Source organism: Peromyscus maniculatus, chromosome 3 (genome assembly GCF_049852395.1).
Source record: "Peromyscus maniculatus bairdii isolate BWxNUB_F1_BW_parent chromosome 3, HU_Pman_BW_mat_3.1, whole genome shotgun sequence".
NCBI lineage: Eukaryota > Metazoa > Chordata > Mammalia > Rodentia > Cricetidae > Peromyscus > Peromyscus maniculatus.
In genome coordinates this window covers 61,197,022-61,257,969 of record NC_134854.1, presented here as the reverse complement: position 1 = coordinate 61,257,969, position 60,948 = coordinate 61,197,022, and the positions used below count along the sequence as shown (strand labels likewise).

The window sequence follows — 60,948 nt, the reverse complement described above, 5'->3', positions numbered from 1 at the left end:
CACTTGCAGGCAACAGGAAGTGGTCTGTCACCCACCTGCCATGCGGGTGCTGCGCCCACATGGGGTCCTCTGCATGAGCAAGTGCTCTTTGCACCTATCACTGTTAGTTGTGGCCAATTTCATTTCATTTCACACCCTTCTGCTTAGCTCTGTTCCCCCTCCCTCCTCCAACATTTACCTTCAAGAACCTTGCCCCATGTTGGATGCTGAATCCCCACGGCAAGCGGGGAGTCAGGCACTTGGCAAATATATAATAACCACTTAGTGAATAAAATGGAATGGTGAGAGTTATAAAAAGCAAGAATTGTGCCCTAAACACATTCTAGGAGAAGAGGATGAAGTCACAAGATCAATCCCACCCAGAATATAAGAACCCTGTCCCACCTTCCTCTCCTCCTGCCTGTACCAGACTTTTTTTTTTTTTTCGAGACAGGGTTTCTCTGTGTAGCTTTGCGCCTTTCCTGGAACTCACTTGGTAGCCCAGGCTGGCCTCGAACTCACAGAGATCCGCCTGCCTCTGCCTCCCGAGTGCTGGGATTAAAGGCGTGCGCCACCACCGCCCGGCCCAGACTTTTTTTTTTTTTTTTTTTTTTTTTAAGCCGACTTTTCTTCACTTCAGCCCTCAGAGACCTTATTCTTGTTTTCCAGGAGAGGTCAAGGAGTTTCCGGTGGTTTCCAGAGAGTGATTTAGCCTGCGCTCTCTCCCTAGCCTTTCCCACCCAAAGGCAAAGCTGCCATCTGGGTGGCCCGCCTCTTCTCTTCGTGCCCTCCCAGTCGTATCGCCAGGGGCAAAACTATCTTAGTGAGCGCCCAGTTGGGGTTCGTAGCCATTGTCAACAACAGCAAAGAAAAGCGAAAAGCGACAGCCCAATTAGCGGGCCATTTCAGAACACAAACACAGAGCCCCTCGGCGTAGGAAGGCCGGTCAGGCTCCGCCCAATTGTTGCACGCCCCGCCCCGGTACCTTGGCAACAGTAAACAATGCGTGGTTGGGCGGCGTATGTGAGCAAGACCCAGGTGGTCTGCAAGGTGTTCTCTAAGTACCGCGCCGCCCAGCCCCTAGAATCGGGTGAGCCCGGCCTTGACCAGCGGCCCAGTGGCTGGCAACTTGCTGAGCCCGCCCAGCTCCCCCAAAAGTATCTGTGCCCCCTCACACAGCGAGGGCACCCAACTGAGGCCACGGCGGGGGCAGGCGGCAATGCGCAGGTGAGAGCCGTGGCGGGGCCAGGGAAGGGGCAGGAGGGGGCGCGGGGACCTCGACGCCGGGAGTGTGGGTGGGGGGCATGTGGGGTCTGAATTTCGAGACTGGGGACTGGTGTTAACAATCAGCTGCTCAGATGAGAAAGAAATGGCCGTGGATTACACATCTTGAAGTGGGAGGGGTTCGCCAGCGCTCACCTTAACCCCGGTAGCCTTAGAGTTTCCACCTAGTCTTCTGTCATGGCCACAGGTACAGTTCTACCCAGCGTGTCGTGGGAGGGACTTAAGGTAGTCTGCATCTGCTGGACGGCAGCAGCAGATTCAGGCTGCACCCTTTCTGTGAGATGGTTTTCCTCCCTTGGTCCTATGCTGTTACTTTCGATCCTAAAAGATGCTTTGGCGTGTGGGAAATAGAGGGAGATCAGCGATGAGGTTTGGAACCCCAAAACTTTTTTTTTGGCATAACAAGTTATAATAAGATTAGGCACAAACCCTAATATCAAGGATGGACAAACAACCCAGTAGGAGGAAAAGGATCCCAAGAGCAGGCAAAGGAGTCAGAGATACCCCATCCCCACTCCCACGGTTAGGAGTCCCACAAGATCAAGCTACACAACCATAACATATATGCAGAGGACATAGCTCTTGACCCATGGAGCCTCCCTGATTGTTGATTCAGTCTCTATGAGCTCCTATGGACCCTACTTAATTGATTCAGTGGGGTGGGTTCTCCTTGACCCTATAATCTTTTCAACCTTCTGTGGGGGTTCCCCTGGCTATATGGATCTTGCATTTGCTCCCATCCTTTGCTGGATTACACCTTTCTGATGACAATTGTGCTAGGCACCAATCTCTGAGTATAACAGACTATCACTAGGAATTTTATTGACTCCCCCCCTTTTTTCAAGCTCTGTTTGGTTCTATCTAAGGTCTCTGGGCTGTCCTTCCTCTGATTCCTGGCAATCCGTGCATCCTCTGGGAACCCCAAAACTTAAGTACGTGCCAATAGGGATTGTCCAGGCTGCTCTGAGTTGCAGGGCGGGATTCTTTGTAGAAAGTAAGGTTGGCCCTGGAGGGAGATGAGGGCGTCCATACTACACCGAACCCCACCCTTCCCTACCCCCCACTTCTGCCAGTATTCCTGTTCTTCAGCCCGGTCCTGCAGTTGGTGACCTCTTCCCAGTCTCATTTTTCTTTCTAGAACGGCTTTGGTTTTGTTGTCCCTTTCCACAGTCCTCAGGGACTCACTGTTAGCAGCTAAGTGAAGTCTGCGCAGTTGGAACTTGCCGCTCAGCACCCATGGTAAAGAGGCCTCAATTGCTGGCACATTTATCATATTACCATTTCTGCTTTAAAAAAAAAAAAAAAGCATTCCCCGCACTAGACCTATGTTCTTCCGGAAATTTCCTTGTAGCTGCCCTCCCTGGATTACTCATCTTTTTATCTCCTACACTAGAAATGCCTCCTGCTTCCTCTTGTTCGGTACGCACCCATAACCCTTTGCACCTCACTTTTGGCGTCCTGCCGGTCTTGCTTTCCTTTTAACCTGCAATGTGGGGGTGTGTTTGGTAAGTCTGTGTGTGGTCCTTCCACTTCCTTCTGAAACTAAGTACAGCACTAAGTAAAAGTGCTGTGTCTCTTGACTTAAATTTATATATTGCTACTGTTTTCTTTCCAGACTCAGGAAAGTGACGCTGGATGATTTACAAAGCTTCCCCCTGCTTTTAGATGACCAACTTGTTAGTTTACAGCCCGGAGGCCTGAGCAGCTCTGCCCCCGCTCGCCAGACTCAACTCCTCTCACTGCCCTCCCCACCCCACCGTCACCCCATTTGTCTGTGGACAGACACTCTGACCTAATTGGGTCTCTTCGTCTTTGCGTGGCCTCTCCGACCTCCACGTCCTATTGGGCCGTCTGTTCTGCTTACAAACCCTCTGACCTTTCAGCCTGCTCTCCAGGACGGTGCCTGGACCGTGCCCTGTATTTCTGCCTGTCCTGCCCTGATGCCAGGTGCTCCTAGGCCCCTCTTTCCCAGCATGGTGGTTCCATCAATGTGTTTGTGATAAAAGGCGGGTGTCTTTTCCCCTCACTGGACTGAGCCTCATGAGGACAGCACTCTCCTCTGTATCTAGTATAGAGACAGAGACACAGGAGGAATTTGGAAATACTTGTTGAATGAATGAAAAAGGCATCTTGAACTTGAGAACAACAGAAATACTTGTTTCTCCCCTCACTCTGTACCTGCATTGCTTCTCTATTAATTCCTTTTCAGGTGGCTAGGACCCAACACCTGAAGAAACAGTTTAGTGGCTAAGCTTATTCACGTTTACGCTCTCAAGTTCCAGTCCCTCGTAGTGGAGAGGGCAGAGCTCATGGCAGTGGTCTGACTGTAGCTGTTCCCATGGTGGCAGGCCAGAGAGCGGAGAGAGTGGGACTGCTTCGGGCACCAAGCCCCATCTCCTAAAGGCTCCTCAAGGCCCTCTTGGGAATAAACACTCCAAACACGGACCTGTTAGGGACATTTCAGATCCGAACCAACACAGCATCTGGTGCAATTGATTTATTCCCTCAGCAAATCCTGCTCATCCATTTGGTGTACCAGACAGTGGTTTAGGCTAAGGAATTCGGTGGTGAGCTCACAAGCAAACCCTCTAATTGCGGTGTTTTTAGTGAGAAATGTCCCCATGAATTCAGATATTTGAATACTTGGTCCCCAGTTGGCAGCGCTCTTTAGGAGGTGTGCAGCCTTTTTGGAGGAAGTACGTCATTGTAGGAGGGCTTTGAGATTTCATAGCCTCACCTTGCTCCCAGTTCACTCTCAGCTCCCTGCCCTGGCCACCTGCTACCACGCCTCCCTCACTAATATGAAATGTCCCTTTGTAAGCTGGAAGTAATCTTGCTCTTCCATAAATCGTTTTTGGTCATGGTGTTTTATCACAGCAACAGAAAAATAACTAATACAGTAGTAAATGCCTAAGGAAAGGAGCTAGAAAATGATACTTCAGAGGCAAAGGCCTTGTGAAGGGCGCACTTTACAGATAGACTGTGTGAGGACTTGGAACCAACACCTTGCCTGGGATAGACTCCGTTTATGTTCATTTGTTTGTTGACGTATATGTTGACGTATATGATACAGTAAGAGGTTGTATGATCTAGGTATAGGGAAAAATGGACACTGTGTCAGGGAGGTTTTTCTTATTTGCTGGTAGTAGGAATCGAGTCCAGGCCACTGTACCTGCTAGGCAAGGGCTTTACTACTGACCTGCATATCTAGTGCCTCCAGGAGCCTGGGGAGGTCTTTATAAAGAAGTGATATTTGAGTAGAGTCAGAAGGAAGAGATAAAGTATTCCCCTTCAGTTATACGAAAGCCTACAGAAAAAGCGGGGCTCCAGAAACACGGGGAACTTGACAAGTTTGGGAGCTAGAAAGAAAGCCAGCATAGATGTAGCCAAGTAGTTTTCCTTATGGGGTTTTTAAGGTTCTAAATTGTAATCTGAGACCAAGAATGGAGCCACAGGGTTTCAGTGAACCAACTGAACGGGTAGATGGCTGCCGGCGAGATGACTTAATGTGTAAAGGTGCTTACAATGTGTTCTCCATACAGGTATACCATTATTAGCTTTGGGGGGCTGCCTTTTTCATTTATGTATGTGCTTATTTACTTCTGAGATAGATTGTCCCCATGCAGTCCTAGCTGCCTTGGAACTCACTACATAGACCAGGCTGACCCCAAACTCATAGAAATTCACCTGCCTCTGCCTCCTGAGTGCTGGGGTTAAAGGCATGCTGACCAGGCCCAGCCAATCTGCATTTTTTACTTAATCACTTTGAAATTCATTTATGTAGTTAATCTTTTCTCATTGCTCAGTAGTGTTCCACTTTATGGTTACATCACAATATGTTTATCGATTTATTTGCTGAGAAACATTTGAGAACATTTCTGTTTGTAGCTCTGACAGGTTAGGCCGCTTTGAGAAGTTATGTACAAGTCTTTAAATAGAATATGCTTTCACTTCTTTAGGAATAGAATGGCTAGGTTAAATGCCAGGGGTGTGTTTAACTTAAAAAGAAAATGCCAGACTGTCTTCCAAAGCAGTTCTGTCAGTTTCAATCTCCACCAACAGTGAATGAGAGTTCCGGTTCCTCCATTTCCTCACCATCACTTGATATGGTCAGTCATAACAAGCCCTTCTAATCCGTGTGTGTTGGGTATCTGGTAGTTTTCATTGTATATGTCTAATGTCTAACAGTGTTAAGTCTGTTTATGAGCTTATGTCCCACGTCTCTTTTTCAGGAAAGAACATTTTGAATATTTTGCAGATTTTTATTGGGTGGCCCTCTAACTATTGTGTTTTGAGCATTCTTTACTGTGGAGGTAGGCCTTGTTCACATGCTTGATTTCGAATTATTTACTCCCAGCCTCTGGCTTGGCTTTCATTCTCTTTTGGAAAGCAGATGTTTTACTTTTTGTTTGCAAACTTAGCAACTTGTTCTTCATGGCATGTTACTTCTTTTTCTGTTGCTGTGATTGAATACCGTGACGACACTGAGGAGAAAGGGTTTATTTTTGGCTTACAGTTCCAAAGGAGATAGTCCTCATGGTGGGGAAGGCGTGGCTACAGGAGTGTGAAGTCAGCTGGCCACCGGGGAGAAGAGAACAGCAAGGGGGCCCCAGCTGTAAAACCTCAAAGTCCACCCTGCCCTGCCCTGCTCCGCCCCGTCCCAACCAGCAGGGAAGGAAGTGTCCAAACACACAGACCTGTGGGGGACATTTCACAGCCAAACCACAGCACATGGGCTGTCCTTCTGATGTCATATCCAAGAAATCTTGGCCAAACTGAAAGTCATACAGGTCTCGAGAGGTTTTGTGATTTGGGGTTTTATGTTGAGGTCTATGATCAATTTTGAGGGCTGTTTGTTTGTTTGTTTGTTTGGTGTGGTTCAAGTATTAATTGGGGTTCTTTGCTTTTGTTTTGCTAATGGACCTTTATTATTGCAGCACTCTATGCTGTAGAGAGAGAATCCTGGACATAGTATCTAAGAATAAATTGCATTTCACCTGACAAAAATACATTTTAGTTTTGTAAACACACCAACTTTTATTTGTTTAACTTGGGACATTTAAGTGAAATTTAATCAACGAGATATCTGTTGTATGTAAATATAATCTGTGCGTTCTCCCTCTTCCCCTAACTAGAAGAGACACTTTAGTAATGCTTGCCCCTCTGTCATTTTCTCTGTGTGTGACGTGGTCATGGGACGCAGAGACGTTCCGTTCAGCTGTGTGGCTGCCAGTCCCGCTCACTGCTCCTAGAGAGCCCTGACCTCTTCAGCTAGTCATCCGAAGAGCGTGGGCTCTGAGCCTGGTGGCTGTCACTGGATGTCTACCAAGTGACCTTGCCGAGGCCCTGCTGTGTCATTTTGAAGACAGGGACGGTGCCTGTCCGCTGGGAAGCGCACTGTGGTGATAAAGAGAACAGCAGGATCATTTGCCCAGTGCCCGCTTCAGCCACCGAGTCCTGTAGCCACATCTTATTTAAATCCCATGACTGCTTAGGTAAAAAGTACTTGTAAGACAAGTACCAAAATATGGACTTCTCTCCTGTCTGTATAAGTTGCTTTAAGTTTAATTTTTAGTGTGCACCCCTCCAGAAATATGCAAGAATAGTTTATAAAATAAACCCCATAGGCCCACTCCTTGGGTTCAGAAAGTATCAAGAGCTTACCAGGTCTGTCTGTGGTTTCTGTTTTCCAGTAGGCAGAGAGGGAAAGGCAGTACTGGAAAGCAGATTCCTAGTCTTCTGTTTTGTCTCTGCAGTTTCAGTGTGCCTCTCCGGGACATGTGCACAGCAAATGCCATTATCAGACCCAACAGACAGCTTTCACGGTTTCCCTCAAAAATGTCTTTTCAAAGCTTATGCAAATAAGAATGCAAGAAAGTGCCACACAAGGAAGGGCCGTGCAAGGACCATGCATCCCATTGGGTTGGGTTTCTTTAAATATGAATGGCACACTAGCTTGCATTTGATTCTCCTGCTCCAGGCAAGCATTTTTTAAAATGATAAGGGATATTTGTACATATCTGTGGGATGCAATACAATAATGTGAGATATATACATATAGACATCAAATCCGAATGACTAGCATTTTCATTTCCTCCGACATTAATCAACTCTGTTGGGAATCTTTGAATTGTTTTGAACACACAAACATATTTGTTGTGGCACTTTGTTGTTATTGTTTTGGTTTTTTTGTTGTTGTTTTGTTTTTTTCCTTTTAGGCTTTTTTCCCCCTTCAAGTCAATAAGGAATGTAGAAAATTGCTTCAAGGCAGGGCTTGTTGGCACACGCCTTTGAGCCCAGCACTTGGGAGGCAGAGTCAGGCAGATCCCCGTGAGTTCAAGGCCAGCCTGGTCTAGATGGTGAGAGCCTGTCTCCAAAAAGAAAAAAGAAAGAAAAATAGAAAAAGAAAGGAAGGAAGAGAACCCCATCAAGGGGATGAGGTGATAGAAACTAATTTTCTCCCATGTCTGTACTTGCCTTTGAAAGTCAGGTAAAGGGAAGAAAGGGAAACCCCGGGCCAAGACTGGCGGGAAGAAGCAGAAGCTGAAGAGGCCGGAACCAGACATCCTCAGCCCTGCCGCCATGCTGAACCTCTACTACATTGCCCACAACGTCGCGGACTGCCTGTATCTTCGAGGCTACCCTTGGCCAGGCGCGCCCAAGGGGAAGAGGGGGAAAAGCAAGATTTAAGCGATAGAATTCAAAGCATGTCTTGGTTTCAAAGGACAGGAAGTGGGAGAAAGCATTCAGGACAGCTCAATGCCGACAGGTGAACTAGACTACTGGAGACATCGAGAAACACGTAGCCAGTGCGCTTCTCTGGGGTAAATAAGGTAAATGCACGTTCATTGCCACAGCTAAGCCAGGCACTAGGTGGCTTCCCTTTGGTTTTTCAGAAGTAATCAGGAAAACCCAACCCAAGTGGTTCTTAAAGGCAACGCTGGCATTAGTAGTGATTTTTATCATAATATAATCATAGTTCTGGACCTGAATTAAACCTTGTTCTCAAAAGGCAGCTCCCATTTGCATGAGTCATTTTCTTTTGTGAGACGGGTTGTTTAGAGAGGACGAGGCAGGAAGCACAGGCCCAACTTGAGAACACCTTCCTCTTGGGCATTTTCTGCTGTGGTTGGTTTTGGGGTTTTGGGGTTTTTTTTTTAATGCTGGATGAGCCTGGGGCCTCTACTCAGGAAGAGCTCTGCCATTAAGTTACCCCTAATCCTTCCCCCTTTTTAAAAAAAATTTGTGTTCATTTTACATATCAACCACAGTTCCCCTCCCATCCCTCCTCCCTGCCCTCCCCCACATCCCCACCCAACCACCTACTACCTACTCCTCCAAAAGGGTAAGGTCTCCCATGGGGAGTCAACAAAGCCTGGTACAGGGCTGGAGAGATGGCTCAGCAGTTAAGGGCACTGGCTGCTCTTCCAGAAGTCCTGAGTTCAATTCCCAGCAACCACATGGTGGCTCACAACCATCTGTAATGAGATCTGGTGCCCTCTTCTGGCCTGCAGGCATACATGCAGACAGAACATTGTATATATAATAAATAAATATCTATTTAAAAAACAAACAAAGCCTGGTACATTCAGTTGAGGCAGGACCAAGCCTCTCCCCACTGCATCAAGGCTGAGCAAGGTGTCCCACAATAAGGGAATGGACTCCAGAAAGCCCAGCTCATGGATGGATCCTGATCACACTGCCAGGGGCCCCCAAACAGACCAAGCTACACAACTGTCTTGATTACGCAGAGGGCCTAGTTCAGAGCCATGCAGACTCCATAGCTGTTGGTCTAGAGTTCTTGAGTTCCCACAAGCTTGGTTCAGTTGTCTCTGTAGATTTCCCCCATCAGGATCTTGACCCCCTTTGTTCACAGAATCCCTCCTCCCTCTCTTTGACTGGACTCCTGGAGCTCAGCCTGGTGCGTGGCTGTGGATCTCTGCAACTGCTTCCATCAGTTACTGGATGAAGGCTCTATGATGAGAGTTAGGGTACTCACCAATCTGATTACTGGGGTAGGCCAGTTCAGGCACCTCTCAACTATTGCTAGTAGTCTTAGCTGGGATCATCCTTGTGGATTCCTGGGAATTTCCCTAGCACCAAGTTTCTCCCTATCCTCATGATGTCTCCCCTCTATCAAGACATTTCTTTCTTTGCTCTCCCACTCCATCCCCTAGCTCAACCATCCTGTTCCCTCGTGTTCTCATCCCCTAACCCCTCCCCTCTACTGCCTCCCCACCCCCAGTTTACCCAGGAGATCTCATCTATTTCCCCTTCCCGGGGTGATCCATGCATCCCTCTTAGAGTCCTCCTTGTTACCTAGCTTCTTTGGAGCTGTGGGTTGTAGTCTGGTTATCCTTTGCTTTATACCTAGTATCCACTTATGAGTGAGTACATGCTGTGTTTGTCTTTCTGAGTCTGGGTTACCTCACTCAGGATGATATTTTCTAGTTCCACACATTTGCCTGCAAATTTCATGATGTCATTGTTTTTTACTGCTGAATAGTACTCCATTGTGTATATGTGCCACATTTTCTTTATCCATTCTTTGGTTGAGGGGCATCTAGGTTGTTTCCAGGTTCTGGCTATTACAAATAATGTTGCTATGAACATAGTTAAGCAAATGTCCTTGTGGTATGATTGAGCATCCCTTGGGTATATGCCCAAGCGTGGTATCACTGGGTCTTGAGGGAGGGTGATTCACAATTTTCTGGGAAATCAACATACTGATTTCCAAAGTGGCTGCACAAGTTTGCACTCCCACCAACAGTGGAGTAGTGTTCCCCTTACTCCACATCCTCTCAAATATAAGCTGTCCTCAGTGTTTTTGATCTTAGCTGTTCTGACAGGTGTAAGATAGTATCTCAGAGTCATTTTGATTTGCATTTCCCTGATGAATAAGGATGTTGAGCATGTCTTTAAATGGATCTCAGCCATTTGAGATTCTTCTGTTAAGAATTCTGTTTAGACTGAAAGAAAAAACCCATATGATCATCTCATTAGATGCTGAAAAAGCCTTTGACAAAATCCAACACCCCTTCATGATAAAGGTCTTAGAAAGATCAGAAATACAAGGAACATTTCTAAACATAATAAAAGCAATTTATAGCAAGCCAACAGCAAACATCAAATTAAATGGAGAGAAACTCAAAATGATACCACTAAATTCAGGAACAAGACAAGGCTGTCCACTCTCCCCATATTTATTCAATATAGTACTAGAGGTTCTAGCTAGAGCAATAAGACAACAAAAGGAGATTAAAGGGATACAAATTGGCAAGGAAGAAGTCAAACTTTCACTATTTGCAGATGATATGATAGTATACATAAGTGACCCCAAAAACTCTACCAGGGAACTCCTACAGCTGATAAACTCCTTCAGTAAAGTGGCAGGATACAAGATCAACTCAAAAAATCAGTAGCCCTCCTATACACAAATGATAAAAGGGCTGAGAAAGAAGTCAGAGAAACATCACCCTTTACAATAGCCACAAATAATATAAAATACCTTGGGATAATACTAACTAAACAAGTGAAGGACCTTTTTGATAAGAACTTAAATCTCTAAAGAAAGAAATTGAAGAAGATATCAGAAAATGGAAGGATCTCCCATGCTCATGGATAGGTAGGATTAACATAATAAAAATGGCAATCTTACCAAAAGCAATCTACAGATTCAATGCAATCCCCATCAAAATACCAACACAATTCTTCACAGACTTGGAAAGAAAAATACTCAACTTCATATGGAAAAACAAAAGACCCAGGATAGCTAAAAGAATCCTATACGATAAAGCAACCTTTGGAGGCATCACCATCCCTGACCTCAAACTCTACTATAGAGCTATAGTAATAAAAACAGCTTGGTACTGGTATAAAAACCGACATATGGACCAATGGAATCGAATTGAAGACCCTGATATTAATCCATACACATATGAACACCTGGTTTTTGACAAAGGAGCCAAAACTATACAATGGAAAAAAGAAAGTATCTTCAACAAATGGTGCTGGCATAACTGGATCTCAATATGTAAAAGATTACAAATAGATCCATATCTGTCACCATGCACAAAACTCAAGTCCAAGTGGATCAAAGACCTGAACATAAATCCAGTTACACTAAACTTAATAGAAAAGAAAGTAGGAAGCACTCTTGAACGCATTGGCACCGGAGACCATTTCCTAAATAAAACACCAACAGCACAGACTCTGAGCACAACAACTAATAAATGGGACCTCTCAAAATTGAGAAGCTTTTGCAGGGCGAAAGACACAGTCAATAAGACAAAAAGACAGCCAACAGAATGGGAAAAGATCTTCACCAACCCCACATCTGACAGAGGATTGATCTCCACAGTATATAAAGAACTCAAGAAACTAGACATCAAAACACTGAACAGTCCAATTAAAAAATGGGCTAAAGAGCTAAACAGAATTCACAAAACAAGAATCACAAATGGCTGAAAGACATTTAAAGAAATGCTCAACATCCTTAATCATCAGAGAAATGCAAATCAAAACGACTCTGAGATACCACCTTACACCTGTCAGAATGGCTACGATCAAAAACACCAATGACAGTCAATGTTGGAGAGGATGTGGAGCAAAGGGAACACTCCTCCACTGTTGGTGGGAATGTAAACTTGTACAAACACTGTGGAAATCAGTATGGCGGTTTCTCAGAAAATTAGGAATTGAGCCGGGCGGTGGTGGTGCATGCCTTTAATCCCGACACTCGGGAGGCAGAGGCAGGCAGATCTCAGTGAGTTCGAGGCCAGCCTGGGCTACCAAGTGAGTTTCAGGAAAGGCGCAAAGCTACACAGAGAAACCCTGACTCGGAAAACCCAAAAAAAAAAAAAAAAAAAAATTAGGAATCGAACTACCTCAAGACCCAGCCATCCCACTCTTGGGCATATACCCAAGGAATGCTGATTCATACCATAAAGATACATGTTCAGCTATGTTCATAGCAGCACTATTTGTAATAGCCAGAACCTGGAAACAACCTAGATGCCTGTCAATGGAAGAATGGATGAAAAAAATGTGGTACATATACACAATGGAGTACTACTCAGCAGAGAAAAACAATGAAAGCATGAAATTTGCAGGCAAATAGATGGAACTAGAAAAAATCATCCTGAGTGAGGTAACCCAAACCCAGAAAGACAGTCATGGTATGTACTCACTCATAAGTGGAGTCTAGATATAAAATAAAGAACAATCAGACCACAAAGAAAAAAGAATTCTGTTTAGATCTGTACCCCATTTTTAAAAAATGGATTATTTGGTATTTTGATGTCTAGTTTCTTGAGTTCTTTATATATTTTGGAGATCGGCCCTCTATCTGATGTGGGGTTGGTAAAGATCTTTTCCCATTCTGTAGGCTTCTGTTTTGTCTTGTTGACCATGTCCTTTGCCTTACAGGAGCTTCTTGGTTTCAGGAGGTCCCATTTATTAATTGTTGCTCTCTCTGTCTGTGCTACTGGTGTTATATTTAGGAAGTGGTCTCCTGTGCCAATGCATTCTAGGCTACTTCTCACTTTCTCTTCTATCATTTCTCTTCTATCAGGTTCAGTGTAACTGGATTTATGTTGAGATCTTTGATCCACTTGGACTTGAGTTTTGTGCATGATAGATAGATTTGTAATCTTCTACATGTTGACATCCAGTTATGCCAGCACCATTTGTTGAAGATGCTTTCTTTTTTCCATTGTACAGTTTTGGCTTCTTTGTCAAGAATCAGGTGTTCATAGGTGTGTGGATTAATGTCAGGGTCTTCAATTCCATTCCATTGGTCCATGTGTCTGTTTTTATGCCAATACCAAGCTGTTTTTATTACTATAGCTCTATAGTAGAGCTTGAGGACAGGGATGGTGATGCCTCCAGAAATTCCTTTATCGTATAGGATTCTTTTAGCTATCCTGGGTTTTTTGTTTTTCCATATGAAGTTGAGTATTGTTCTTTTGAGGTCTATGAAGAATTGTATAGGGATTTTAATGGGGATTGCATTGAATCTATAGATTGCTTTTGGTAAGATTGTCATTTTTACTATGTTTATCCATAAGCATGGGAGATCTTTCCATTTTCTGATTATCTTCTTCAATTTCTTTCTTCAAAGACTTAACTAAAGTTATAGGTCTTTTACTTGTTTGGTTAGAGTTACCCCAAGGTATTTTATATTATTTGTGGCTATTGTAAAGGGTGATGTTTCTCTGATTTCTTTCTCAGCCCATTTATCATTTGTATATAAGAGAGCTACAGATATTTTTGAGTTAATCTTGTGTCCCACCACATTACTGAAGGTGTTTATCAGCTGTAGGAGTTCCCTGGTAGAATTTTTGGGGTCACTTGTATATACTATCATATCATCTACAAATAGTGAAAGTTTGATTTCTTCCTTTCCAATATATATACCCTTGATCTCCTTCTGTTGTTATTGCTCTAGCTAGAACTTAGTATACTATATTGAATAGATATGGAGAGGGTGGACAGCCTTGTCTTGTTCCTAATTTTAGTGGAATCATTTTGAGTTTCTCTCCATTTAATTTAATGTTGGCTATTGGCTTGCTGTATATTGCCCTTATTATGTTTAGGAATGTTCCTTGTATTCCAGATCTCTCTAGAACCTTTATCATGAAGGGGTTTTGGATTCTGTCAAAGGCTTTTTCAGCATCTAATGAGATGATCATGTGTTTTTTTTTTCCTGAAAGTTTGTTTATGTGATGGATTACATTGACAGATTTTCGTATGTTGAATTATCCCTGCTTCTCTGGGATGAAGCCTACTTGATCACGGTGGATGATTTTTTTTAATGTGTTCTTGGATTCTGTTTGCCAGTATTTTATTGAGTATTTTAGCATCAATATTCATGAAGGAGATTGGTCTGTAATTTTCTTTCTTTGTTGCATCTTTGTGTGATTTAGGTATGAGGGTAACTGTAGCCTCATAAAAGGAGTTTGGCAATGTTCCTTCTGTTTCTATTGTGTGGAACAATTTGAGGAGTATTGGTATTAGCTCTTCTTTGAAATTCTGGTAGAATTCTGTGCTGAAACCATCAAGCTCTGGGTTTTTTGTTGTTGTTGTTGTTGTTTTGATTTGTTTTTGGTTGGGAGACTTTTAATGACTTCTTCTATTTCCCTAGGGGTTATAGGCCTATTTAAATGGTTTATCTGGTCTTGATTTAATTTTGGTATGTGGTATCTATCCAGAAAATTGTCCACTTCTTTTAGATTTTCCAGTTTTGTGGAGTACAGGTTTTTGAAGTATGACCTGATAATTCTCTGGATTTCCTCAGTGTCTGTTGTTATGTCTCTCTTTTTGTTTCTGATTTTGTTCATTTGGATGTTCTCTCTCTGCCTTTTGGTTAGTTTGGATAAGGGTTTGTCTAGCTTGTTGATTTTCTCAAAGAACCAACTCTTTGTTTCATTGATTCTTTGTTTGTTCTCTTTGTTTCTATTTTATTGATTTCAGCTCTCAATTTGATTATTTCCTGGTGTCTATTCTACCTGGGTGAGTTTGCTTCTTTTTGTTCTAGAGCTTTCAGGTGTGCTGTTAAGTCACTGGTGTGAAACTTCTCCAACTTCTTTATGTAGGCATTTAGCGCTATGAACTTTCCTGTTAGCATTGCTTTCATTGTGTCCAAAGTTTGGATATGTTGTACATTCATTTTCACTGAATTCTAGGAAGTCTTTAATTTCTTTATTTCTTCCTTGTTCCAGTGGTGATTCATTAAGCATTATTTAGTTTCCATGAGTTTGTAGGTTTTCTGCATTTTGTGTTGTTGAATTCTAACTTTAAGCTATGGTGATCTGATAAGATACAGGGGGGTTATTCCAATTTTTTTGTGTCTTGTATTTTGTATCTTTGTATTTTGTTGGGATTTGCTTTTTGATGGAGTATCTGTTCAGTTTTAGAGAAGGTTCCATGGGGTGCTGAGAAGAAGGTATATTCTCTTGTGCTTGGGTGAAATGTTCTGGAGGTGTCTATTAAGTCCATTTGAGTCATAACATCTGTTAGTTCCCTTGTTTCTCTGTTATGTTTCTGTCTGGCAGACTTGTTCATTGATGAGAGTGGGATGTTGATATCTCCTACTATTAGGAGTTTGATGTGCGATTTAAGCTTTAGTGATGTTTCTTTTACATATGTGGGTGCCCTTGTATTTGGGGCATAAATGTTCAGAATTGAGACTTCATCTTGGTGGATTTTTCCTGTGATGAATATGAACTGTCCTTCTCCATTTCTTTTGATTAATTTTAGTTTGAAGTCTATTTTGTTCAGATATTAGGATAGCTACACCAGCTTGCTTCTTAAGTCCATTTGATTGGAAAGTCTGTTCCCAACCCTTTACTCTGAGGTAGTGTCTGTCTTTGAAGTTGAGGTGTACTTCTTGTATGCAATAGAAGGATGGATCCTGTTTTCATATCCATTCTGTTAGCCTGTGTCATTTTATAGGCGAATTGAGTCCATCAATATTAAGGGATATTAATGTCCTGGTTTTTTTTTTTTTTTTTTTTTGGTTGTAGTATGTGTGCTTCCCTTCTTTGGGATTTGCTGGTGTGGGATTATCTATTGCCTGTGTTTTGGTGGGTGCACCAAACTTCCTTGGGTTAGAGTTCTAGTGCTTTTTGTAGGGCTGGATTTGTGGATAGGTATTGTTTAAATCTGGTTTGGTCATGGAATATCTTGTTTACTTCATCTATGGTGATTGAAAGTTTTACTGGATATAGTAGTCTGGTCTGGCATCCATGGTCTCTTAGTGTCTGCACAACGTCTATCCAGGACCTTCTGGCTTTCAGAGTCTCCATTGAGAAGTTGGGTGTAATTCTGATGGGTCTGCCTTTATATGTTACTTGACCTTTTTCCTTTGTAACTCTTAATAAAGTCTTTCTTTATTCTTTATATTTAGTGGTTTGATTATTATGAGATGAGGGGATTTTTTTTTAGGTCCAGTCTATTTGGTGTTCTATAAACTTCTTGTATCTTTATAGACTTTTCCTTCTTTAGGTTGGGAAAATTTTCTTCTGTGATTTTGTTGAATATACTTTCTGTGCCTTTGAATTGGTATTCTTCTCCTCCTTCTATCCCTATTATTTTTAGGTTTGGTCTTTTCATGGTGTCCCAGATTTCCTAGACATTTTGTGTTATGACTTTGTTGGCTTTAATGTTTTCTTTGACCGATGAAGATTTCCTCTATCATATCTTAAATGCCAGATGCTCTCTTCTATCTCTTGTGTTCTGCTGGTTATGCTTGCATTTGTAGTTCCTGTTCAGATTTCCCATTTCCTGAATTCCCTCAGTTTGTGTTTTCTTTATTGTCTCTATTTCAATTTTCAAGTCTTGAACTGTTTCCTTCACCGGTTTGGTTGTTTTTTCTTGGTTTTCTTCACTTTCTTTAAGGTATTTACTGATTTATTCCAATTTTTTGTTTGTCTTTTCCTCGATTTCATTAAGGGAATTTTTCATTTCCTCTTTAAAGGACACTATCTATCTTCATAAAGTTATTTTTAAGGTCTTTTTCTTCTGCTTCTTTTACATTGGGATGTTCAGGTTCTGGTGGTGCCATATTGCTTTTTATGTTGTTGAATGTATTCTTGCCCTGGCATCTCTTCCTCCAATTGGTGTAGGCAGTACTTGTGCCTCCAGGGATCCCTCTCTGTCCAATGGTGGTGTCAGTGTCTCAGGGAGCCGCTGAGGTCGCTGGGGATAAGTGGGTTTGGGGAGTGGAGTGGGACTTGTAGATTACAGGATTCAGTGGGGGTGGGGAGCCACAGAGGTTTCCCAATGAAATCTGAGCTTGCTTTGCCAGCAGGGCTGCACAAAAGGATGATTGGACCACGGGCCTGGGTACCAGGAAGGGTCTACACTTGGCTGCATCTAGTAAGGGAGAGGCTTTTTTTGCCTCATCCCTTGGCATTGTTATAAAAAACCCTTTTGAATAAAGTTCTGGGCTGGTGGATAAGGATCCAGGCCCTCCCGAGGCTATCCTGTGTTTCTATCTGTTTCTCTCCCCTCTATTCTTCTATCTAAATCTCTTACCCCTCGCTCCTCAAGAGTACCCAGGTAAAGGTGGGGGCTGGTCCCCCATCTGGGGGGTGGAAAGGCCTGCCCTCAGGAGCCTTGCCTGCTGGCTGGTTAGTGGGGCTGCCATGGGGGATGGGGCATGGGGTATGCCTGGGGCCTAGGGCCTAGAGACTAGGCTGGCTGTTGGCTGGGAGAACAGTCACTCACCTCTTGGTCCAATTGGTGGTGGCGACGCCTTCCTTGTTTAATAAAATGGAAAATAAATAATTTGTTGTTATACTTCTCTGCTCAGCAGTCTTTCTCTAACGTGAATTAACTGGAGTCCAGTGGAGACTAAACTCGGTATAAGCCCTCAATCCTGCCAGGTGTGCAAACACATGACTGGGAAGATCTGGGGCTAGGAAATGGCTCTGGATATAGGTGCTTGCCATGAAAACACAAGGACCCGAGTTTGACCCCAGCATCCCCATATAATCCCAGTGCTGATGACAGCAGGATCCATGGGGTTGTCTGGCCAATCAGTTGAGCTGAATCAATGAGCTCCAGGCTCCCTGAGAGACCCCGGAGGAAGCAATTAAGGCAGACCCCAGTGTCAACCAGTGGCCTCTGTACACACACATCTGCACACTCGGACATGGACACACCAAGATCTGCCTGTGTGGTGGATACAGGGAGAAGGGAAACAAATCAGCTAAGTTTGCTCCCCACGTGACAGAGGGCCTGAGGAAAGCGGTTTACAGGAGGAGGCTGTCTTTCCGCTCACCGCTTCAGAGGCTGCCTCCTTTACTGTGGGATGAGACACCGCAGAATACCACGGCGGTGAGTGCATGTGGCAGAAGAGGCTGACCATCTTACAGTGGCCATGGAGGAAGAAGAGAGGCAGTGAGGGTCCAGGGACAAAACACTTGCCTCCCTCCCTCCCTCCTTCCCTTCCTTCCTTCCCTGAAGCGGGGCCCTCAGTGTGTAGCTTAGCTAGCCTGGAACTCACAGTGTAGACTGGACTAGCTTAAATTCAGAGACCTGTCTACCTCTGTCCCCTGGGTGCATACATTACTACACCAGACTAAGACACACTTTTCAAAACCATGCCTCCAGTGTCCTACTTACGCCAATGAGGCCCTGCCTCCCACAGTTTCCGCCAGCCTCCCAGTTCATCTACAAATCCATTAGTGTGGATTCATCTGCTGATAAGATTATAGCCCTAATGAGCCGGGCGGTGGTGGCGCACGCCTTTAATCCCAGCACTCGGGAGGCAGAGCCAGGCGGATTGCTGTGAGTTCGAGGCCAGCCTGGGCTACCAAGTGAGCTCCAGGAAAGGCGCAAAACTACGCAGAGAAACCCTGTCTCGAAAAACCAAAAAAAAAAAAAACAAAAAAAAAAAAAAAAAGATTATAGCCCTAATGATCCAGTCGTCTCTGAATGCCACTGCACCACCACTAAACCTCCAATTCATAGATCATTGTGGAACATTCCAAATTTAACCATAACATTCTGCCCTTAGTCCCCAAAGACTCATGCTCATTACACAAAAGAATCCTCAAATTCTCAAAGGTTCTAGGACTGCACAACAATCTAAGTCCAGCAGGGCAGTGATGGCGCACGCCTTTAATCCCAGCACTTGGGAGGCAGAGGCAGGTGGATCTCTGAGAGTTCCAGGCTAGTGTGTCTACAGAGTTAGTCCTAGGACAGCCAGGGCTGTTACACAGAGAAACCCTGTTTCAAAAACAAAAACAAAAAATAAGTCCAAGTCTTTGAGACTTGAGTCCTTAGCTGTGAGTCCCTATAAAATATGAAAAACAAGTTGCAGACACTCCACCTGTGACACTTGGAAAGAGGCAGTTGTAGGGATGTATGGATCCCTGATGCATCACTCCATACCTGCTGTCTTAGGGTTTCTATTGCTATGAAGAGACACCATGACCACGGCAACTCTTATAAATGAAAACGTTTAGTTGGGGTGGCTCGCTTACGGTTTCAGAGGTTCAGTTCATTATCATCATGCTAGGAGGCATGGCGGCAAGCAGGCAGATGTGGTACTGGAGTAGTAGCTGAGAGTCCTATGTCTTGCAGGTAACAGGAAGTCAACTGAGACACTAGGAGGTATCCTGAGCATAGGAAACCTCAAAACCTGCCCCACCCCCCAGTGACACACTTCCTCCACCAAGGCCACACCCACTCCAACAAAGCCACACCTAATAGTGCCATTCCCTATGAGATTAAGGGGCCAATTACATTCAAACTACCACACTTGCACCCTGCTCTGCCTTCCTGGCCCTCGTTGGGCTGCATATTGCCTTGTGGGGTGACAGAGGTTTATGAAGTTTGCCAAAGGAGGCTGCAGCCCAGGACAGATGTCAGAGGAAATGATATGAGTCCCTGTGCTGGGAAAGTGGAGTGCCCATAACCCTTGTGAGTCGGTGGTGAATGCAATCCATCTACCCGAGCAGACACAACGTAAGGCTGAGGGCAGCTGCCAAGGGAGGACTTCTGTGGAGAAGCAGAAGGAGACTGCTGCATTCACCCCAGTGCCTCTCATCCTCCTGAAGACTTGTCAAAGCACAAACTTCTGGGTCCTTACCCAGCCAAAGCACGTACTGGAGAATGTGTGTTTTTCCCAGGCTCCCAGGTTAATGCAGCCTAACCACCTTGGTGCTAAAACGCTTGCTGAGTCTTTGAACTTGTGGGATGCTTAATGTCCTTTGGGGCCTCCCTTGGGTACAGGAGTTTGTATTAGAGCAGTTGTGTGCGCTGGAACATTGGGAAGAAGGTGCCTGCAGATCTCCCACCCAATGCTATCGCCAGCGTAGACAGCGTTGTTTAGGGAACTAGGGAGACGTGAAGGTCAGAAGACATTCAGAGACCGAGAAGACCACCTGGAGGTGAGAAGGGCTGGAACAGTGACTGCTGTAGACTGTCTGGTGAGAAGGGGAAAAGATGTGGCCATAGTGTGTGGATGGGGGACATCTTACAATAGAAGTGCTCCACTCAAAACAGAGGCCTAAAATGAACAAGAGAGGCAATGATAAATACCAAAATACAGAGAAACTACCATTCTCAGATGTTACCAAAAAGATCCCAAGGGATTCAGCTATTGCAGACCCAGTCTGACATGGGCTAGTAAGGTGGATCAGTGGGCACCTCTGACAACCTGAGTTTAATCCCAGGGACCCAAAGGGTATGAGAGAGCAGACATTCTCCACTGTATCCCCTCCCACAGTGGCATGTGCATGCCCACACATACACTATAAACACATGTTTAAAAAGAAAACCGTTTGACAGTCTCAGGCTATTGTAAGTAGAGTTATTGTATGGTCAATAGTTCTCCTGCCTATATGTGCACCACAAGCAACTACTCCAGACATGCATTCCTTTCATAATAAAAAGACCCAGAGCCGGGAGGTAGTGGCGCATGCTTTTAATCCCAGCACTTGGGAGGCAGAACCAGGTGGATCTCTGTGAGTTCCAGGCCAGCCTGGTCTACAAAGCGAGATCCAGCACAGGTTCCAAAGCTACACAGAGAAACCCTGTCTCAAAAAACAAAAACAAACAAACAAAAAGACCCGGAAGACAGTAATATTTGTTAAAGCAATGGACGCAGATGGAGTAGGTGAGGGAACCTGGTGGTCCACATGTGCTCAGTGTCCTGCAAACGCTCTGTGCTCTAGCTTTCCTTCCTGAGCCCACCAAGCAAGGTGTCCAAAGCCATTAGGACACCGCAGGAAGCATGGAGCTGTCCTGACCTCTGCCACAGTTCTTCTGCACCGTGATGACTGATGACTGTCCTGACCCGTGTTTAGACTCATCAGAGCAACTTAGAGCTCAGCACTTTCAGTACAGTTTGCAAAGAGAAAGTGCGTTTCTGATTTCTTGGCTAAAAAAGGAGGTGTGGTGGAGGTTTGCCTTCTGCCTTCTGCCTCTTCAGGATTCATGGAGAAAGCCCTCATCAGATCCCAGGGCTTGGATCTTTACTTCAAAGCCTCCAGACCTGTAAGAAATAAACTTCTGTGGTTTGTAATCCCCAGACCTTGGTATCCTGCCGTAACAACACTGTGAGCTAAGCTACCATACAACCCGAGACCATTTTTAGGTAGATAACTAAGGGGATTGAAGTAAGGGAATCAAAAATGTGCCCATGTTCATGGAACCACTGTCCACAACAGTCAGAAGGGAAGAAATCACCCCGTCCCTTGTGAATGAGCAAACAAAAGGTGGTAGAATATTTGTTCTTAAAAATGAATGAAATTCTGAGAGTAGAGCATAGATAAGCCTTAAAAGCATATATGACAAAGATATAAAAAGACATACTATAGAAGCACTAACATGTCAAATGGGTAAATTCATAGAATGAGGGGTTGAGGTGACAATAGAATGGGAGCTACTTATTTGGGGATGATGAAAAGTTCAGAAGATGGGTGCTGCTGCTGTCTCCATGTGTGCGCCCCTAAAACACGGATGGTAAGTTAAAACAGGAGGTGTTATGCTATATACATCTCCCAGAATAGATGGTAGATCTTCCTTCCTTCCTTCCTCCCTCCCTTCCTTCCTCCCTCCCTCCCTCCCTCCCTCCCTTCCTTCCTTCCTTCCTTCCTTCCTTCCTTCCTTCCTTCCTCCCTCCCTTCCTTTCTTTCTTTCTCCTTTCTTTCTTTTCTTCTTCTCCTCCTCCTCCTTCCTCCTCCTCCTTTTTGTCCTAAAATGATCTCTAGCGTGATAGAGGGAACAACAGATGCAAAGGAAATAGGCCTCCTCTGTCTTTGGTAAGTCATTGGGCACATCTGTATGAAGGGGACACCCTTAGAAAGAAAAACCCTGGAGGGGGTTCAGTGAACACAAGAGCTTGCTATGTGAGTGTGACGACCGGGTCCCATTGTACACAAAGACCTGACTTCCGGAAGGTGCTCTGTCCTCCAACACATGTTCTGGTACACAGGTGCACAGCTTGCCCCAGCCTCCAAGCCTTACCACGTGCCACTGTCGTCCTGGACCTCTGCCAGTTCTCCTCCATTCCAACCCCACAGATGGAAACCCCAACTACTGAAAGGTTTCGCTCCACATCTGTATTTGGGACCCGCTGACTGGCACCTTGGATCCACATCTGTATTTGACTCCACATCTGTATTTGGGACGGCTGACTGGCGCCTTGGTTAGACCCTGTAGACAGCCTCTCCCCAGTGTCTAACTCACTGTTTCCATCCCTGCCAGCACAGACAGTGCACTAATTAGAAATGAGAGGTCAGGGTCATGTGCAAGCCTCAGCACAAAGATGGAGATCAGCCCTGACCGTGCCCATGTCCCTCTCGATGTCTCTTCCTGGCCTCCTAGGCTTTGGCTTCAAGAACACAGTCACTGTGACGCTGGCCACAGTCGTATTTACAAGTGCGTCACCAGAGGGCTGTAATGGAAGCGTCAACACATCCTCCAAATCAGGACAGTCCATCCCTCGGCCATGGAAGTCGATATCATCCCATCCCTCTCTGTGTCCTTCATCCTTAACCCTTGAGAGGCTGGAATGTGCAGCTATCTTTGGTTGCTCCATGCACACTGTCCACACCAGTCTCCCAGAGCAATAATGGCGGCCTGTGTGCACAAATGCCACCAAATGTCACTTAGGACAGAGAAGACGTTGGAAAGGTGGTAATGTGTGTGTGTGGGGGGGGCGGGGGGTTACTGGAAACAGCAGTGGCAGAAGGTTCTCTTGGCCCAACTCTGCTCTCATTGACAGATTAGCTGCACTCTCCCTTTGGTCTCTGCCTCTGGTGAAAATGAAGCAGGCTGTGCACCGTCCTTCCCTCAGACAACAACGTTTACACAGAGAAGTCACTTGACAGGAACTAGAGTCATCTGGGAAGAGGGAGCCTCCATCAGATTGGCCTGTGGGCATGTCTATGGAGCATTTTCTTGATTAATGATTGATATGGGAGGACCCAGCCTACTGTGGGACCCATGGGCAAGTGGGCCTGGGCTGTTTAAGAAATCGAGCTGAGAAGCCCTGGGGAGCAAGCCCGTAAGCAGTTTCTCGGTGGCCTCTGCCTCCATCATCCTCAACCACGGACTGGAAGCTGCGGGCCACACCAACTCCCTCTTCCTCTAAGTTGGTTTTGGTCCGGGTTTCATCACAGGCACAGTAAGCAAACTAGGGCAAAGGTCATGTTCGGCTACACAGTGAGTTGGACGGCCAGCTTGGGCTACAAGAGACCTTCTCTTAAAACAACATAAAGTTGTACTAACATTATCCTAACAGCCATAAAATAAATTACTAAAGAAGAAAAGTTAGTCACTTGTATCATCTGATGCTCATGCAGCAATCTATGTACAGAGCCTCGCCACACAGCCCCAGCTGTCCTGGGACTGACTACGTAGACTTGCTGTGGAATGTTAAGATGTGTTACAGTCGCTTATGCTCTGGAACACTTGTTCAATGATGCAAACATGTGTTACATTGGTTTGAGTAAATAAAATTCACCTGGGGTCAGGAGGCTGCGGCGGCAGCTGGCCGACAGGAAGTGGTAGGGAGGAACCACGTGTAGCTAGGGTTCTTAAGGGCTGAGCAGAAGGACGCCCTGTTTGTGGGGAGGTGAGCTGGGAGAGGCGAGCTCCTTGCTATTCAGCCCCTCTGAGTGAGCAGAATTTCACCTCAGCCTTCGAATCAGTTCTATAGAGGGATGGAGATCTAAAGTTCCCTTTAGCAGCTGTGAGGGAGCCGGTGCCTGAGGGACCAGAATTTCCGCCTGGCTATGCTGACCCAACCTCCACTGGGAGCTGCGGAGCTGCAGTGACCGATTAGGACAGCAGCTGCTGAAGGGGCAGCTCCTGAGTTTAATGAAAACAACACGAGCTGGCTTCAGAGTCAGAGGGGTCCACTTGTCTCTGCCTCCCGAGTGCTGGATCGAAGGCGTGCACCACCACACCCGGAAACAATCCAAAACATCCGTTGACTCACGTGCATTAGGTACCGGCTAAGGGTTAGGAAAATCGACCTAATCAAACTCAAATCCTTCAGTGCCAGAAACAACCCAAGGCTTTGGCAAGGCTCTAGCGACGTTCCCAAGGCTCTAGCGACGTTCCCAAGGCTCTAGCGACGTTCCCAAGGCTCTAGCGACGTTCCCAAGGCTCTAGCGACGTTCCCAAGCCTCTAGCGATGTTCCCAAGCCTCTAGCGATGTTCCCAAGCCTCTAGCGATGTTCCCAAGCCTCTAGCGATGTTCCCAGCCTTTGCAGCCATTTTCCACTTCCAGGCTTTCACAAATACTAGATATATGAATTTGAGTTTTTACTTTAATCTTTATTTAATTATGTATATGTAGGGGCTGGAGAGATGGCTCAGAGGTTAAGAGTACCAACTGTTATTCCAGAGGTCCTGAGTTCAATTCCCAGCACCCACATGGTGGCTCTCAACCATCTGTAATGAGATCTGGTGCCTCTTCTGCATACATAATAAATAAAGAAAAAAATATGTATATGTATGTGTGGGGGAAGGTTGTTCACCTCAGTGCAAGTGCCCGCAGAGGCCAGAAGTGGGGAGTTATGGGTGGTTATGAGTCACCTGACATGGATGCTGGGTACTGAACTCAGGACCTCTGGAAGAGCAATACATGCTCTTAACTGTTGAACCATCTTTCAACTCCACTTTTACTTAGCTATATTATGCTTTCTTTCCAGAGTGAGAAGTTTGCCATCCAAAGAGGAAGGTGAGGATATACCTTTAACACTAATTTAACTGCAGGCAAGGTGTGCTGGTGTGCGTGCCTGGAACCCAGCTACTCTGGAGGTAGACTGTGGAAATTCAAGGCTAGGCTCAGCTAGTCATGAAACCCAGTCTCAGGGTCTACAGAACACCCAGGGGTGGGAGCGGTGGCCTGCAATCCCAGCACAGGGCAGCAGATTGCTTTGAGTTCCAGATCTTCCAGAGCTACCCAGTGAAACCATGCTACCCAGAGCTACCCAGTGAAACCATGCTTAAAACAAAAGAAAAAAAAATCCACCCAAACAAACAAAACAAAATTTAAAACAATCAAGGTAAGTAACCCAAGCCTGGCTGAATCTAAATCCACAACTAATATAGCAACTGACTCTTTTTTAAAAGTTAGCAAATAAATAAAACTTCTTTTGGGGTTTCTGTTTTGTTTTGTTTTCATACAGGGTCTTGAGTAGTCCAGGCTGGCCTCAAAATCACTCTGTAGCTGAGGAGGACCTGGACCTTCTGACCTGCCTGCCCACCCTCTGTGTGTGGTAGGGAATCAAGCCCTGGTGTATGCCAGGCAAACGTTCTACCACCCGAGCTACGTCCCCAGCTTCATAAAACATACTTTATTCAAAACAAAATTCAAACAATTAAAATGAAAGCCCACCTGCTGGCCACTAGACCCTACTGACCCGGCAATTGTCGCCATTCGGCTCTTGGGGTCTCTGCGCTGAGCTGAGGCTATCCCTGTGGGCCCAGATCCTGTTTTTCACCAGATGGGAAGATAAGCACCAGGATTCACTTTGTGTGATGCCCTTTCTGTTCTCATGGTAACGGATGTCCATCAGCACCAAAATATAGACATGGCGTCCCAGCAGTGCGAGAATGTTACCCCGACAACTGGAATTTAGAGTTTACATTTTTAAAGTCTCGTGGGAGGACTTTATTTCACTTTTTTCCAGAAAGCTGGTGGGGAGTCAATGTTCAGTGAGAACTATAAATGCTTTTTAGCCTTCGTGGAATTTGAAGTGTGCACCAGGAACCCCAGTGTGTGCACCAGGACCCCCTGTGTATGCACCAGTAACTCCTGTGTGCACCAGGAACCCCAGTGTATACACCAGGAACCCCTGTGTGCACCAGGAACCCCAGTATGTACACCAGGAACCCCAGTGCACACCAGGAACCCCAGTATGTGCACCGGGAACCCCAGTGTGCACCAGGAACCCCAGTATGTGCACCAGGAACCCCAGTGTGCACCAGGAACCCCAGTCTGTGCTGGGTGGAAACAAGGAATCCCAGCCGTTGCTGGCCACTCGCCTAGATCCAGTTCAGTGAGGTGGAAATAGATGAGAATATTTTGTCTGGCCTCCACACACATGCATATCCACACCACCAACAGTAACAACAAGAACACACACATATACCCCTAAAAGTCATTCTTTAAAAAACAGCTCTCTTGCAGCTGGAGAGATGGCTCAGCGATTCATATCACTGGCTCCTTTTCTAGAGGACCCAGGTTCAATTCCCAGCCCCCACATGGTAGCTCACAACTGTCTGTAACTACAGTTCTAGGGGCTCCAACACCCTCACACAGACATGAATGCAGACAAAACACCAATGTACATGAAAGAAAATAAAAGAAGAGGGGAAAAAAAAAAAAAAACAGCTTGTAGCTGAAGTTTTCCTGGTCCTGCCTGGCCCACAGTCAGGACAAATCTCTCTCACCCGCCAGTTCCGCAGCGGCTCAGACCCAACCAAGTAAACACAGAGACTTTTACTGCTTACAGACTGTATGGCCACAGCAGGCTTCTTGTTATCCAGTTCTATCTTATATTAACCCATTCCTATAAATCTATACCTTGCCACATGGCTCGTGGCTTACCAGTATCTTTACATGTTGCTACTCATGGCGGCAGCTGGCAGTGTCTCTCTGCCTCAGCCTTCCACTTCCCAGAATTCTCTTCTCTACCTGTCCCACCTATACTTTCTGCCTGGCTACTGGCCAATCAGCATTTTATTTATACAGAGCGATATCCACAGCAACAGCTTGCTTTATAAGATGCCCGCTACTGGGGGCTGGGAAAATGGCTAAGCAGTTATGAGTACTTATTCTTGCAGACCTGGGTTTGGCTCCCAACACACACATGGTACCTTTCAACTATCTGTAACTCCAGTTCCAGGGCCTCCAAAGCCTTTTCCTGACCTCCTCCATGTCACTAGGCACATACATGGTACACATATATAACCTAAATAATAATAATAATAATAATAATAATAATAATAATAATAATAATAATAATAATATAATAATACTGTAGTGGTATTTGCTCCGCCCATGACCTTGGCTACAGGGTCTGAAGGAGACAGTGCTTCCTGTCATTGTAAGTGACCACAGTTAAGAGCAGCGACTGATGTTCCAGAGGACCCGGGTTCAATTCTCAGGCCGTCCAGTGTCTGATCACACCAGGAAGCAGAAAACAGGGGAAAGGAAACACTTGTGATCCCTCTCTCCTCTCCTTTTAAGGAGTTATTACCTCTTAAGGTCATGGTCACGGGCAGAGCAAATACCACTACAAGATACCCTCTTGGCTGCATATGGTGGCACAAACCTATAATGCCAGCACTTGGGAGATAAAGACAGGAGGATCAAGAGTTCAAGGCCATCCTTGGCTACTTGGCAAGTTTGAGAATAGATTGAAACATAGAGACCTCAAGGAATCTTTTTATTTTTATTTTTGAGACAGCTTTGGCTGACCTGGAGCTGGCTATGTAGATCAAGTTGACCTCAAACTCACAGAGGTCCCCCTGCCTCTGCCTTTTGAGTTCTGGCATTTATGGCATGCCCAACCAAGCCCAGCATCCCAAGGAATTTGAAATTTTCCTGGAGGTTGAACATTTCATTCTCATCCTAAGCTCAACAGAGCTAAGACTGTCTTTGCTGTGTGTTTATGGGAACCCACCCCCCAATTCTATAGTAGGGCTACAGCAGCTCTGTGGACAGGCTGAGGGTGTCAGCCTTTTGTGTGTGGTACTGATAAAGCCTAGGGTGCAGGAGCAGGTTTTTGCCAGTCAAAGAATTAAAAGTCGGGGGAAGCTTGAGAGTCAAGCAAAGCCAAAGTTTCTCTGAGAGAACAATTTCATTGACCTTAAAAACAAAACAAAAACAGCCGGGCGGTGGTGGCGCACGCCTTTAATCCCAGCACTCGGGAGACAGAGGCAGGTGGATCTCTGTGAGTTCGAGGCCAGCCTGGGCTACCAAGTGAGTTCCAGGAAAGGCTCAAAGCTACACAGAGAAACCTTGTCTCGAAAAACCGGGGTAAAAAAAGGAAACAAAACAAAACAAAAACAAAACAACAAAAAACAGAACCGGAGCTAGGCATGGTGGAGCACACCTTTGATCCCATCACTTGGCCTGTCTGGTCTACATTCTGGGCCAGCCAGAGCTACATAGTGAGATCCTGTCTCTCAAAAAAATAAGAAGGAAAAAGAAAAAGAAAGAAAGGCAAGCTATAAACCTCAACAGTCGCCCAGAGGAAGAAAATGGAAAAAGTGGGGAAAGCCATGCCATTTGAGTTTAGCTGGCATGGAGCTCACCCACGGCCCGAGGGAGCTTTAGAGAAGATAGATAAAGCTCGGGGGGGGGGGGAGCTCATAGGGGCCAGGAATTCTAGGAAGGAAAAGCATAGTGTCTCATTAAAGGGATAAGTATTCCACCTAGCTCTTTAGCATGTCCAGTGAGCCTGCCTTCCTAGGGGCAGCCCTGCCTTCCTGAGGGAGAGTCTGCAGGCCAGGTGATGGACTGGACTCATTTGTTTATATTTTGAGTAGGTCTCTGCCCAGGCCAGAGCTTTCATTTTCTTGACCTGAAGGAACCAGTTTTCCCTGATGGCTTTACCGTTGCGGTGTCTCACCTGCAGGGTGATGGTGTCCAGGGCCATAGTCCAGCTGGCAGGACCTCCCCATTTGTATTTCTCCTGCCTGGAGGGACTCTTGACTGTCACCCAAAATGTCTTCAGTGGTCACTGTCTTGCTAACTCCAGTTTCCACGGATGATGGGCTGGAACAGGGACCTTCCCAGCCCGCTCCAGGGTGCTCTCAGAGGCAGGGATGGACAGCCAGAGAGAGAGGTCTCTGAGACAAGTGCCCTACTCTGTTTCTTCTCCCCTTGACCTTCCAGGCCCAGCAAGAAGTCCCTTGTCCGAGGCCACAGAGCCGCAAGGAATGCCTGGAGTGACCCAAGCCTGGAAGAGAGGTGCTGTGGAGACTGTCACTGGCTACATCAGACCGAGGCCAGTGAAGGACTTGGAGTCCCCAGCTCTCACTTGGTCATTTTGTTTCTAAGGCTCTACCTCAACAGGAAAGGTTATGGAGAGGTCATGGCCCCTGTGGACATCTCCTGATGCTCTAGTACATTCCACAGATGTGTCATGCTTGTTTCCTTCCTGACTGCTCCCAGCAGAGACCTCGCCTGTGAGCTTATATCTCATATGCAAACCATCTGATCCAAAATCCAGCCAAGTCCATCCCGACCCGGTACTGTCTATCAGATTAAGCATTCTAGGTCACAACCTCCAAACTGTGAGTTCAAGGGCCAGTGCCAGAAATCCAGGGACCAACCCAGAGGCCATGACCTGTGGAAAGTTTTCAAACAGTGCAACCCAAGCTGATGTGCTCACCCTAACCTCCTTTCTCATCCTTCCCCACAGAAACATCAGTAAACTGGACAGAGTAGTTAGTGCAAGCCACTCAAGAGAGTGAGGCAGGAGGATCTCAAGTTGGAGAACAGCCTAGGCTACAGAGGAAGACCCTGTCTTTAAAAATAAATACATTGCCAGCCATGGTGGTGCATACCTTTCATGCTGGCACTTGAGAGGCAAAGACAGGTAGGTCTCTGTGAATTTGAGGCCAGCCTGGTTTACATAGCAACTTCCAGGTCAGTTAGGGTGCATAGTAAGAGCCTGTCTCAAATTAAAATGAATAGAGGAATAAAATACACAAAGTCTACACTAAATACTCTGGCCCCTATTTCTCCCTGGCTCCTTCTGCCTCCTGACCCAGCCTGAGGCCTGCATGGTGGGATGTGCCCATCATCCTGGGAAGGGTAAATAACAGTCACTCAAAGGAAGTCATCTTGTCAGAGTATAGCCCCTCTAAGCTGCCTTCATCTCTCCCAGAACTCAGGCCTTGCTCCCTGAAGACGTCACTTGTCCAAGGACAGAGCAGCGAGGGATGCCCCCCTGCAGACCTCTGGGATACAGTTGACAGCAACAACTGCTGTGTGTGGCCTTGAGGCCCCCTATCCCCGCACCCCTGAAACTGCAGGATGGTCCCAGAAGAAATCACGCTAAACGAAACAAGCCAGCCACAAAAGGACAAACGTGATCTCACATATAAGATCTAACGGGTCAAACTCCTAGTAGACAATAGAGGGTGGTTGCCAGAAGCTAGAGAAAAGAACGTCTGTTAAAGGGTACAAAGTTTAGACAAGAGGAATTTTTAAGGTTTATTTTGTAGCAAGGTGACTATTGTCATTGATTATATTTCATGTATAGAGCAAACTTCAAAAGGCTCACAGAAATTATAAGATGATAATATGTTAATTATCTTAATGTAATAATTTTCATTTTATACACACAGCGAAGCATATGATAACAATTTTAAATATTTAAATTTTTGTTACATGTTATTTGTGTGTGTTGTGTGTGTGTGTGTGTGTAAGCATGTAAAGGTCAGAGGGTAACAGTAGAAGTCAGTTCTCCCCTGCCACCGTGCCACCACGCCACCACGCCACTGTGCCACCATGCCGCCGTGCGGTCCCAGGGATTGAACTCAGGCCACCAGGTTTAGGTGCAAGTGCCTTTACCCACTGAGCCTGAGTTGTTTTATTAAGATTTATGACATTTATTTATCTGGGCGGTGGTGCACATTTGGAGGGCAGAGGACAACTTGTCAGTTGCCTCTCTTCTTCCACCGTGTGGACTCAAGGATCAAACTCAGGTCGTCGGCTTCGGAAGCAAGCCCCTTCACCTGCTGAGCCGTCTTCCAGCCCTAAAAATAGTTTTTAATTAATGTTTTTACTTCATGTGCATTGGTGTTTTCCCTGCATGTGTGTCTGTGTGAGGGTGTCAGGTCCCCTGGGACTGGAGTTACAGACAGTTGTGAGCTGTCACCTGGGTCCTCTGGAAGAGCAGCCAGTGTTCCTAACCGCTGAGCTATCTCAGGCCCCTAAAATAATTCTTAAAAGGAAAGGGGGAGGGGGACTCCCAGACCCTGTGCAGAACTACGAAATTAGAATCTCCGTTTTCATAGGATGCCCTGGTTATCTGAATGTAAATTGGAACCTGGCTGAGCACTCCCGGAGGCACAAGCCAGAGAGTAAACCGGCTGTGCACATCTTCATTACTCCCGTCCCGAGGTTGTTCACCTCGACTTCCCTAACCAGGGGTGCCAGTTCAGGATCTCTGCAGGAGAACAGGACCCTCTTAAAGCACACTCCACGGGAGAATCCAATCAGGCACTTGATTGCTCAGTGGTGGAGAGGACGAGAAGTCTAACCATGCAGAGACTGGCTGTTGCGGGAGCCCCTATGTAGTCCAGGCTGGCCCGAAACTCATTTGATAGCTGAGAATGCCTTTGACCATCCCATCCTCTGTGTAGGTGTGGTTAGGTTACAGGTGTGTGGTGCCATGCCCAGCTGGGGAGAGAATCCGCTGCCATAATGCCAGGCAAGCACTGTGCCAGATGAGCTCCTCCCCAAATTGTGACATTTGCTCAATTTTGAGTTTATTTTTTTCTCATTCCTCTGTGTGTGTGTGTGTGTGTGTGTGTGTGTGTGTGTGTGTGTGTGTGTGTGTCTACATGTATACATACTATATGCAGCACACAGGTGCTGGTGGAGGCCAGAAGAAGACACTGGATCCCCTGGAGCTGGGGCTGCAGGTCATTGTGAGCCTTTCCAACATGGGTGCTCAGAACTGAACTCCGGTCCTCTGGAGATCAGCGTATGCTTTTAACCACTGACCCAAATGGTTCAACTTTTAACTTTTTACTTTACGAGTATGGGTGTTTTACCTGCACGTTTCGATGTGCCTGGTGAAGCCAGAAGTTGGCATCAGATCCCCTGGAAGTGGAAATCGAACCTAGGTCCTCTGGAAGAGCAGCCAGTGCTCTTAACCACTGAGCTATCTCTCCAGTCCCTCAACTTCATTCTTTTGGATATGATATCTGTTTTCCCCAGTGTCATTTGTTGAAGATTCTTCTTTCTCCGTGATTCCTCTTGGTCTCAACAGCTTTGTCAGAAATCAGCCACTGTATACACGAGGGTCTGTTTCTGGGTTCTCATTCCATCCCACTGGTCTGTACGTATGTCCAGCTTTAGGTTGCTACTGATTACTGTACCTTGGCTTTTTGTTTATTTGTTTTTGTTTTTTCGAGACAGGGTTTCTCTGTGTGTAGCCCTGGCTGCCCTGGATCTCACTCTGTAGACCAGGCTGGCTTCGAACTCACAGAGATCTTCCTGCTTCTGCCTCCTGAGTGCTGGGATTCAAGGCGTGAGCCACCACGTTCCAGCTTGGTCTTTTCTATGAGGACACTGTTCCCACTCATGAAGCTCCGCCCTAAGTGGAACCTCTCCAGAGCCTCCCCTCCAAGTACGGTCACACTGGGATTGGGATTTCAACACGGGAGTTTGGGGGCAACAGAAGCACAGCCCCCTCAGAGAGGACAAAAGTGATGTTCTCAGTGTTCCCCAAAAATGCTGCCAAGAGGGCTAGAGAAGTGGCCAACAGTTCAAACACTTGCTGCCCCTCCGGAGGACAGAAGTCTGGTCCGAACCCTGCTGAGACCTCAGCGCCCAGTCACTGGTGGGGTGAAGAGGCTGTGTGGAATCCACAGTGATTCCCCAGGCCCCCCTGCAATCTCCTGCTGCTCTTCAGGGTTGGGCCCTTCCCTGGTAACTGCCCTCCCTGTCACAGGCTGAGTCAGGCCTCCTTGGAGACCCCCACTCTCCGCCGCCTCCCTGTGCCAATCTTTTGTCTCCCCCCCCCCCCCCATTTTCCCAGGAAAAGCCATCTTTCCAGCTCATCTCTCCTCTTGGAATTAGAAAGTCACCCTAGGTGACCAAGAGCAGTGGCCAGCATACCGCCCAACCTGGGTGGTGGCCACTATCTGCCAGCCACAGCTGCTGGTGTTTTACAGCCTGCCACACACTTGGCAGACTGACCCAATTATAAAAAATAACAAGGCACATTTAGAAAGTACAGAAAAATAAAAGTAGAAAAAAATATTTTAAAACTCCCCTATAATCTTGCCACCCAGAGGCAGTCCCTGTTAGCATTTTGATGTTTCCTTTCTGGTTTTAAACACATTTTTTTTTCTATATTTGAGATCATATTATAATTATATTATAATTTCATCTCTAATTTTTTTTCACTTAGAACAGTATTTTCCCATATCATTAAATTTTGTTGGAGATTATTTTTTCTACAAAAAAAGGGCTTTAAGGGGGTAAGGGGAGGGGGTGGGAGGGGGGAGAATAGGGGAACCCGTGGCTGATATGTAGAACTGAATGGTATTGTAAAATATATATATATATACACATATATATATGTATATATATATATATATATATATATATATATATATATATATATATATATATATATAAAAGAAAGAAAGAAAGTAGCATAGAACTGGAAAAAAAATCTAGCATTCCTCAAAAGACAAGTCCTACAAGAAATGCATACATTTGAGTTTTCAGAAGTTAAAGTTTCACTTTTTGATTTTAAGTGAATTTCTGATGATTCAAATATGTATTCAGCAAAGGCTGAAGCTACATCACCTAGGTTATGATGGTCTAACACTGTAACCAGGAGTACAGTTTCGTGAGTCATCATATTTTATTTTTGTTTTTTAAGACAAGGTTTCTCTGTGTAGCTTTGGAGCCTGTCCTGGAACTTGCTCTGTAGATCAGGCTGGCCTTGAACTCACAGAGATCCACCTGCCTCTGCCTCCTGAGTGCTGGGATTAAAGGCGTGCACCACCACTGCCCAGCTATGTTTTATTTTAGAAATAAAAACCAAAGGACCATTTCCACTTTGTGCCAATGTGGTGATGGAAGTCGCTGCAAAAAAAAAAAAAAAAAAAAAGAGTGCTTATTTTGTTTGTTTGGTTGGTTGCTTGATGAGTCTCACCTATCCCAGACCAGCTTTGAACTTGTGACATAGCTGAGATTGGTCTGGAATTCCTGCCTCCATTCCCAAGTGTACCACCACCCTCAGTTCCATATTAGTGTTTTTATTATTATTTTTTGTTTGCTTTGTTTTTAGAGACAGGGTTTCTCTGTTGTAGCCCTGGCTATCCTAGAACTTGCTCTGTAGACCAGGCTGGCCGCAAACTCACAGGCTGGCCGCTTGCCTCTGCCTCTCCATGCTGGGGTTAAAGGTGTGCACCATCACACAGCAGCTCAAAAACATCTGTAACTCCAGTTCCAGGGGCTGTAAAACCCTCTTCCCACCTCTGAAAGCACCAGGCACTAACGATGTGGTCACATACATACGTGAAATACACACTCACACACACACACACACAAAATAAGAAATCTTTTTTAAAAATGTTGAGTTATGCAGGCATGGTGGCACACACTTAGAAACCATCATGGGAAGCATGGGACCCACTCTCAGAACTAGAAAGAAATAAGATTGAGCCGGGGGTGATGGCGCACGCCTTTAATTCCAGCTCTTAGGAGGCAAAGGCAGGTGGATCTCTGTGAGTTCAAGATCAGCCTCGTCTACAGAGTGAGTTCCAGGACAGCGAGAGCTGCATAATAGAGAGACCCTGTCTCAAAGCAAAAAGGAAGGGAAGGGAAGGGAAAAGAAAGAGGTAGATTGGCGCGATGGCTCCGAGGGGAAAAGGCCTTGGTGCGCCAACCTGATGAGTTCCATCCATGGAACCCACATAAAAAGCACAAGGTGGAAGTCAAAAACTGACCCCCAAAAGTTATCCTCTGACCCTACACAGGCACCTGTGTGCCTAAGCTCACACACACACACACACACACACACACAGACACACACACACACACACACACACACACGAACACATATGTGGGGCGTTTACCCACCAACCCCACAGCTCCCCACAGTTTTCTTGAGTGTGAGCAGCAGGAAATATTAGCTAGAAGGATTTATTGCAGAGAATCTTGCAGAGATAGACAGATAGAAAATAAAGGAGAGCCTCGAGAGGGCCTGGAACCTTTTCCAACCGGCCCTGATTGTCTCTGCCCCAGGGTATTTATAGAGATGCCAAGGGGTGGAGCAAAAGACCTCCTCCCCCAGCACAGCCAAGTGCAGACCATCTCACCTGCACTCAGGCCCGTGGTCCTGATCATCCTCTATGCGGACCTGCTGGGTAAAGCCACGAGGAACCCAAGAACGGGCTCCCACACACATAGATAAGTAAACAATAGTTATGTGATTAATTAGGGCCTGGGATGCAGGAAAAGCTAGCATATAATTCAGTCCAAGTGCCCAGCCCTGCCTTGGATGATGGACTACAACTTTAAGCCAAAACAAATTGCTTTTGGTCACGGTGTTTTATTACAGCAATAAAACGCTTAGCTAAGGGATCTGTAGAGATGGCTCAGCAGTTAAGAACACTTGTTCTTCCGAAAGGCCCTGTGGGTTTAATTCCCAGCACCCACATGGCTGCTCACAACCATCTGTAACTCTAGTCCCAGGTGATCCAAACCCTCTTCTTACCTCCATGGACACCAGGCACACATATGGTACGTAGACAGAGATGCAGGCAAAGCACCTATCCAATAAATTTATTTTAAAAAGAAAAAAAAATGAAATAATAAAAATGAAACACTCTCATACCTGGTACACAGTAAGTATATGATAAATGATAAATCAGTCTATTTTTACTCATTCCTCTGGTATTAGACATTTAAATGGAAAACACTAAGGTAGATATAGTCACACATGTCTGTAATCCTAGCACTTTAGACACTGAGGCAAGAAAATCTTAAGTTAAAGGCTAGCCTTGACTACATGATGAGACCTTATCTCAAAAAAAAATCTAAAAACTAAAATAAATAAATGTCAAAATTTCTCTAACAGCTGAGCATGTTACAAACCTGTAAGTTCAGTATTTGGAAGGCAGAGACAGGAGGATCAGAAGTTCAAGACTGTTCTCAGCTACATAGTGAGTTCAAGGCCAGCCTGAGCTTCATGAGACCCTGCCTCAAAAAATTAACAGTGGTGGCGCACGCCTTTAATCCCAGCACTCGGGAGGCAGAGGCAGGTGGATCTCTGTGAGTTCGAGGCCAGCCTGGGCTATAGAGCGAGATCCAGGACAGGCTCCAAAGCTACACAGAGAAACCCTGTCTCGAAAAACCAAAAAAAAAAAAAATTCTTCAAAGGGTGTTGTTTATTCTTTTGAGTTTTTATTTATTTTAAGGATATTTTATTTTTATTTAGTTGTGTGTACATGTTTGTTGGGGGTAGGTGCACATTTGGTGCAGTACCCAAAGAGGCCAGAAGAGGGCATCAATACCGAGGAGGTGGAGTTACAGTAGACAGTGAGCCATTTAACATGGGTGCTGTGAACTAAACCTGGGTCCTCTGAAGGAGCAGTAAGCACTCTTAACTGCTGAGCCATCTCTCTAGCCTCCTGTAAAATATTTTAAACAAACATTAAAAATAACAAAATAGTTGCTGTGTGCGGTGGAGCACACCTTTAATCCCAGCACTCGGGAGCGGAGGCAGGGGGATCTCCTTGAGTTCAAGGACAACTGGCCTACAGAGTGAATTCCAGGCCAATAAGGGCTATGCAGAGGCCCTGTTTCAAAAAAAAAAGAAAGGAAGAAAGAAAGAAAGAAAGAAAGAAAGAAAGAAAGAAAGAAAGAAAGAAAGAAAGAAAGAAAGAAAGAAAGAAAGAAAGAAAAAAAGAGATAGTTATTTTGTTTGTTTGTTTGTTTGTTTGTTTAGACAAGGTCTCGCCAAGCAGTCTTGGCTAGCCTGGAATTCACTATGTAAACCAGGCTATCCTCAAACTCATAGAAAGCTGCTTGTTTGCCTCCCCAAGTGCTGGGACTCAAGGTGTGTGCCATAAAGGCCATCACCTGAATTGTTTTGTTGTTGTTACTGATCCTTGCACAGTGTTCCATAAACACAGACTGACCCTGAACTCTGGATCCTCCTGTCTCCCTTTTCTGAGTGTGGGATGACATGTGCTTCTTGGCAAGAGAATGAAGACAGGACAGACCCACAGACCCACATCCAGTGAAGTTCCCGCTATCACAATCCTGAACCTCAGTGTAAGGCATCAGCGAGCAGTCTCAGGCTCTGACTCTCCGGGACAGGAAGCTACAGTTGGTAGTCTTCGACACACAGACCAGTCGTTCGTAAACACTAGGACTAAGACTCCAAAGAAAAGCTTGGCCCATTTCTGTTGATTCTGGGCCACGTGTCTCAAGACTTCACTCACTCAGACCTTCCTCCACTCCCCACAGCTCTGCAAGTGAATTGTGTTCCAGAACAACTATTTAACATTTAAAGAACTTAATAGTAAATAATACCCATGACCGAAGTCATCTCAATACACAGTTCCTTTATGGTAATTATACCCCTGCTACAATACATCCACACATAGAGTTTTCATGGTAGCAAGTGCCACCCACATTTGTATACCCATCACTTCAGACACAACTGCATGGGTGTTCAGGGACAAAGATGGAGAAAGTCACGACACGGTGATGTCACAGAGCAAGCTCGAGGCCACACAGAACTGAAAGAGCTTTAGTGCCCTGAATAGGTCTCACACTGTTTCTTTTCACTTCCGCACACACCCTAACAGTCTGGAACCTCAAGATTCTGTCTCCACCCTCAGATCTCCCTTGTGAGATCCAAATGGCCAAAATGGCCAGTCTCCTGGCCACTACCAGTTCACATTTCTGACCCTGGGAGGGCTGAGAAAGTGCCAGCAGCTCTTGAATTACCTGAGTAAGTGGCCCACAGGTGCCTTCCTGCCTTGCACAGGCCATTTATGGAGTGTGTACAATTCAGCCCTGAGGGGTGAGCCTGGAAACAGTCAGGTTTGGCATTAGACTGACCCGTAATGAGGACTAAATGGGATGCCAAAGCCATACATAAAAATTATGGGTATTTATAAGCACCGGAGCAGCCTGACCCCTGCCTTCTAGTGTGCCTTGCCCCTGGCATACAGACTAACAGGAACCTGCACACAGATGCCGGGTGGCTAAGCAAGGGCTTCAGGAGATACTGGGCAGGAAAAACCCCTGTACTGTGGAGACATTCAATAAGGAGTCAGGCCAGGGCTCTACTTAAACCTAAAAGCTCAAAAGGATCCAGGGCCCTGTCTTTCCCCTTAGACAGACACCCTGGCCTTACAGTGTGGCCAGTCGTGGCCTCCCTAAGATGCCCAGGGACTCTGCAGCCAGCGGAGCAGCTAGCTGAGAGCTCATTAGTAAGCAATTGCAACGTGATTAATATACACACGATGGTATAAACACCTCTGCACCCCACAATCCAGTGAGGCACCCCATATGGACAGACACAAAGATGCTTCTTCTAAACACTAACCATACTCAGAAATATCTTCTTGGAAACTATTCCATGTCCTCACACTTGTAGGAAATACATATGACTTCAGAGCACATTCAAGTAAACTGGAGGGGACATGGAGACATCGATGTGGAGCTTGATGGAAAAAGTTACTATGCTTTCTTGCTATTAAAGAATTATAAAAATGAGCATTGAGAACACATTAAATACCAAAGCTGTGTGAAATTTTCCAAATAAAACATTTTCAAAATTTTAATGAGCAACATGAGCTTGCTTCTATGAGCATAACTTTTAAAAATTTTATAATGTATTTTATTTAACCCAATATATCGCCACTATTATGATTTCAACATGTCATCTGTATAAAAGTCATTCATGGGATAGTTTACATTCTTGTTTTCTAACTGTTTTAGTCAGGGTTATCTAGAGGAACAGAACCAAGGAAGTGTGTGTGTGTGTGTGTGTGTGTGTGTGTGTGTGTGTGTGTGTGTGTATGTATATACACACATATATATAATCTGATATGTCTATTCTGATATGTATGTATGTATGTATATACATCCGGCAGTGGTGGCGCACGCCTTTAATCCCAGCACTCGGGAGGCAGAGGCAGGCAGATCTCTGTGAGTTGAAGGCCAGCCTGGTCTATAGAGTGAGTTCCAGGACAGGCTCCAAAGCTACACGGAGAAACTGTCTCTCGGGGCGGGGGGGAAGACTAGAAAACAAATACATGTTCGTATATGTATATATGTGTATATATGTATATACATATATGTGTCAGAATTTAATAAGTTAGCTTAAAACCGTAGCAACAGTAAGCTCCGACCTCAGAGCTGAGAACGGAGTACTCAGTGCTGGAAGCCGAATGTCTCAACAGCAGGGGGCGACAACCTGCAGTTACTCAGTGCACAAGGCGCAGTGCCGCCGGGGTCCCAACCGGGCACCGGAAGCGCAGAAGGTTGCTGGAGGGCCACTGGACTCGAGAGTCCACGATGAAATCTTGGAAAAGCTGCTTCTGCTATGAGCGAAAGCGGCGGCGGCAGCGGCGACGGCGGCAGCAGCAGGGCGGATCAACTCAGTGGCAAGAGAGAAGGGCAAGCAAGCCGGGCTAGGACCCCAGCTTTTTATCTCATCTGCTACCGGAAGGAGCCCCCCAGTGTGGGCCGGAGTTCCCCACACCAATCAAGGCAGTCAGGACAGCGCTTCGGGTGAGGCTCCCCACGCGCGTGATTCTAATCTGTGGCAAGTTGACACGAAAGGCAACAACTGTAGATACTGAGTCGGACATCCAGTGTGTGTTTTACAGACAGCACACCTCAGTGTGGACCAGCCACAGCTCAAGCCCTCGGTTGCCACGTGTGCCCAGGAGCCGCCTGATCAGCAAGCACCACTGTACAGCCAAGGTGGTGAACAGAGCGTGAACAACAGTTTTTAAATCTTTTTTTTTTTCCAATTATGTGTTTGTGAATGTCAGTTTATGCACTTGTGTGTGGTGGCTGCAGAGGGATCCCGGGAGTGAGAGTCCCTTGGGAGCCACCTGGTGTGTGTGTGTGTGTGTGTGTGTGTGTGTGTGTGTGTGTGTGTGAATCAAACTTGTGTTTGATTGCTGAGCCTTCTCTCCAACCCTAAACATTTTTTAAAATGTTCCTTTTATATGTTTGAAATGGATATTGCCAGTGAAGATTTTTGACTAATCATCTGTTCAAGTCCGTGGTTGTTGCTCATCCATGTGAAATAGTGCCCTAGTAGATTTTTTAAATACTAAAAACACTGTCAAAAGTTACACCCGTGAAGTCTCACCAACATGGCTGCCTAAACAAGACCGGATCAAGGACACCACCAACAGATATGGTAACATGGACGAGGGAAAGTTCACGAGGTCTCAACTCTAGACAAAGAGGCAGCTGAGGAATGCAGAGGGTGAGGGACATAGTCTCCCCCCGGGAAGAGCGCACCCACTGGGTATCCAGTACCAAAAGGTCAGCCCTGAAAACATGCGTACAATAACATTATACAGACTGAGCAGGCTGAATATATGTATTAGGAACACACGAACACACACACGCGCACACACACACACACACACACACACACACGCACACACGCACACTCTACAGTAATTCAAGAGGCCATGAGTTTTAAAGAGATCAAGGGGGAAACCATCGGAGTGTGGGAGGGTTTAGAGAGAGGAAAGGGGAGAGGGGAATGATGTGATTATAATCTCAAAAATGTTTAAAAACTTATTTAAAAGAAAAACTGTCCAAAATGGAATAAAGATGAAAATCCTTTAAAGCCTGTTATGTACCAATAAGGTTAAAGCCTGTGCCGGGTGGTGGTGGTGCACACCTTTAATCCCAGCTCTCAGGAGGCAGAGGCAGGAGGATCTCTGTGAGTTCGAGACCAGCCTGGTCTACAGAATAAGATCCAGGACAGGCTCCAAAGCTACACAGAGAAATCCTATCTCGAAAAAACAAAAACAACAAACAAAAAACCCAAAAAGGTTAAAGTATGCTTGGCTAGTCCCAATCTAAACAGATTGCTGTAAAATTCAGAAACTAAAATAATAAAGACTAGGTGAAGAGCACGGATTTTAAGTACAAAAAACGGAAGCACTTTTGCCACCTTCTAAAATTATTCTGCCCTTGAAGCCAGGCACAGGGGCACACGCCTTTCATCCCAGCGCTGTGGAGGCAGAGGCAGGCCCATCTCTGAGTTTGAGGCCAGCCTGGGCTACAGAGCTAATTCACAGATAGCCAGGGCTACACAGAGAAACTCTGTCTCAAAAAAAAAAAAAACCACATAAATAACCAAATACATAAAGTTAGACTGAAATGGAAACAAGCGTATTAAGAGCTCTTGTTAAGATTTCTGGAGCCTGGCATAGTGGCGCACACCTTTAGTCCCAGCCCTTGGAAGGCAAAGGCAGATGGATCTCTGCAAGTTCAAGGCCAGCCTGGTCTACAGAGTGTAGCCAGGGCTATATAGTGAGACTTTGTCTCAAAAAAACAAAACAAAACAAAAACAGAAGGAAAAAAAAAAGGATTTCTTGTGATAAGGTAAAGCATTTAAACTCATCCCTACTCCTTGGGGATAATACAGACCTTCTGGTTTGCAACTGAGGCACAGTTGCCTAGTGGGAACAGTCACCAGGCAACTGGCCTGGGTACCCTGCAGAGGGCAGGAGGTGAGTCAGCAGGATTCCGCAGGGCCAGAGGCAGCACCCGGGAGTGTGTGCTGATGTAGGATGCAGCCGGCCCTCTCCTCTGCCTGGCCTGGGCGCAGGGCTCCCCGGGCACTTGGCAATGCACCCCAGCAGCTCTCTTGAGTTCTTCCCCTTTGCAGCACACACAGCTAGTTTAGCTTGCAGCAGCTTCTGGGGCGGACAGGCTGGTGTGGAATGTTTTACGGAAGGTGCTTCCCAGACCAGGTGCCCGTTTTTTGTCCTCCTCACTCCATCCCTTCTCCATCCCCAGGCTGATGGGGTCGCTCTCTGAGGAGCCCAAATGCTGGTGACAGTGCTTGAAGTGACGGCTTGCCCACCTCAGAGGCTACCAGGGCTGCCAGGTGCCTGAGCAATGGACCACACAGCACCCATTCCCCACTTCATCCCCCTGGGCAAACATGCACCACCGAGTTACATCCGCAGTCCTTGTTTTTGAGATAGGGTTTCACTGTGTAGCCCTGGCTGACCTGGACCTCTCTATGTAGATTAGGCTGGCCTTGAACTCACATAGATCTGCCTGCTTTTGCCTCCAAGTACACACACACACACACACACACACACACACACACACTATACCACATAAAGCTTTATTGAGATAACATCCACATACCATGCAAATCACCAATGTAAGGCATATAGTTGTGGTTTCAAGTATATTCACCATGTTGTCCAGAGGCTCCAGTTTCTTGTTTGTCACGTGGAGATAATGGCATATAACCTCATGGAACTGTCATAAGAGAGACATGAGATAATAAATGTAACGTGTTTGGCGCATTTCCCAGTGCATGGCAAACTCTCATAAATTACCGCCATTATTCCGTCGCTGAGGGTGACGAGGACGGCAGGAGAGAAACAGATATTCTTGCTTTGAGGGACTCTGAGCAGGGCACCCACCCGGGACTCCGCTGCATGTTTTATGGACCTGAAGTGGCATAGCTTGGTGCCTTCCATACCATGGGGCAAGCTCAGGGTGCCCATCCGGTGTCACAGGCACCCTGTGACACAGGGACCCAACAGCTGTCAGCGGCCACACAGGCTGCCCCACAGTTTGAAGTCAGGAAGTGCAGAGACATGCAATTTCTTACTGAAAATTAGTGGGAAGAGAAATTCAAGTCAGCAGCAAGAGACGCCATTTCCCTCGCTTCAGTTTGGTCTGGCCTCAAAAGATTTACTCTCAAGATTTTTAAAACAAAAAAAAATATCTGTTGTTTCTGATTCAGTATAACCCTATCCCAGAAGTACAGAGTACTAAAATTTTATATAGAAGAAAAAAATTCTTTTGTTTTTGCTTTTTCAAGACAGGGTTTTTCTGTGTACCCTGGCTGTCCTGGAACTCACTATGTAGACCAGGCTGGCCTCAAACTCAGAGATCCGAGACCTACCTGCCTCTGCCTCAGTTCCTGAGTGCTGGGATTACAGGTGAGCATCACCACACCTGGTTTAGAAAGAAGAAAATTTGAACTTTTTTTTTTTTTTTTTTTGAGACAAGGTCTCACTAGGTGGCCCTGGCTGGTCTAGAACTCACCTTCTCACCTTGACTGCCCTCAAACTCACTATGAGTTGCCGCTTCCTCCTCCTGAGTGCTGGGATTAAAGGCATGTGCCACCATGATGGCTAAGAATTTGAGTGTTCTCACCATCGATATCCTATGAGGTGATGGGGATGGTCATTGTCCTAAGTTGATCATTTCACAGTGTATATGTCCATTGGATTAAGATCACAAAGGCTGGCCCAGCAGGATGGTTCAGCGAGTGAAAGCATTTGCTATGACAGTTTGACAACCCAAGTTCAATCCCCAGGACCCACAATGGAAGGAGAGAACCAACTCCCATAGGTTGTCCTCTGACAACCACACACGCAGAGTTGAGAGCAAGCACAAGAGCATGCGTGCCTGTGCGCGAGTGCACACGAGTGCGAGAGTGCGCGTGCACATACACAATAAGTAAAAACTTTAAAACAAGGCCTGGAGAGATGGCTCAGCAGTTAAGTACATGTACTGCTCTCACAGGAGACTCTAGTTCAGTCCCCAGCACTCACACTGGGCAGTTTACCATCTCCTGTAATAACAGCTTCAGGGGATCCAGTGCCCTCTTCTGGCCCCGACAGGCACCTGCACTCATGTGCACAAACACACACATGTACACATAATTTAAAATACACAACAACAGTAAAGAGAAAAACAAGTTTGGTGGTCCACCCCTGTAGTTCCAGCACTTGGGAGGCTGAGGCGGGAAGACGCTCAGAGAAGGAAGTCAGTTTGGTCTGCCTGCTAGTTCCAGGCCAGTCTGGTGAGACCCTGTCTCAGAAAATGAAACCAAAGCCAAATAAGCCGATAAATATTGCCGGGTGTGATGTGCATTCCTGTCCCTCTAGTGTGATGTGCATTCCTGTCCCTCTAGTGTGATGGGTCCTGTGGTCCTGTCCCTCTAGTGTGATATGCATTCCTGTCCCTCTAGTGTGTTGGGTCCTGTGGTCCTGTCCCTCTAGTGTGATGGGTCCTGTGGTCCTGTCCCTCTAGTGTGATGTGCATTCCTGTCCCTCTAGTGTGATGTGTCCTGTGGTCCTGTTCCTCTAGTGTGATGGGTCCTGTGGTCCTGTTCCTCTAGTGTGATGGGTCCTGTGGTCCTGTTCCTCTAGTGTGATGGGTCCTGTGGTCCTGTCACTCTAGTGTGATGTGCATTCCTGTCCCTCTAGTGTGATGGGTCCTGTGGTCCTGTCCCTCTAGTGTGATGTGTCCTGTGGTCCTGTCCCTCTAATGTGATGGGTCCTGTGGTCCTGTCCCTCTAATGTGATGGGTCCTGTGGTCCTGTCCCTCTAGTGTGATGGGTCCTGTGGTCCTGTCCCTCTAGTGTCCTGTGATTCTGTCCCTCTAGTATGATGTATCCTGTGGTCCTGTCCCTCTAGTGGCTGAGGCAGTTCAAATTTTGGGTTTTCTCTTGTGTTTTATCAGTTGCTGTTTGTTTGGCGACAGTGTTTCAGGTAGGCCCCCAAATCGCTGTATAAGCAAAGATGACTAGATCCTCCTGCCTCTACTCCAGAAGTGACACAGCTGGACTGTGTCACTGTGTCCACCAGTTAGTGTGACGCTGGGATCCAGGCGAGCACTCTATCAGCTGAGCCACACCCCTAGTCCTCTGTTTTGTGTTGATAGAGTCTCACTATCTCGTCCAAGCTGGCCTCGAACTCATGGGCTCAGTCTTCCTGCCTCAGCTTCCCAAGTAGCTGGCCTCAACCTTCTTCCTGCCGCACCTCCTTGAGTGCTAGGATTACAGGCCTGGACTACCATGTGTGGCCACAGACGCACGCACGCACGCACGCACGCACGCACGCGCGCGCACATACACACATTGAAACAGGTCTCACTGTGTCACCCAACTGTCTGTAATTCACAGAGATCCACCTATCTCTGCTCTACAACTCTAGGCAAAATCTTTTCTTGTAAGCTAGTCAGTGGTGGTGGTGGTGGTGGCGCACGCCTTTAATCCCAGCACTTGGGAGGCAGAGCCACGTGGATCTCTGTGAGTTCGAGGCCAGCCTGGGCTACAGAGTGATTTCTAGGACAGCCGGGGTTGCACAGAGAAACTCTGTCTTGAAAAAAAAAAAAAAAGAAATCTTTTCTTGTTGTCACCCCAGGTCTCTTGGGAATAGGGAAGCAAAGTGAGAAGTGACTTATTTTTCCTGATCAAGGTGGAGACCAGTGAATAAGAAAGAGAAGGATTCTGGGATTGGTGCTTAGTAGCAGAGCGGCTCCAATGTGGGGAGGGGAGCGTGGAAGAGAGGGAGGACTCCAGAGGAGGAGCTGGGAGGACTCCAGAGGAGGAGCTGGGCTGGGAGGGCAGAGAGCCTCTCTCCACCACGATTCCTAGCACACTGACGCAGTGAGTGGGACTCACTGAGCTGTGACCGCACCTGCATGTGCTGTGGTTGACCCTCCACTCCTCGTCTTCCATCTCCCTCCTCTTCCCTGTATCGGGGACTTTGGGTCACTAAGACGGAATATCTAACATAAAAACATGAAGTTTTTTTTTGGCTCACGGGCTCAGAGGGCTCAGTCCTTCGGGGCTGGGAGTGTGTGGCAGAGGAGAGCCGCTCATGGAGGGCCTAGGAACAAAGGAAAGGGAAGGCTGGCTTTCTCAAGCTTTCTCCTTTTCCTCCTATCCTACCCAAGCTCCCACTCCATGGGATGATACCTAGTCCACATCTGGGGTGGGGTCACCCTCTGTGGTGGCTTGAATGAAATTGATCCGAACAGGCTCATAGGGAGCAGCACTATTGGGAGGTGTGGCCTTGTTGGAGGAAGTGTGTCACTGGGGGTGGGCTTTGAGATCTCAGATGCCCAAGCCAGGCCCAGTGGTTCTCTCTCCTCCTTCTTCTATTGTCCTTAGATAGGCTTCCAGCAGAAGGTGTGGCCCAGATTAAAGATGTGCCTTCCAGCCTCAAGATCCGGATCATAGGTGTGCCCTCCATTTCTGGATGGTAGTTCATTCCACAGATAGTCAAACTGACAACCGAGAACAGCCATCACAGGGTGTAAGTCAAACTCCTCCTCAGCTCTCACCATCGCTCCAGCCCGCCCCATCCATGGCTGCTGCATATCACTGAACTGGTCCTGTGTAGAAACCTTGTCTTAAGAGGGGGAGGCAGTTGCCAGGCGGTGGTGGCGCATGCCTTTAATCCCAGCACTCGGGAGGCAGAGGCAGGCGGATCGCTATGAGTTCGAGGCCAGCCTGGGCTACCAAGTGAGTTCCAGGAAAGGCGCAAAACTACGCAGAGAAACCCTGTCTCGAAAAACCAAAAAAAAAAAAAAAAAAAAAGAGGGGGAGGCAGCTTGCAGGCTCAGGAGACCTGATTCCTCAGAGATCTGCCTTCAAATGCCCAGGGTCCTCATGGGGAGGAGGGATCTGCCATACCCACGCTTTCTAGCCAGCCAGCTCAGCCAGGAGGTAAAAGCTGTGCGTGCAGGTTCAGGTTTCAGATTATCAGAAGGAGGTCATTTCTGCCATTTCCTGTGAGCCAGAATGTACAAGGTCACAGGTTGTTTTGTTTTGTTTCCTGGTTGAGTTTTGTTTTAATCAAAGCTGTATGGTGTACAAAATGAACACTAAATTATACTAAAAAGCTTGTGGCCAGGTGCTTTCTTCACTCCTGCCCTGACCAATCAGATTCCTCTGTGAAGGCACACAGAGGCTGTGATAAATGGTGAGTGCATGTTAAATCTACAGATTTATTATGTTTTAACATTTATTTGTTTGTTGCTATAGACTCAAACCCAGGTCCTCACCTAACCCAGGCAAATCTTTCACTGAGATAACCTCTCTCTTGGATACTTTTCTGTTGCTGTGAAGAGACACCGCAACCAAGGGAACTAATAGCAGAAAGTGTTTATTGGGGCTTACCGTTTCAGAGGGTGAGTCCTTGACCATCATGTGGGAGCATGGCAGCAGGCAGGCAGGCAGAGCACTGGAGCAGGAGCTGGGAGCTCACATCTGACCTACAAACAGGAGGGAGGGAGGGAGGGAGAGAGGGAGAGAGAGAGAGAGAGAGAGGGAGAGAGAGAGAGCTCACTGGAAATGGTGTGGGCTTTTGAAACCTCAAAGCCCACCCCCAGTGACACACCTCTTCCAACAAAACCACACCCACTAATCCTTCCCAAACAGTTCCACCAATGGTGGCACAGGGGGGAGGGGCAAGCATTCACACATATGAGCCTGTGGGTCATTCTCATTCAAACCACCACACCCCCCAGCACTCATACTTTAGTTTTATTGTTTACACAATTCTCTGCCTGCCCAAGTTAACATTTATTTAGGTTTTTCATTTACTTCCATGTGCTTCTGTGTAGCACATCCAACATTACTGCAATCTAATATTCTCTCACAAGGGAATCAGAAAATCTGCAATGTTTAGGGTTCCCCTCTGAGTGCAAAGGCAATAATGTCAAAGAATAAAGTGACTTTCATATCAGTTATAAAAGACAGGATCCCTACAGATACAACAAACATTGAAAATATTATGAACCATTTTGTATTTACTTGTCTCACAATATAGATAAAATGGACAGTTTCTTAAAACATATGAATGTTAAGACTTAAGAGATGGATAAATGGAAAGTCCATATTATCTATTAAAGAAATTGAAATCTTAGTTACAGTTCTCTCTTTAAAGAAAATTCCTAGTCAGATGACTTTATTGCCGGGTTCTATCAAAGATTTAAGAAGTAAATCCTAGGGGCTGGAGAGATGTGCAGGCATTAGAAACAGAGCAGATCGCAAAACCCACACAGCATGCACTTGTAATTGCAGCACTCCTGTGGCAAGACGGAAGAAGGAGACCCGAGAGTCCCTTGAGAGTTGTGGGGCAACTAGCCTGGTGTGCAACTATAAATAACAAAGTGGAAGATTGGGATTGACACCCAAGGCTGTCTCTAGCTCCACACATGCACTGGAGCACACATACGCACTCGTGTGTGGACATACGCACACACCCCCACATACACACACAGAACACCAAGTGTAAACAAGCTCTTCAAGAAAATAGATGAGAACACTTCATGACTCATTTTATGAGGCCAGCATTACCCTGATACCAAAGCCAAAGAACTTAGAAAAACAAAAACCCCTAAAATATGAAGATTCTCAGGGCCGAAGAGGTGTCTCTGCACACACACACACACACACACACACACACACACACACACACTTAACAATAAAATCTTTCGGGGCTGGAGAGATGGCTCAGAGGTTAAGAACACTGACCGCTCTTCCAGAGGTCCTGAGTTCAATTCCCAGCAACCACATGGTGGCTCACAACCATCTGTAATGAGATCTGGTGCCCTCTTCTGTCCTGCAGACATATATGCAGACAGAACACTGTATATATAATAAATAAATCTTTAAAAATAATAAAATAAAATCTTTCCTAGAATTAATGATAAATAATCCTAATGTTCATAGACACAAAAATCCTTAAGTAATATGTTGACAAGAATATGCCAGTATCTAATGAACTTTTCCCCAAGAATGTAAGGTCAGTTTAACATTCAAAAACTATTCCGGTACGGCAGAAGTCCATGGCTTCGAGGACAGCCTGGCTTGTCTAGTGAGTCTCATGCCAGGATGGGTTACATGGTGATACCTTGTCTTAAAACAAACAAACAAAACAAACTACCCAAACATTCATTGGTGAGATGGCTTAGTGGATAAAACTCCTGCTGTCAAACCTGAGTCGTGGTGGGAGGAGAGAACCAATTTCTGCACATTGTCCTCTGACCTCCACACATAGGTGGCATGCATGCCCCACCCATGCCCAAACAAAACAAAGCCAAACTGAAACTAAAAAAAATTCAAAACTAATGTGTGGCATACTAGCAGCATGAAGAAGACAGGTAATGAGAATCGTATCACATACATCCCCTGTGGAGACAGACCTGCTGAGATCAACCCCTCAGTCATGACCAAACGCTTCACCACCACACTGGTGGGGAAGGGCGGCTCCCAGCATGGCTGCAGCGAACTGCGGTTTCTTCAACAGCTGCAGGGGACCTGCTGCCCTCTGTGTCTCCCTGAGTTTGTCACTTACCTATAAAACTTGGTGGGGTTTGAGGAATAGAAACAAGCATGGTTCTTAGGCGTACCACCCCGCACATGTCCGATCATCTCAGAAGTAACTTTAATCCGCAGCTTCATCGGAACAGTAAATGTGTGCCCTCGTAAATCTCCTCACGTCTCATTCCACTGCCGCCCCCTTGACTTGAGCTGCCTGCCACCCCTCTCCCTTGAATGATTCTGAGAATTCCCCTTGGCTGCCAACACCGTTCTCCCGAATCTGCCGCGGTTGCCAGGGAACTGGTGTCCAAGTGCGAAGCTCTGGTCCTGTTGTTTCTCCCTTAAACCCATCAAGACTTTCTACATTGCTTTCAGAATAAATTCCCAAAGGTTGAGTGGGTGGGGGAAGGGAGGGAAGAGCTCAGTTGGGGAGATTTTAGAACAGAGATGACATCCAAGGGTGATGCTCACTCACACCTTAAGAAAACAAGCACCGAGGATGGCGGCTTGTGCCTGCAGTCCCAGCCCTCAGAGGCTGAGTCAGAACTGCTCAGGGTTCAAAGCCAGCTTGGGCTGCATGGTAAATACTAGACTGGTCGGGGCTATATTTCAAAAGAACAACAACAAGAGTAACAACAACAACAAATCTAGAAGAAATGCTGGGTATGGTGTTATGCACCTCCCAGCATGTGGGAGGTGGAAGTAGGGAGGTCAGGAGTTCAAGGTCAACCTCAGCCATAATAATTTGAGGTCATCCTTTGAGACATGTGACCTGTCTCCTGTCTCAAGAAAACCAATGGGGGTGGGGGAGACAGAGAGACAGAGGGACAAAGAGAAATCTCAGTGGTATATAAACATAACCCCAGCATTTGAAGGCTGAGGCAGGAGGATTACTTACAAGTTCCAGGGCAGCCATGGCAACATAGTGAGTGCCAGCCTGGGCAACAGAGTGAGACCCTGTCTCAAAAATCAAAACAAAGAAGAAAGAATGAAAGGGAGGAGGAGGAAGAGGAGGAGAAGGGGAGGAAGAGGAAAAAAGAGTCCTAGACAGTGGAGAGCACTTAACTTGGTTAGCATGCGTATGTCCTGATTCCGACACCCATCATAAGAGATAAGGAAGGGAGGGAGAGAGGGAGGGAGGGAGGGAAGAATATAACCCGACCTTGCCTCTCATTTAATTTTTTATTTTTTTGTTGAGACAGGGTTTCTCTGTGTAGCCCTAGCTGTCCTGGAACTCACTCTTTGCCACCCAGGCTGGCCTCAAACTGCCGGCCTCTGCCTCTCAAGTGCCAGGATCAAGGCATGCGCCACCACCTGATGACCTTGCCTCTCTTCAGCTGCCCACTGATACTTCTTCACTGCTTCACATTGCAGCCACACTTCTGAGGACAAGGGTCTCCTCCGTTATTTCAGCTCTGGTTTGTTTCTCACCTTGTCATCAGCTGGCTTCTGGTCTCACTATACTATCAAGGTATCCATGGGTATCCAAGGTCAGCTTTCCAAAATTTCCTGTCTTCAACTTCTAATTTTGAAATTATTTCAAGTTTACAAGCAGGTGAATATCCATGAGTTTGGGGCCAGGCTAGTCTACATAGTGAGCTCCAGGACAGCCCCAAGTTTGATCCCTGGAACCCTTATGGTCAAAAGGAAAGAGCAAGGAGTTCCTGCAAGTTAGTTCTGACCTTCACACCTGCACTGTGGTACAAGTGTACACACACATACACACACACACACACACACACACACACACACATGCGCACACACGCACACTAAATTTTTAAAAATCATATTAAAATATTACATTTTTTTTATGAACCAATGAGTTTAATCAGTGTTCCGTGTGGCAGTGTGGATGAAGATTGATAGGAGTGTAGGTAACCACACCCCTGAGAAAACCATCTCTCCTTCCCCGAGCAGCCATTAACCACCTGTAAATCCTCATGAAGGGGGAGCATGGTGGTTTGAAAGAGAATGACCTCATACATTTGAATGATTGTATGCTTGGTCCCCAGCTGGTAGAACTGTTTGGGAAGGATTAGGGGGTGTGACCTTGTTGGAAGAGGTGTGTCGCTGAGGGTGGCTTTGAGGTTTCAAAAGACTCCCACCATTTCCAATCTCTCTCCCTGGCACCAACTTTTGGATCAAGATGTAAGCTCTCAGCTGTTCCTGTCGCCATGCCTGCCTGCTGCCATGCTCTCTGCCATGGTGGCCGTGGACTCTAACGCTCCGAGGCCATAAGCCCGAATTAAATGCTTTCTTTTATAAGTTGCCTTGGTCCTGGTGCTCTATCACAGCAAAGAAAAGGAACTAAGACAGGCAGGGACTCCAAGGCTCCTCCCTGCTGCATGAGCAAATGCCAACAGTCTTGGGTCGGTCTTGTGCAAATTCACAATGATTTTGATATCTGCTGTGGAAGATGCCCCCAAATGTGGACTTGGTCAATGAAAGGAATCCAGATTCCCTTGAACAGAATATTAGGAGAAAGACAGATGCTAATGAGCTAGCCAGTGAGGACCCAGAGGAAATGAGGAATGTTGTCGAGAAAGGCTGTACCCCTTCAGAGAACACATACTCGTCATGACAGTTGTGAGTGGAAGTATGAACCCGGAAGCCACTCCTGATGAGGACTCGGAGGGAAAGGGAAGTTGCTGGAAACTGGAGTGGAGGCATACAGGAGCTGAGGAGAATCACGTTCTGTGTCGTACAGGAACATCATTTATGAAGACCGGATATTCAGCTGAGGAGATTTCCAATCAGGCTCGGACAGCACAGCACAGGCTTTTTGCTGTTTATAGCTAAATGCAGGCGAGAGAAAAGCAGCTTTGGGAAGAACTGAGGACCTGGGCCATTTGGGAAGTACTTGGCCTTTCCAGATGCCAAAAGATGCTATGATTTAGAGACCCCCGGACTGGAAAGATTGCTCAGCAGTTAAAGGCACTGACTGCTCTCCTAAAGGACTCGGGTTCAAATCCCAGCACCCACATGGCAGCTCACAACTGTCCGTAACTCCAAGATCTGACATTCTCACACAGACTTACGTGAAGGCAAAACACCAATGCAAATAAACTCAAAATTGAAAAAAAAAAAGATTTAGAGACCCCCTGAGGAGCTAGAGAGTTGGCCCAGCAGTTAAGGGCACATTCTTGCAGAGGACCTGTGTTCAGTTCCCAGCAGCCATGGGGCGGCATACAACCATCATTAACTCCACTTCCAGGGAATCCAGCATGTTCTTCTGGCCTCCATGGGCACCAGGCAATGCACTGCGTGTACAGACAAAAATGCAGGCAAAACACTCATACACATGAAATAATAATTTTTTAAAGAGAAAGAGATAACCCTGTCAGAGAAGTTTATTCTAGAGAAAAACACAAAAGGAGTGTTTGGCCTACCTCAGAAAGATCAAAAGTCCTGAATCCATCATCATAGAGAAGACATTTAGAAGGCAAAGTGATTCATAAATCCCTTTAGACATCTCGGCAAATACTGAATATAAAGGAAAGCAGGTCTGGACGAACCCGTGAACAGATAGCGTGAACTCTCATGCACAAGAGATCCACTAGGTTGTCGAGAATTTTCTTTATTTACTTATGCCTGTTTCCTTTGTCTGTGTGTGCATGCCATTGTGGTTGATACACTGTGCACCCCAATAAACTTATCTGGGGGTCAGAGAACAGAACAGCCACTATATTAAACACAGAGGTTAGGCAGTGGTATCACACGCCTTTAATCTTAGCATTCCAGAGGCAGAAATCCGACCAGATCTCTGTGAGTTCAGGCCACACTGGGAACAGAGTCAGGCATGGTGGCACACACTTTTAATCCCAGCACTTGAGATCTCACGTCTTGCTTGGGAAAGACCTTTAATCACAGGAAGTGATAGCAGGAAGTAGAAAAGTGTATAAGGCTTGAGGACCAGGAACTAGGGGCTTTTAAACTTTTAGGCTTTTTAAGCTTTTAGGCTTTTAGCTTTTAAGCTTTTAGGCTTTTAGCAGCAGTTCAGCTGAGATCCATTCAGATGAGGACACAGAGGCTTCCAGTTTGAGGAAACGAGTGTTCTGCTTCTCTGGTCTTTCAGAATTCACCCCAATACCTGGCTCCTTTGTTTATTATTATTATTATTAATAAGACCATTTAAGATTCATGTTGCATGCCATGGATGTGCTGGTACCCTCAGAGACAGATGAGGATGCTGGAACTCCTTGGAGCTGGAGTTACAGCCAGTTTTAAGCAACAAATGCGGGTGCTAGGAACTGAAATCTGTTCTGTGAGTAGCAAGTGCTCTGGATTGCTGGTCCATGCCTCTAGACCCTTTTATTTCTTATGTATGTGAGTGTCTGTCTGTCCATACTTATGTGTAAACATGCATGTCTGCTACCTTCAGAGGCCAGGAGAGAGAGGCAGATTCCTACTAGAATTACAAGTGGTTGTGAGCCACTGTGTGGGTGCTGGAAACTGAACCCTGATCCTCTACAGAGCAGCAAGTGCTCTTAGCTGCTGAGCCATTCACCCAACCTGAGTTTTTGTTGTTGTTTGTGACTTTGTTGAGACAGGGTCTCTCTACAAAGCCCTGGCTGTCCTGAAGCTCACTGTGTAGACCAGGCTGACCTCGAACTCACAGAGATCTGAGTGCTGGGTTTAAACCTGTGCATCCTCATACCCAGCTTCACCCAGAGAATGTTATTACAGCAGAAACACTAACAGCTTGAACTGGAAGACACAGGATGAGTGGAAAGAAGCCTGAAGGAACCCCAAAATTCTACTGGCAAGAAACAGCTGAAATGACACTGTTGTAAATATCAGATACATTTTGAAAAAGGAAAAAAACAAAAACTAAAAGCAGGGAATGCAAATTTTGAAAAAGGAAAAAAACAAAAACTAAAAGCAGGGAATGCATGACTAAATGGAGTGAAGTCTGAGGCCAGAAGGTGGGGCCTTGAATCAGAGAGGAAGTATTCCAGTCTGGACACGTGTCTGAGTAGAGCTTGAAACTGTGAGTGAGATGGAGGATTCCTTCTTCCTTCCTCCCCTCCTCTAAGCCCCTCCCTCTCCCCAAGATTTCCATCTCCCAGTGTCTCACACAGTATCTACTTGACTGAGAATGACTGGGATCTTCTGATCCCTTTGCCTCCACCTCTGGAGTGGTATGCTGGGATATCAGGCCTGTGCCACCACACCTGGTTTTTACAGTCACAGGGATGGAACACAGGGCTTTGTGTTGTAGCCCGGGCTGACCTTGACCTCAATACAATCATTTTGCCTCGGTTTCCCAAGCACTGGGATTACTGGCATGCACCACTACACACAGGTTCTGACTGGATTTTTTTAAAGTGAAAATTCAAGATAACTAACCAGGCGTGATGGCACATATTTGTAATGCCATCTTTCAGGAGGTGGAGCAGAGGCAAGGTTATCCTCGCCTGTAGGGTGAGTGCACAGCCTGGAATACTTGAGACTCTGTCAAGAAAGAAACCAAAGATGGGGTGACAGGAGAGAAAAGTGAGAGAAAGATCGAGGTAAATTGGACTCTACAGAATTTGAAAGTGGAACCAACCCAGGGAAGTCCAGGGGGCAATGGTGACTAAGAAAGTCTCAGGGGAGCTGCCATCAACTATTCTCCTGGACTCCTAGTTGATCCTCCAATGAAAACTGCATTCTCTGTTTTGTCCACCCGACTGGTGAAAACAACTGATTTGCATCAAAATCAAAACAATTCTGAGAAACCGTATCTTTTCCAGTAGAGATGCAGCATCCTTATCATCATCGGGGGTGAAGCTCCTCTAGCAGTGGGTTCGGTGGCTAGATGGAAAATGTGCTGTCTGCAGAATGAAAGTCAGTGAAGGAGAACAGACTTCAGATGTGCTTGTGAGCCTCCCAATGCTGTTTTACTTTTTTGCAGCAGAGGCCATTATCCCTAATTGTGAACTGATTACTATGAAGTCTACACAAACGTGCTGCCACCACCTCCAGCTTTAAACATTTAGACAACCTGTTGTTGAGTAATGGTTTCCTCTGAAGTGAAACATCCCCTCCTGGAGGGAGGGAGGGAGGGGAAAATTTAAGACTCAGGAAGTAAACACAAGTTACAAGTTTTAGGAGGCTCCTGAAACTTACAAGGTCCACAGGCCCAGTTCCCTGAAGTTGTGTATGTAGTAACAATTGTTGGAGAAAAGAGCCTACTGTTGGGAGTCATCACCCATGCTGGGATGGGTATTTTGGAGATGCAGCTGTCATTGAGTCGATATGCTCCTGTAAGTAACTCGGTACTCATTGGTTCACTAAGCTAGACTATGGTGGAATCGTTTCTTTGGTCTGTTGTTGGTCTCCTCTCTGAAGTGAATAAACAATTGTTCTTGTCTCCCCAGAGTCACACCACAGTTCTATCTTCGTAGGTAACGTAACTCGGTAATATTAAGTGCCTTCCTTGTGGGACCATTACTTTCTTGGGTGTACTTTAATGACTATAGCTGTAGGTGAAAGCCGGAGTCTGAGCTAGGAAATGTTTCACAGTGCTTGAGCCCACAGTAGGTGTTATTATTTCCCAGATAACAATAACATGAAAACAACAAGTACTGCTATCCTTCAGTATCCACAGGGGTCTTGTTCCAGGATCACTCATGAATTCCAAATTCTACAGATGCTCTCAAGTCCTCTATATAAAATGGTTTGAATTGGTTATAAGACCTCTCATCTCCTCCCATATACTTGGAATCATCTCTAGATTATGTATTGTGGTGATTTGAAGGAGAAGCACCCTATAACCCTGCATTTGAGTACTTGGGCCCCGGTTAGTGACTGTTTGGGAAGGATTAGGAGGTGTGGCCTTGTTAGAGAAACTATGTCGTTGGAAATGGGCTCTGAGAGTTCAGAGACTCTGGCGATTCCCACTTTGCTGTCCGCTTCCAGTTTGCGGTTGAAGCTGGGAACCCTCAGTTCTCAGCTTTCAGACTGAGCCACTGTGCCCGCTGCCCGGCTCCCTCCATGATGGGGATGGAGCCTTTTTTTTTTTGGCTTTTTGAGACAGGGTTTCTCTGTGTAGCCTTGGCTGTCCTAGAACTCGCTTTGTCGATCAGGCTGGCCTTGAACTCACAGATATCCACCTGCCTCTGCCTCCCGAGTGCTGGGATTAAAGGCGGGCACCACCACTGCCTGGCTCAGATGTATTTTTTTTTATTCTGTTTTGCCTACCTGTATGTAACAGCACCATGGGCATACAATGCCTGAGGAGGGGAGAAGAGGGCCTCAGACTCCCTGAAACTGGACTTGCAGAGAGTTGTGAGCCAACATGGGTGCTGGGAACTGAATTCAGGTCCTCTGAGTGGCATTAACTGCTGAGCCATCGCTGCGCCTCTGGGGACGGCTCTGGTCCCTCCGGAACCATAGGCCCAAATAAACCCTTCCTTCTCCAAGTTGCCTCGGTCATGGTGTTTAATCACAGCAACAGAAAAGTGACTAATACAATCCCTAATACAAGGTAAATGTTATAAGAAGTTGTTAGACATATGTTCAAAAAGATGCAAATTTTGCTTTTCTGACTATTCTGATACACAGCTGATTGACTCTGAAGAGGAGGAAGCCACAGATACTGAGGTGGATGAGACTCCTTTCTGCTCTCTAGAAAAAGGCCTGTGCGTGCTGTCCATTGATGAAACTTCTCTTCTCTACGGTGAGTTTACTCATGAGGTAAGGGAGAAAGGTCCCTGACTGGCCAGGATTTTGGGTTAAGCACCTAGTCTTGGAACTACTAGTTAGGGATGAAGTCTGTCCTACCTGAATCAGGAGTTGAGATCGCTGGTACCTTCAAAGGAAGACAGAGTGTATGTGTCCCTTTCTTCATGGATATATATATATATATATATATATATATATATATATATATATATATACACACACACACACACACACACACACACACACACACACACACCACACACACACACTTATTGTGTATGTGTATTCAGGTGCATGCCATAGAGCGTGTCTAGAGTCAGAGGGCAGCCTGCAGCAATGGAGATTCTTTCCTTCTAACTGGTGGGTTCTGAGGACCGAACTCAGGTCCTCAGGCTTAGTGGAAAATGCCTTTACCTGAGATGCCATCTCACGGGCCCTCTAGAAGGTGTTAATGGAGCCATCATGTGACATCAAAGATGTCCCAGTACCACTTCATGTCGACAGCTTGATGTCACGTTCCTACCGAGGAAGACACACATCACAGTGGAAGTGATCTTGCTCCACACCTTGATTTTTTTTTTAAATGCATTTAACTTACATTGATGTGAGGGTATCAGATTCCCTGGAACTGGAGTTACAGACAGTTGTGAGCTGCCATGTGGGTACTGGGAATTGAACCTGGGTCCTCTGGAAGAGCAGTCAGTGCTCTTAACCATTGAGCCATCTCTGCAGCCCCTTGATATTTGTGTGTGTGTGTGTGTGTGTGTGTGTGTGTGTGTGTGTGTGTGTGTGTTTTCATTCACCAAAATGCTCCTGTGGTCAGAGGACACTTTGCAGGAGTTGGCTTTCTCCTTCCACAGTGTCGGTCCTGGGATTTGAACTCAGGTCATCAGGCTTGGCAGCAGGTGCTTTCATCCTCTGAGCATCTCACTTTCTTTGATATTTGTTATTAAGAAACCTTTTGTTATCTGAGCAGTGATGGCACATGCCTTTAATCCCAGCACTCAGGAGGCAGAGGCAGGGGCATCTCTTTGAGTTCGAGGCCAGCCTGGTCTACAGAGTGAGTTACAGGACTTCACAGAGAAACCCTGTCTCAAAAAAAACCAAACCAAACAAACAATCCAGTACCACTTCATGTATTTGGGTTCCCCAAGTTGTTCCGGCGTTGACCAGGGAGAGCTCTTCCAGCTGGCTTTTGCAGTTAAGTCATTATGGTGGGCCATAATCTTTATAAGAAGAGATCCGATGGATCTGGATGGAGGGGGAGGGGGAGTTCAGCTGGAGAGTGCTTGTCTAGTAAGCGTGAAGACCTCAGCATAAACCAGGTGTGTTGGGACAGCCTGTAAGCCCAGCAATCAGGAGGTGGAGCCAAGAGGACTGAAAGTTCAAGGTCATTCCCTGCTATCTGTCAAGTTGGAGGCCAGTCTGAGGATTCGTGAATGTGGTTGATATATTATGTACCCTAATAAAGTTATCTGGGGATCAGAGAACAGAACAACCACTATATTAAACATAGAGGATAGGCAGTGGTAGCACACACCTTTAATTCTAACATTCGGGAGGCAGAGATCTGTCTGGATCTCTGTGAGTTCAAGGCCACACTGGAAATAGACATGGAGGCATACACTTTTTTTTTTTTTTTTTTTTTTTTTTGGTTTTTTGAGACAGGGTTTCTCTGTGTAACTTTGTGCCTTTCCTGGAGCTCACTCTGTAGCCCAGGCCTGCCTCTGCCTCTGGAGTGCTGGGATTAAAGGCTGCACCACCACCACCACCACCACCACCACCACCACCACCACCACCGCCGCCGCCGCCGCCCTGCGGCAGTACACACCTTTAATCCCAGCACTTGAGATCTCATGTCTTTGCTTGGGAAGGCACACACGCCTTTAATCCCAGGAAGTGATGGCAGGAAGCAAAAAGGTATATAAGGCATGAGGACCAGGAACCAGAGGCTTTTAAGCTTTTAGGCTTTTAGCAGCAGTTCAGCTGACATCCATTTCGCTGAGGACACAGAGGTTTCCAGTTTGAGGAAACAGGATCAGCTGAGAAGTGTAGCATGAATCTTAAAAGTTCTTATTAATAAAATCAAACCCGAGGCCAGTTATTGGGGTGAATACTGGAAGGTCAGAGAGACAGAACAAGCCACAGCTATCTCACCTCACTGGATCCTCAGCTGGTCTTGTTTCCTCAGACTGGAAGCCTCTGAGTCCTCATCCAGAATGAATCTCAGCTAAACTGTGTTACTCCAAAGCCTGAAAGCTTAACCAGCCAAATGCTTAACCAGCCAAATGCTTCTAGTTTCTGGTCCTCACGCCTTATATATCTTTCTGCTTTCTACCACCACTCCCTGGGATTAAAGGCTGGCTTTCTGGGATTAAAGGTGTGTGTCACCTTGCTTGGCTATTTCCAATGTGGCCTTGAACTCACAGAGATCCAGAGGGATTTCTATCTCTGGAATGCTAGGATTAAAGGTGTGAGTGCCACCATTTTCTAGCCTTTGTATTTAGTGGCTGTCTGTTCTCTGACCCCAGATAAATTTATTAGAGTACATAATATTTTGGGGAACACAATACCACCACAGAGAAGTTGGCCAGGTGAGGTTACCTGTGGCCTGTTCTGTCTCTCTGATCTTTCAGTGTTCACCCCAATACCTGGCTCCGGGTTTGTTTTTATTAATAAGACTATTTAAGATTCCTGTTACAGCCAGGCGGTGGTGGTGCATGCCTTTAATCCCATCACTCCAGAGGCAGAGGCAGGTGGATCTCTGTGAGTTCGAGGCCAGCCTGGGCTACAGAGTGAGATCCAGGAAAGTCACAAAGCTACACAGAGAAACCCTGTCTCAAAAAACCAAAAAGAAGAAAGAAAGAAAGATTCGTGTTACAGTCAACTGGTCTTGGAGTCCTCGCCAGGCCCTGCCCGTGCCGTATCCACTCAGGCCTCCTCTGCTCCTCCAGCCCACTGCAGTTTCCTCTTCTGACCCTCCTCTCTCACACTCCTTGAATTCTGACTTTGGCTCCCATCATTTTTTTTCCCAGGCCAAACTGTATCCAGCTTTATTAAAGATACTTGCCATAAACAATCATGGTTTTTCAGGCAGGACATGGGCAGACAGTCATTAACAGTATGCAAGAACTTCCAGGCTGCCCTCTTGTATAGACGACCCAAATCAGAAAGCCACTATAAAACCCGATGGGTCTTCATTCGATGCTTTGAAAAGGGGGAGAGCTTAGAGTGAGGGCTGACAGTTCACACTGAGGATGTTGTTATACATCCTCATCCGACCCTGACTTTCAGGAAACCAAATGAACATGGCAGGATTATCAATCTGAAGATCTTTTATAAAAGGAACCACTGCTCTTTTGAGGACACAGTGATAGCACCACAAAGTCCAGATTGCCTGATAGACTGGCAAAACCAATTTTGGGGGTCAGGTTCCAACAGGTCTCTGGTTTGAAGGGAGTTAAGTCTACGTTGATGGTACAGGGGAGGAAGACACAAAAATGAATTTAGAGTTTCCCACACACGGCATTTTGTGCCATGGTGGCCACATACGTCAACACCAGGATGACTCCCTTGAGAGCCAAGAGAGTCTTTCAAAATTAGCAGGGAAAGACGTTTTCCATCATCAACCATCACAAATCCAGCTTGGAGGATATTTTGTTAGTAACACATGTTCCTTCCCCCCAAAACAACATGCTAACAACATGGCTTAAAAAAAAAAGTAAAACAAAATTCTGCATTTTTATAAAACTTGAAAAATATAGTATTTCGAACTGTGCAGTCACCAGAAGTGCAAAGTTACCAAAAATGCACACATTTCACTTGGCAGCTCCAGCACCTTCAGCTTTCTGTCCCTGCTCTGCTTTGGCGTCTCCATTTCCTGCAGGATTATTCGCATCCTCACCAGCATTGGCTTCCCCTTCTTCCCTTTGGGGACCTTCTCCCCCTTCTTTGCAGGGGCCTT

The 60,948-nt window shown here is 46.1% G+C and overlaps 1 protein-coding gene, 1 long non-coding RNA gene and 1 pseudogene across 2 annotated transcripts; 1 reads left to right on the top strand and 2 right to left on the bottom strand.

Moving 5' to 3' along the window:
- The first annotated feature begins 966 nt into the window (after positions 1 to 966).
- Smkr1 (small lysine rich protein 1) lies at positions 967 to 8,278 on the top strand. Its single transcript, XM_015998077.2, has 2 exons — positions 967 to 1,206; positions 7,750 to 8,278. Exons 1-2 carry the CDS (start codon positions 982 to 984, stop codon positions 7,951 to 7,953), a joined length of 429 nt encoding a protein of 142 aa, XP_015853563.1. The 5' UTR covers positions 967 to 981; the 3' UTR covers positions 7,954 to 8,278.
- A 34,062-nt stretch (positions 8,279 to 42,340) lies between these two features.
- LOC143272152 (uncharacterized) lies at positions 42,341 to 49,539 on the bottom strand. The gene is made up of 3 exons (XR_013049593.1): positions 49,351 to 49,539; positions 47,169 to 47,263; positions 42,341 to 42,499 (listed from the first exon to the last, which is right to left on the bottom strand). It is a non-coding gene; the product is annotated as an uncharacterized LOC143272152 (long non-coding RNA).
- An 11,263-nt stretch (positions 49,540 to 60,802) lies between these two features.
- LOC107401473 (non-histone chromosomal protein HMG-17 pseudogene) overlaps positions 60,803 to 60,948 on the bottom strand; it is a 2,434-nt pseudogene continuing 2,288 nt past the window's right edge.

Bases quoted from the DNA above. Each gene is read 5' to 3' on its own strand.
- Smkr1 (XM_015998077.2), top strand. From the start codon at position 982: ATGCGTGGTTGGGCGGCGTATGTGAGCAAGACCCAGGTGGTCTGCAAG. The intron at 1,207-7,749 runs GTGAGAGCCGTG...TGCCTTTGAAAG, and splicing joins GGGCAGGCGGCAATGCGCAG to TCAGGTAAAGGGAAGAAAGG.